The sequence below is a fragment of the Apium graveolens genome, chromosome 6 (assembly GCF_009905375.1).
Source record: "Apium graveolens cultivar Ventura chromosome 6, ASM990537v1, whole genome shotgun sequence".
Taxonomy (NCBI): domain Eukaryota; kingdom Viridiplantae; phylum Streptophyta; class Magnoliopsida; order Apiales; family Apiaceae; genus Apium; species Apium graveolens.
In genome coordinates, this window is record NC_133652.1 from 6,555,317 (window position 1) to 6,616,264 (window position 60,948).

A 60,948-nucleotide genomic window follows, 5' to 3' on the forward strand; every position below is an offset into this window, starting at 1 on the left:
GTATTTATGAAATTACATTAGCGTTTATTTGGGGTCATCCGTAAATGAATCGGGGCTAAAACGAATGGACTGGGTTTCTGAATAATTCTCGTAGGCAGTAGCAGTACACGAGATATGGAGCAAAATTGAGGCAACCCGTTTTATGGATATCTTTTCATAATATATCCCTATAGATTTGAAATTACATTAATGTTTATTTGGGGTCGTCCGAAAGTGAAATGGGGCCGAAACGAATGGAACTCTGTATCTGAATAATTCTCGTAGACAGTATATACACGAGGTATGGTGCAAAAATTGAGGCAGCCCGTTTTATGGATATCTTTTCATAATTTATCCTATGGATTTATGAAATTGCATTCGCGTTTATTTGGGGTCGTCCGTAAGTGAATCGGGGCTGAAATGATTGAAACTAGTTTTTCGAATAATTCTCCTAGGTACACGAGGTATGGTGAAAAAATTGAGGCGGTCCGTTTTATGGATATCTTTTCATAATTTATCCCCATGGATTTATGAATTGTATTCGCGTTTATTTGGGGACGTCCGTAAGTGAATCGGGCTGAAACGAATGAAACTAGGTTTCCGAATAATTCTCGTAGGCAGTAGTACACGAGATATGGAGCAAAAACTGAGGCGGCCCGTTTTATGGATACTTTTCATAATTTATCCCTATGGATTTATGAAATTGCATTCGCGTTTATTTCGGGTCATCCGTAAGTGAATCGAGGCTGAAACGAATGAAACTAGGTTCCGAATAATTCGCATGTAGTACACGAGCTATGGAGCAAAAATTGAGGTGGCCCGTTTTATGGATATCTTTTCATAATTTATCCCTATGGATTTATGAAATTACATTCGCGTTTATTTGGGTCGTCCGTAAATGAATCGGGGCTGAACGAATGGAACTGGGTTTCCGAATAATTCTCGTAGGCAGTAGTAGTACATGAGGTATGGAGCAAAATTGAGGCGGCCAGTTTTATGGATACTTCTAATAATTTATACCTATAGATTTATGAAGCGTTCGCGTTTATTTGGGATCGTCCGTAAGTGAATCGGTGCTGAAACGAATGAAATTCGGTATCCGAATAATTCTCTAGGCGTAGACACGAGGTATTGAGCAAAAATTGAGGCAACCTGTTTTATGGATATCTTCTAATAATTTATACCTATGGATTATGAAATTTCATTCGCGTTTATTTGGCATTCTCCGTAAGTGAATCGGGGCTGAAACGAATGAAACTGGGTTTCCGAATAATTCTCGTAGGCAGTAGAACACGAGGTATGGAGCAAAAATTGAGGCATCCCATTTTATTGATACTTTTCATAATTTATCCCTATCGATTTATGAAATTGCTTTCGCGTTTATTTGGGGACGTCCGTAAGTGAATCGGGGCTGAAACGAATGGAACTGGGTTTCCGAATAATTCTCGTAGGCTGTAGTACACGAGGTATGGAGCAAAAATTAAGGTGTCCCAATTTATCGATATATTTTCATAATTTATCCCTATGGATTTATGAATTGCATTCGCGTTTATTTGGGGACGTCCGTATGTGAATCAGGTTTGAAACGAATGGAACTAGGTTTCCGAATAATTCTCGTAGGGAGTAGTACACAAGGTATGGTACAAAATTGAGGCAGCCCGTTTTATGGATATCTTTTCATAATTTATCCTATGGATTTATGAAATTGCATTCGCGTTTATTTGTGGTCGTCCGTAAGTGAATCGGGCTGAAACGAATGGAACTAGGTTTCCGAATAATTCTCGTAGGCATACTATACGAGATATGGTGAAAAATTTGAGGCGGCCCATTTTATGGATATTTCTTCATAATTTATCCCTATAATTATTGAAATTGCATTCGCGTTTATTTGGGGACGTCCGGAAGTGAATCGGGGCTGAAACGAATGGAACTAGGTTTCCGAATAATTCTCGTAGGCATTAGTAGTACACGAGGTATGGACCAAAAATTGAGGCAGCCTGTTTTATTCGATATCTTCTAAAAATTTCCCCTATAGATTTATGAAATTATATTCGCGTTTATTTGGGGTCGTCCGTAAGTGAATCGGGCTGAAACGAATGGAACTGGATTTCCGAATAATTCTCTAGGCGTAGTACACGAGGTATTGAGCAAAAATTGAAGCAACCCATTTTAGGATATCTTCTAATAATTTATCCCTATGGATTTATAAATTGCATTCGCGTTTATTTGGGGTCGTCCGTAAGTAAATCAGGGTTGAAACGAATGGAATAAGTTTCCGAATAATTTTTGTAGGCAGTAGTACACAAGGTGTGCAGCAAAAATTGAGGCGGCCCGTTTTATTGATATCTTTTCATAATTTATCCCTATGGATTTATGGAATTGCATTTGCGTTTATTTGGGGTCGTCCGAAAGTGAATCGGGGCTGAAACGAATGGGACTAGTTTCCGAATAATTCTCGTAGGCAATAGTACACGAGGTATGGCAAAAATTGAGGCGGCCCGTTTTATGGATATCTTTTCATAATTTATCCCTATGGATTTATGAAATTGCATTTGCGTTTTTGGGGTCGTCCGTAAGTGAATCGGGTTGAAAACGAATGGAACTATGTATCCGAATAATTCTCGTAGGCAGTAATACACGAGGTATGGTGCAAAACTGGAGGCGGCCCATTTTATGGATATCTTTCATAATTTATCGTATGGATTTATGAAATTGCATTCGCGTTTATTTGGGGTCGTCCGTAAGTGAATCGGGGTTGAAACGAATGGAACTAGGTTTCCGAATAATTCTTGTAGGCAGTAGTACATGAGGTATGGTGAAAAAATTGAGGAGGCCCATTTTATGGATATCTTTTCATAATATTTATCCCTATGGATTTATGAAATTCCATTCGCATTTATTTGGGGACGTCCGTAAGTGAATCGGGGCTGAAACGAATGGGACTAGGTTTCCGAATATTCTCGTAGGCAATAGTACACGAGGTATGGAGCAAAATTGAGGCGGCCCGTTTTATGGATATCTTTTCATAATGTATCCCTATGGATTTTGAAATTGCATTTGCGTTTATTTGGGGTCGTCCGTAAGTGAATCGGGGCTGAAACGAATGAAACTAGGTTTCCGAATAATTCTCGTAGGCAGTTGTACAAGAGGTATGTAGCAAAAATTGAGGCGGCCCATTTTATGGATATATTTTCATAATTTATCCCTATGTATTTATGAAATTACATTAGTGTTTATTTGGGGTCGTCCGTAAATGAATCGGGGCTGAAACGAATGGAACTGGGTTTCCGAATAATTCTCGTAGGGAGTAGTAGTACACGAGATATGGAGCAAAAATTGAGGCGGCCAGTTTTTAGATATCTTCTAATAATTTATCCCAATGGATTTATGAAATTGCATTCGCGTTTATTTGGGGTTGTCCGTCAGTGAATCGGGGCTGAAATGAATGGAATTCGGTTTCCGAATAATTCTCTAGGCGTAGACACGAGGTATTCAGCAAAAATTGAGGCAACTCGTTTTGTGGATATCTTCTAATAATTTATCCCTATGGATTTATGAAATTGCATTCGCATTTATTTGGGGTCCGTAAGTGAATCGGGGCTGAAACGAATGGAAGTGGGTTTCCGAATAATTCTCGTAGGCAGTAGTACACGAGGTATGGAGAAAAAATTGAGGCGGCCCGTTTATGGATATCTTTTCGTAATTTATCCCTATGGATTTATGAAATTACATTTACATTTATTTGGGGTCATCCGTAAATGAATCAGGGCTAAAACGAATGGAACTGGGTTTCCGAATAATTCTCGTAGGCAGTAGTAGTGCACGAGGTATGGAGCAAAAATTGAGGCGGCCAGTTTTATGGATATCTTCTAATAATTTTCCCTATGGATTTATGAAATTTCATTCGCGTTTATTTGGGATCGTCCGTAAGTGAATCGGGGCTGAAACGAATGAAACTGGGCTTCCGAATAATTCTCGTAGGCAGTAGAACACGAGGTATGGAGCAAAAATTGAGGCATCCCGTTTTATTGATATCTTTTCATAATTTATCCCTATGGATTTATGCAATTGCTTTCGCATTTATTTGGGGACGTCCGTAAGTAAATCGGGCTGAAACTAATGGAACTGGGTTTCCCAATAATTCTCGTAGGCTGTACACGAGGTATGGAGCAAAAATTGAGGTGTCCCGATTTATGGATATATTTTCATAATTTATTCCCTATGGATTTATGAAATTACATTCGTTTTTTGGGGATTATGTATAGTGAATCAGGGCTGAAACGAATGGAACTAGGTTTCCGAATAATTCTCGTAGGGTAGTACACAAGGTATGGTACAAAAATTGAGGCAGCCCATTTTATGGATATCTTTTCATAATTTATCCTATGGATTTATGAAATTGCATTCGCGTTTTTTGGGATCGTCCGTAAGTGAATCGGGGCTGAAACGAATGGAACTAGGTTTCCGAATAATTCTCGTAGGCAGTAATATACGAGGTATGGTGAAAAAATTGAGGTGGCCCATTTTATAGATATTTTTCATAATTTATCCCTATGAATTAATGAAATTGCATTCGCGTTTATTTGGGGACGTCCGTAAGTGAATCGGGGCTGAAACGAATGGAACTAGGTTTCCGAATAATTCTCGTAGGCAGTAGTAGTACACGAGGTATGGAGCAAAAATTGAGGTGGCTCGTTTTGTGGATATCTTTTCATAATTTATCCCTATGGATTATTATTGCATTTTTATTTGGGGTCGTCCGTAAGTGAATCGGGGCTGAAACGAATGAAACTGGGTTTCCGAATAATTCTCGTGGGCAGTAGTACACGAGGTATGGAGAAAAAATTGAGGCGGCCCGTTTTATGGATATCTTTTCATAATTTATCCCTATGGATTTATGAAATTACATTCGCTTTTATTTGGCGTCGTCCGTAAATGAATCGGGGCTGAAACGAATGGAACTGGGTTTCCGAATAATTCTCGTAGGGAGTAGTAGTACACGAGGTATGGAGCAAAAATTGAGGCAGCCAATTTTATGGATATCTTCTAAAAATTTATCCCTATGGATTTATGAAATTATATTCGCGTTTATTTGGGGTCGTCCGTAAGTGAATCGGGGCTGAAACAATGGAACTGGATTTCCGAATAATTCTCTAGGCGTAGTACACGAGGTATTGAGCAAAAATTGAAGCAACCCATTTTATGGATATCTTTTAATAATTTATCCCTATGGATTTATAAAATTGCATTCGCGTTTATTTTGGGTCGTCCGTAAGTAAATCAGGGTTGAAACGAATGCAACTAAGTTTTCGAATAATTCTCCTAGGCAGTAGTACACAAGGTGTGCAGCAAAAATTGAGGCGGCCCATTTTATTGATATCTTTTCATAATTTATCCCTATGGATTTTTGAAATTGCATTTGCGTTTATTTGGGGTCGTCCGAAAGTGAATCGGGGCTGAAACGAATGGAACTATGTATCTGAATAATTCTCGTAGGCAGTAATACACGAGGTATGGTGCAAAAATGGAGGCCCATTTTATGTATATCTTTTCATAATTTATCCTATGGATTTATGAAATTGCATTTGCGTTTATTTGGTGTCGTCCGTAAGTGAATCGGGTTGAAACGAATGGAACTAGGTTTCCGAATAATTCTTGTAGGCAGTAGTACATGAGGTATGGTGAAAAAATTGAGGAGGCCCGTTTTATGGATATCTTTTCATAATTTATCCCTATGGATTTTTGAAATTGCATTCGCGTTTATTTGGGGACGTCCGTAAGTGAATCGGGGCTGAAAGGAATGGGACTAGGTTTCCGAATAATTCTCGTAGGCAGTAGTACACGAGGTATGGAGCAAAAATTGAGGCGGCCCGTTTTATGGATATATTTTCATAATTTATCCCTATGTATTTATGAAATTACATTAGCGTTTATTTGGGGTCGTCCGTAATTGAAATCGGGGCTGAAACGAATGGAACTGGGTTTCTGAATAACTCTCGTAGGCAGTAGTAGTACACGAGATATGGAGCAAAAATTGAGGTGGCCCGTTTTATGCATATCTTTTCATAATTTATCCCTATGGATTTATGAAGTTGCATTCGCGTTTATTTGGGGTCGTTCGTAAGTGAATCGGGGCTGAAACGAATGAAACTAGGTTTCCGAATAATTCTCGTGGGCAGTAGTACACGAGGTATGGAGCAAAAATTGAGGTGGCCCGTTTTATGGATATCTTTTCATAATTTATCCTTATGGATTTATGAAATTGTGTTCGCGTTTATTTGGGACGTCCGTAAGTGAATCGGGGCTGAAACGAATGGAACTAGGTTTCCGAATAATTCTCGTAGGCAGTAGTAGTACACGAGTTATGGAGCAAAAATTGAGGCGTGCCGATTTTATGGATATATTTTCATAATTTATCCCTATGGATTTATGAAATTGCATTCGCGTTTATTGGGGTTGTCCGTAAGTGAATCGGGGCTGAAACGAATGGAATTGGGTTTCCGAATAATTCTCTAGGCGTAGACACGAGGTATTGAGCAAAAATTGAGGCAACTCGTTTTGTGGATATCTTCTAATAATTTATCCCTATGGATTTATGAAATTGCATTCGCGTTTATTTGGGGTCGTCCGTAAGTGAATCGGGGCTGAAACGAATGGAAGTGGGTTTCCGAATAATTCTCGTAGGCAGTAGTACACGAGGTATGGAGCAAAAATTGAGGCGGCCCGTTTTATGGATATCTTTTCATAATTTATCCCTATGGATTTATGAAATTACATTTACATTTATTTGGGGTCGTCCGTAAATGAATCAGGGCTAAAACGAATGGAACTGGGTTTCCGAATAATTCTCGTAGGCAGTAGTAGTGCACGAGGTATGGAGCAAAAATTGAGGCGGCCAGTTTTATGGATATCTTCTAATAATTTATCCCTATGTATTTATGATATTGCATTCTCGTTTATTTGGGGTCGTCCGTAAGTGAATCGGGGCTGAAACGAATGGAACTGGATTTTCGAATAATTCTCTAGGCGTAGTACACGAGGTATTGAGAAAAAATTGAGGCAACCCGTTTTATGGATATCTTCTAATAATTTATCCCTATGGATTTATAAATTGCATTCGCATTTATTTGGGGTCGTCCATAAGTGAATCGGGGCTGAAACGAATGGATCTGGGTTACCGAATAATTCTCGTAGGTAGTAGTACACGAGGTATGGAGCAAAAATTGAGGCGGCCCATTTTATTGATATCTTTTCATAATTTATCCCTATGGATTTATGAAATTGCGTTCGCATTTATTTGGGGACGTCCGTAAGTGAATCGGGGCTGAAACGAATGGAACTGGGTTTCCGAATAATTCTCGTAGGCTGTAGTACACGAGGTATGGAGCAAAAATTGAGGCGGCCCGATTTATGGATATCTTTTCATAATTTATCCTTATGGATTTATGAAATTGCGTTCGCGTTTAGTTGGGGACGTCCGTAACTGAATCGGGGCTGAAATGAATGGAACTGGATTTCCGAATAATTCTCGTAGGCTGTAGTACACGAGGTATGGAGCAAAAATTGAGGCGGCCCGATTTATGGATAAATTTTTATAATTTATCCCTATGGATTTATGAAAATGCGTTCGCGTTTATTTGGGGATCCGTAAGTGAATCGGGGCTGAAACGAATGGAACTAGGTTTCCGAATAATTCTCGTAGGCAGTAGAACACGAGGTATGGAGCAAAAATTGAGGCATCCCATTTTATTGATATCTTTTCATAATTTATCCCTATGGATTTATGAAATTGCTTTCGCGTTTATTTGGGGACGTCCGTAAGTGAATCGGGGCCGAAACGAATGGAACTGGGTTTCCGAATAATTCTCGTAGGCTGTAGTACACGAGGTATGGAGCAAAAATTAAGGTGTCCCAATTTATCGATATATTTTCATAATTTATCCCTATGGATTTATGAATTGCATTCGCGTTTATTTGGGGACGTCCGTATGTGAATCAGGGCTGAAACGAATGGAACTAGGTTTCCGAATAATTCTCGTAGGGAGTAGTACACAAGGTATGGTACAAAAATTGAGGCAGCCCGTTTTATGGATATCTTTTCATAATTTATCCTATGGATTTATGAAATTGCATTCGCGTTTATTTGTGGTCGTCCGTAAGTGAATCGGGGCTGAAACGAATGGAACTAGGTTTCCGAATAATTCTCGTAGGCAGTAGTATAAGGTATGGTGAAAAATTTGAGGCGGCCCATTTTATGGATATTTCTTCATAATTTATCCCTATAAATTATTGAAATTGCATTCGCGTTTATTTGGGGACGTCCGGAAGTGAATCGGGGCTGAAATGAATGGAACTAGGTTTCCGAATAATTCTCGTAGGCAGTAGTAGTACACGAGGTATGGAGCAAAAATTGAGGCAGCCTTTTTATCGATATCTTCTAAAAATTTATCCCTATGGATTTATGAAATTATATTCGCGTTTATTTGGGGTCGTCCGTAAGTGAATCGGGGCTGAAATGAATGGAACTGGATTTCCGAATAATTCTCTAGGCGTAGTACACGAGGTATTGAGCAAAAATTGAAGCAACCCATTTTATGGATATCTTCTAATAATTTATCCCTATGGATTTATAAAATTGCATTCGCGTTTATTTGGGGTCGTCCGTAAGTAAATCAGGGTTGAAACGAATGGAAATAAGTTTCCGAATAATTCTCGTAGGCAGTAGTACACAAGGTGTGCAGCAAAAATTGAGGCGGCCCGTTTTATTGATATCTTTTCATAATTTATCCCTATGGATTTATGGAATTGCATTTGCGTTTATTTGGGGTCGTCCGAAAGTGAATCGGGGCTGAAACGAATGGAACTATGTATCCGAATAATTCTCGTAGGCAGTAATACACGAGGTATGGTGCAAAACTGGAGGCGGCCCATTTTATGGATATCTTTTCATAATTTATCGTATGGATTTATGAAATTGCATTCGCGTTTATTTGGGGTCTCCGTAAGTGAATCGGGGTTGAAAACGAATGGAACTAGGTTTCCGAATAATTCTTGTAGGCTAGTACATGAGGTATGGTGAAAAAATTGAGGAGGCCCATTTTATGGATATCTTTTCATAATTTATCCCTATGGATTTATGAAATTCCATTCGCATTTATTTGGGGACGTCCGTAAGTGAATCGGGTGGGACTAGGTTTCCGAATAATTCTCGTAGGCAATAGTACACGAGGTATGGCAAAAATTGAGCGGCCCGTTTTATGGATATCTTTTCATAATTTATCCCTATGGATTTATGAAATTGCATTCGCGTTTATTTGGGGTCATCCGTAAGTGAATCGGGGCTGAAACGAATGAAACTAGGTTTCCGAATAATTCTCGTAGGCAGTTGTACACGAGGTATGTAGCAAAAATTGAGGCGGCCCATTTTATGGATATATTTTCATAATTTATCCCTATGTATTTATGAAATTACATTAGCGTTTATTTGGGGTCGTCCGTAAATGAATCGGGGCTGAAACGAATGGAACTGGGTTTCCGAATAATTCTCGTAGGGAGTAGTAGTACACGAGATATGGAGCAAAATTGAGGCGGCCAGTTTTATAGATATCTTCTAATAATTTATCCCTGGATTTATGAAATTGCATTCGCGTTTATTTGGGGTTGTCCGTAAGTGAATCGGGGCTGAAATGAATGGAATTCGTTTCCGAATAATTCTCTAGGCGTAGACACGAGGTATTCAGCAAAAATTGAGGCAACTCGTTTTGTGGATATCTTCTAATAATTTATCCCTATGGATTTATGAAATTGCATTCGCGTTATTTTGGGGTCGTCCGTAAGTGAATCGGGGCTGCAACGAATGGAAGGGGGTGTTTCCGAATAATTCTCGTAGGCAGTAGTACACGAGGTATGGAGCAAAAATTGAGGCAGCCGCCGTTTTATGGATATCTTTTCGTAATTATCCCTATGGATTTATGAAATTACATTACATTATTGGGTCATCCGTAAATGAATCAGGGCTAAAACGAATGGAACTGGGTTTCCGAATAATTCTCGTAGGCAGTAGTAGTGCACGAGGAATGGAGCAAAAATTGAGGCGGCCAGTTTTATGGATATCTTCTAATAAATTTATCCCTATGGATTTATGAAATTTCATTCGCGTTTATTTGGGATCGTCCGTAAGTTGAATCGGGGCTGAAACCGAATGAAACTGGGTTTTCCGAATAATTCTCGTAGGCAGTAGAACACGAGGTATGGAGCAAAAATTGAGGCATCCCGTTTTATTGATATCTTTTCATAATTTATCCCTATGGATTTATGCAATTGCTTTCGCAGTTATTTGGGGACGTCCGTAAGTGAATCGGGGTTGAAACTAATGGAACTGGGTTTCCCAATAATTCTCGTAAGGTTGTAGTACACGAGGTATGGAGCGAAAATTGAGGTGTCCCGATTATGGATATATTTTCATAATTTATCCCTATGGATTTATGAAATTACATTCTGCGTTTATTTGGGGACGTTCATATGTGAATCAGGGCTGATGAAACGAATGGAATCTAGGTTTCCGAATAATTCTCGTAGGGAGTATTACACAAGGTATGGTACAAAAATTGAGGCAGCCCATTTATGGAGTATCTTTTCATAATTATCCTATGGATTTATGAAATTGCATTCGCGTTTATTTGGGATCGTCCGTAAGTGAATCGGGGCTGAAACGAACGGAACTAGGTTTCCGAATAATTATCGTAGGCGTAAGTAATACGAGGTATGGTAAAAATTGAGGTGGCCCATTTTATAGATATTTTCATAATTTATCCCTATGAATTAATGAAATTGCATTCCGCGTTATTTGGGGACGTCCGTAAGTGAATCGGGGCTGAAACCGAATGGAACTAGGTTTCCGAATAATCTCGTAGGCAGTAGTAGTACACGAGGTATGGAGCAAAAAATTGAGGTGGCTCGTTTGTGGATATCTTTTCATAATTTATCCCTATGGATTTATTAAATTGCATTCACGTTTATTGGGGTCGTCCGTAAGTGAATCGGGGCTGATAACGAATGAAACTGGGTTTCCGAATAATTCTCGTGGGCAGTAGTACACGAGGTTATGGAGGAAAAAATTGAGGCGCCCGTTTTATGGATATCTTTTCATAATTTATCCCTATGGATTTATGAAATTACATTCGCTTTTATTTGGCGTCGTCCGGTAAATGAATCGGGGCCTGAAACGAATGGAACTGGGTTTCCGAATAATTCTTGTAGGGAGTAGTAGTACACGAGGTATGGAAGGCAAAAATTGAGAGCAGCCAATTTTATGGATATCTTCTAAAAATTTATCCCTATGATTATGAAATTATATTCGCGTTTATTTGGGTCGTCCGTAACTGAATCGGGGCTGAAAACGAATGGAACGGATTTCCGAATAATTCTCTAGGCTAGTACACGAGGTATTGAGCAAAATTGAAGCAACCCATTTTATGGATATCTTTTAATAATTTATCCCTATGGATTTATAAAATTGCATTCGCTTTTATTTTGGGTCGTCTGTAAGTAACTCAGGGTTGAAACGAATGCAACTAAGTTTTCGAATAATTCTCCAAGGCAGGTAGTACACAAGGTGTGCAGCAAAATTGAGGCGGCCCCATTTTATTGATAGCTTTTCATAATTTATCCCTATGGATTTTTGAAATTGCATTTGCGTTTATTTGGGGTCGTCCGAAAGTGAATCGGGGCTGAAACGAATGGAACTATGTATCTGAATAATTCTCGTAGGCAGTAATACACGAGGTAGGGTGCAAAAATGGAGGCGGCCCATTTATCATATGTATAGCTTTTCAATAATTTATCCTATGGATTTATGAAATTGCATTTGCGTTTATTGGTGTCGTCCGTAAGTGAATCGGGGTTGAAACGAATGGAACTAGGTTTCCGAATAATTCTTGTAGGATGCAGTAGTACATGAGGTATGGTGAAAAAATTGAGGAGGCCCGTTTTATGGATATCTTTCATAATTTATCCCTATGGATTTTGAAATTGCATTCGCGTTTATTTGGGGACGTCCGTAAGTGAATCGGGGCTGAAAGGAATGGGACTAGGTTTCCGAATAATTCTCGTAGGCAGTAGTACACGAGGTATGGAGCAAAAATTGAGGCGGCCCGTTTTATGGATATATTTCATAATTTATCCATATGTATTTATGAAATTACATTAGCGTTTATTTGGGGTCGTCCGTAATTGAAATCGGGGCTGAAACGAATGGAACTGGGTTTCTGAATAACTCTCGTAGGCAGTAGTAGTACCGAGATATGGAGCAAAAATTGAGGTGGCCCGTTTTATGCATATCTTTTCATAATTTATCCCTATGGATTTATGAAGTTGCATTCGCGTTTATTTGGGGTCGTTCGTAAGTGAATCGGGGCTGAAACGAATGAAACTAGGTTTCCGAATAATTCTCGTGGGAAGTAGTACACGAGGTATGGAGCAAAAAATTGAGGTGGCCCCGTTTTATGGATATCTTTTCATAATTTATCCTTATGATTTATGAAATTGTGTTCGCGTTTATTGGGGACGTCCGTAAGTGAATCAGGGGCTGAAACGAATGGAACTAGGTTTCCGAATAATTGTCGTAGGCAGTAGTAGTACACGAGTTATGGAGCAAAAATTGAGGCGTGCCGATTTTATGGATATAGTTTCATAATTTATCCCTATGGATTTATGAAATTGCATTCCGCGTTTATTTGGGGTTGTCCGTAAGTGAATCGGGGGCTGAAACGAATGGAATTGGGTTTCCGAATAATTCTCTAGGCGTAGACACGAGGTATTGAGCAAAAATTGAGGCAACTCGTTTTGTGGATATCTTCTAATAATTTATCCCTATGGATTTATGAAATTGCATTCGCAGTTATTTGGGGACGTCCGTAATTGAATCGGGGCTGAAACGAATGAACTAGGTTTCCGAATAATTCTCGTAGGCAGTAGTAGTACACGAGGTATGGGAGCAAAATTGAGGTGGCTCGTTTTGTGGATATCTTTTCATAATTTATCCCTATGGATTTATTAAATTGCATTCACGTTTATTTGGGGTCGTCCGTAAGTGAATCGGGGCTGAAACGAATGAAACTGGGTTTCCGAATAATTCTCGTGGGCAGTAGTACACGAGGTATGGAGAAAAAATTGAGGCGGCCCGTTTTATGGATATCTTTTCATAATTTATCCCTATGGATTTATGAAATTACATTCGCTTTTATTTGGCGTCGTCCGTAAATGAATCGGGGCTGAAACGAATGGAACTGGGTTTCCGAATAATTCTTGTAGGGAGTAGTAGTACACGAGGTATGGAGCAAAAATTGAGGGCAGCCAATTTTATGGATATCTTCTAAAAATTTATCCCTATGGATTTATGAAATTATATTCGCGTTTATTTGGGGTCGTCCGTAACTGAATCGGGGCTGAAACGAATGGAACTGGATTTCCGAATAATTCTCTAGGCGTAGTACACGAGGTATTGAGCAAAAATTGAAGCAACCCATTTTATGGATATCTTTTAATAATTTATCCCTATGGATTTATAAAATTGCATTCGCGTTTATTTTGGGTCGTCTGTAAGTAAATCAGGGTTGAAACGAATGCAACTAAGTTTTCGAATAATTCTCCAAGGCAGTAGTACACAAGGTGTGCAGCAAAAATTGAGGCGGCCCATTTTATTGATATCTTTTCATAATTTATCCCTATGGATTTTTGAAATTGCATTTGCGTTTATTTGGGGTCGTCCGAAAGTGAATCGGGGCTGAAACGAATGGAACTATGTATCTGAATAATTCTCGTAGGCAGTAATACACGAGGTATGGTGCAAAAATGGAGGCGGCCCATTTTATGTATATCTTTCATAATTTATCCTATGGATTTATGAAATTGCATTTGCGTTTATTTGGTGTCGTCCGTAAGTGAATCGGGGTTGAAACGAATGGAACTAGGTTTCCGAATAATTCTTGTAGGCAGTAGTACATGAGGTATGGTGAAAAAATTGAGGAGGCCCCGTTTTATGGATATCTTTTCATAATTTATCCCTATGGATTTTTGAAATTGCATTCGCGTTTATTTGGGGACGTCCGTAAGTGAATCGGGGCTGAAAGGAATGGGACTAGGTTTCCCGAATAATTCTCGTAGGCAGTAGTACACGAGGTATGGAGCAAAAATTGAGGCGGCCCGTTTTATGGATATATTTTCATAATTTATCCATATGTATTTATGAAATTACATTAGCGTTTATTTGGGGTCGTCCGTAATTGAAATCGGGGCTGAAACGAATGGAACTGGGTTTCTGAATAACTCTCGTAGGCAGTAGTAGTACACCGAGATATGGAGCAAAAATTGAGGTGGCCCGTTTATGCATATCTTTTCATAATTTATCCCTATGGATTTATGAAGTTGCATTCGCGTTTATTTGGGGTCGTTCGTAAGTGAATCGGGCTGAAACGAATGAAACTAGGTTTCCGAATAATTCTCGTGGGAAGTAGTACACGAGGTATGGAGCAAAAATTGAGGTGGCCCGTTTTAATGGATATCTTTTCATAATTTATCCTTATGGATTTATGAAATTGTGTTCGCGTTTATTTGGGGACGTCCGTAAGTGAATCGGGGCTGAAACGAATGGAACTAGGTTTCCGAATAATTGTCGTAGGCAGTAGTAGTACACGAGTTATGAGCAAAAATTGAGGCGTGCCGATTTTATGGATATATTTTCATAATTTATCCCTATGGGATTTATGAAATTGCATTCGCGTTTATTGGGGTTGTCCGTAAGTGAATCGGGGGCTGAAACGAATGGAATTGGGTTTCCGAATAATTCTCTAGGCGTAGACACGAGGTATTGAGCAAAAATTGAGGCAACTCGTTTTGTGGATATCTTCTAATAATTTATCCCTATGGATTTATGAAATTGCATTCGCGTTTATTTGGGGACGTCCGTAAGGGAATCGGGGGGCTGAAACGAATGGAAGTGGGTTTCCGAATAATTCTCGTAGGCAGTAGTACACGAGGTATGGAGCAAAAATTGAGGCGGCCCGTTTTATGGATATCTTTTCATAATTTATCCCTATGGATTTATGAAATTACATTTACCATTTATTTGGGGTCGTCCGTAAATGAATCAGGGCTAAAACGAATGGGAACTGGGTTTCCGAATAATTCTCGTAGGCAGTAGTAGTGCACGGGGTATGGAGCAAAAATTGAGGCGTCCAGTTTTATGGATATCTTCTAATAATTTATCCCTATGTATTTATGATATTGCATTCTCGTTTATTTGGGGTCGTCCGTAAGTGAATCGGGGCTGAAACGAATGGAACTGGATTTTCGAATAATTCTCTAGGCGTAGTACACGAGGTATTGAGCAAAAATTGAGGCAACCCGTTTTATGGATATCTTCTAATAATTTATCCCTATGGATTTATAAAATTGCATTCGCATTTATTTGGGGTCGTCCATAAGTGAATCGGGGCTGAAACGAATGGAACTGGGTTACCGAATAATTCTCGTAGGTAGTAGTACACGAGGTATGGAGCAAAATTGAGGCGGCCCATTTTATTGATATCTTTCATAATTTATCCCTATGGATTTATGAAATTGCGTTCGCATTTATTTGGGGACGTCCGTAAGTGAATCGGGGCTGAAACGAATGGAACTGGGTTTCCGAATAATTCTCGTAGGCTGTAGTACACGAGGTATGGAGCAAAAATTGAGGCGGCCCGATTTATTGATATCTTTTCGTAATTTATCCTTATGGATTTATGAAATTGCGTTCGCGTTTAGTTGGGGACGTCCGTAACTGAATCGGGGCTGAAATGAATGGAACTGGGTTTCCGAATAATTCTCGTAGGCTGTAGTACACGAGGTATGGAGCAAAAATTGAGGCGGCCCGATTTATGGATAAATTTTTATAATTTATCCCTATGGATTTATAAAATGCGTTCGCGTTTATTTGGGGATGTCCGTAAGTGAATCGGGGCTGAAACGAATGGAACTAGGTTTCCGAATAATTCTCGTAGGCAGTAGTACACGAGGTATGGAGCAAAAATTGAGGCGTACCGATTTATGGATATCTTTTCATAATTTATCCCTATGGATTTATGAAATTGCTTAATGTTTATTTGGGGTCATCCGAAAGTGAAACGGGGCCGAAACGAATGGAACTATGTATTCGAATAATTCTCGTAGATAGTATATACACGAGGTATGGTGCAAAAATTGAGGCAGCCCGTTTTATGGATATCTTTTCATAATTTATCCTATGAATTTATGAAATTGCATTCGCGTTTATTTGGGGTCGTCCGTAAGTGAATCGGGGCTGAAAGAATGGAACTAGGTTTCCGAATAATTCTTGTTGGCGTACACGAGGTATGGTGAAAAAATTGAGGCGGTCCTTTTTGATGGATATCTTTTCATAACTTATCCCTATGGATTTATGAAATTACATTCGCGTTTATTTGGGGGCGTCCGTAAGTGAATCGGGGCTGAAACGAATGGAACTAGGTTTCCGAATAATTCTCGTAGATAGTAGTACACGAGGTATGGAGCAAAAATTGAGGCGGCCCGTTTTTATCGATATCTTCTAATAATTTATCCCTCTGGATTTATGAAATTGCATTCGCGTTTATTTGGGGTCGTCCGTATGTGAATCGGAGCTGAAATGAAGGAAACTGGGTTTCCGAATAATTCTCTAGGCAGTAGTACACGAGGTATGGAGCAAAAATTGATGGCAGCCCGTTTTATGAATATCTTCTAATAATTTATCCCCATGGATTAAGAAATTGCATTCGCGTTTATTTGGGGTTGTCTGTAAGTGTATCGGGGCCGAAACGAATGGAACTGGGTTTCCGAATAATTCTCGTAGGCTGTAGTACACGAGGTATGGAGCAAAAATTAAGGTGTCCCAATTTATCGATATATTTCATAATTTATCCCTATGGATTTATGAATTGCATTCGCGTTTATTTGGGGACGTCCGTATGTGAATCAGGGCTGAAACGAATGGAACTAGGTTTCCGAATAATTCTCGTAGGGAGTAGTACACAAGGTATGGTACAAAAATTGAGGCAGCCCGTTTTATGGATATCTTTTCATAATTTTATCCTATGGATTTATGAAATTGCATTCGCGTTTATTTGTGGTCGTCCGTAAGTGAATCGGGGCTGAAACGAATGGAACTAGGTTTCCGAATAATTCTCGTAGGCAGTAGTATACGAGGTATGGTAAAAAATTTGAGGTGGCCCATTTTATGGATATTTCTTCATAATTATCCCTATAAATTATTGAAATTGCATTCAGCGTTTATTTGGGGACGTCCGGAAGTGAATCGGGGCTGAGACGAATGGAACTAGGTTTCCGAATAATTCTCGTAGGCAGTAGTAGTACACGAGGTATGGAGCAAAAATTGAGGCAGCCTATTTTATCGATATCTTCTAAAAATTTATCCCTATGGATTTATGAAATTATATTCGCGTTTATTTGGGGTCGTCCGTAAGTGAATCGGGGCTGAAAATGAATGGAACTGGATTTCCGAATAATTCTCTAGGCGTAGTACACGAGGTATTGAGCAAAAATTGAAGCAACCCATTTTATGGATATCTTCTATAATTTATCCCTATGGATTTATAAAATTGCATTCGCGTTTATTTGGGGTCGTCCGTAAGTAAATCAGGGTTGAAACGAATGGAAATAAGTTTCTGAATAATTCTCGTAGGCAGTAGTACACAAGGTGTGCAGCAAAAATTGAGGCGGCCCGTTTTATTGATATCTTTTCATAATTTATCCCTATGGATTTATGGAATGCATTTGCGTTTATTTGGGTCGTCCGAAAGTGAATCGGTGGCTGAAAACGAATGGAACTATGTATCCGAATAATTCTCGTAGGCAGTAATACACGAGGTATGGTGCAAAACTGGAGGCGGCCCATTTTATGGATATCTTTTCATAATTAATCGTATGGATTTATGAAATTGCATTCGCGTTTATTTGGGGTCGTCCGTAAGTGAATCGTGGGTTGAAAACGAATGGAACTAGGTTTCCGAATAATTCTTGTAGGCAGTAGTACATGAGGTTATGGTGAAAAATTGAGGAGGCCCATTTTATGGATATCTTTTCATAATTTGTCCTATGGATTTATGAAATTCCATTCGCATTTATTTGGGGACGTCCGTAAGTGAATCGGGGCTGAAACGAATGGGACTAGGTTTCCGAATAATTCTCGTAGGCAATAGTACACGAGGTATGGAGCAAAAATTGAGGCGGCCCGTTTTATGGATATCTTTTCATAATTTATCCCTATGGATTTATGAAATTGCATTCGCGTTTATTTGGGGTCATCCGTAAGTGAATCGGGGCTGAAACGAATGAAACTAGGTTTCCCGAATAATTCTCGTAGGCAGTTGTACACGAGGTATGTAGCAAAAATTGAGGCGGCCCATTTTATGGATATATTTTCATAATTTATCCCTATGTATTTATGAAATTACATTAGCGTTTATTTGGGGTCGTCCGTAAATGAATCGGGGCTGAAACGAATGGAACTGGGTTTCCGAATAATTCTCGTAGGGAGTAGTAGTACACGAGATATGGAGCAAAAATTGAGGCGGCCAGTTTTATAGATATCTTCTAATAATTTATCCCAATGGATTTATGAAATTGCATTCGCGTTTATTTGGGGTTGTCCGTAAGTGAATCGGGGCTGAAATGAATGGAATTCGGTTTCCGAATAATTCTCTAGGCGTAGACACGAGGTATTCAGCAAAAATTGAGGCAACTCGTTTTGTGGATATCTTCTAATAATTTATCCCTATGGATTTATGAAATTGCATTCGCGTTTATTTGGGGTCGTCCGTAAGTGAATCGGGGCTGAAACGAATGGAAGTGGGTTTCCGAATAATTCTCGTAGGCAGTAGTACACGAGGTATGGAGCAAAAATTGAGGCAGCCCGTTTTATGGATATCTTTTCGTAATTTATCCCTATGGATTTATGAAATTACATTTACATTTATTTGGGGTCATCCGTAAATGAATCAGGGCTAAAACGAATGGAACTGGGTTTCCGAATAATTCTCGTAGGCAGTAGTAGTGCACGAGGTATGGAGCAAAAATTGAGGCGGCCAGTTTTATGGATATCTTCTAATAATTTATCCCTATGGATTTATGAAATTTCATTCACGTTTATTTGGGATCGTCCGTAAGTGAATCGGGGCTGAAACGAATGAAACTGGGTTTCCGAATAATTCTCGTAGGCAGTAGAACACGAGGTATGGAGCAAAAATTGAGGCATCCCGTTTTATTGATATCTTTTCATAATTTATCCCTATGGATTTATGCAATTGCTTTCGCATTTATTTGGGGACGTCCGTAAGTGAATCTGGGGTTGAAACTAATGGAACTGGGTTTCCCAATAATTCTCGTAGGTTGTAGTACACGAGGTATGGAGCAAAAATTGAGGTGTCCCGATTTATGGATATATTTTCATAATTTATCCCTATGGATTTATGAAATTACATTCGCGTTTATTTGGGACGTTCATATGTGAATCAGGGCTGAAACGAATGGAACTAGGTTTCCGAATAATTCTCGTAGGGAGTAGTACACAAGGTATGGTACAAAAATTGAGGCAGCCCATTTTATGGATATCTTTTTCATAATTTATTCCTATGGATTTATGAAATTGCATTCGCGTTTATTTGGGATCGTCCGTAAGTGAATCGGGGCTGAAACGAATGGAACTAGGTTTCCGAATAATTCTCGTAGGCAGTAATATACGAGGTATGGTGTAAAAAATTGAGGTGGCCCATTTTATAGAATTTTTCATAATTTATCCCTATGAATTAATGAAATTGCATTTCGCGTTTATTTGGGGACGTCCGTAAGTGAATCGGGGGCTGAAACGAATGGAACTAGGTTTCCGAATAATTCTCGTAGGCAGTAGTAGTACACGAGGTATTGGAGCAAAAATTGAGGTGGCTCGTTTTGTGGATATCTTTTCATAATTTATCCCTATGGATTTATTAAATTGCATTCACGTTTATTTGGGGTCGTCCGTAAGTGAATCGGGGCTGTGAAACGAATGAAACTGGGTTTCCGAATAATTCTCGTGGGCAAGTAGTACACGAGGTATGGAGAAAAAATTGAGGCGGCCCGTTTTTATGGATATCTTTTCATAATTTATCCCTATGGATTTATGAAATTACATTCGCTTTTATTTGGCGTCGTCCGTAAATGATCGGGGCTGAAACGAATGGAACTGAGTTTCCGAATAATTCTCGTAGGGAAGTAGTAGTACACGAGGTATGGAGCAAAAAATTGAGGCAGCCAATTTTATGGATATCTTCTAAAAATTTATCCTATGGATTATGAAATTATATTCGCGTTTATTTAGGGTCGTCCGTAACTGAATCGGGGCTGAAACGAATGGAACTGGATTTCCGAATAATTCTCTAGGCGTAGTACACGAGGTATTGAGCAAAAATTGAAGGCAACCCATTTTATGGATATCTTTTAATAATTTATCCCTATGGATTTATAAAAATTGCATTCGCGTTTATTTTGGGGAGTATCGTCCGTAAAGTAAATCGGGTTTGACGAATGCAACTAAGTTGTCGAATAATTCTCCTAGGCAGTAGTACACAAGGTGTGCAGCAAAAATTGAGGCGGCCCATTTATTGATATCTTTTCATAATTTATCCCTATGGATTTTGAAATTGCTATTAGCGTTTATTTGGGGTTCGTCCGAGAAAGTGATAGGGCTGAAACGAATGGGAACTATGTATTGAAAATAACTTCTCTGTAGGCAGTAATCACGAGGTATGGTGCAAAAATGGAGGCGGCCCATTTTATGTATATCTTTTCATAATTTCCTATGGATTTATGAAATTGTATTTGCGTTTATTTGGTGTCGTCCGTAAGTGAATCGGGGTTGAAACGAATGGAACTAGGTTTCCGAATAATTCTTGTAGGCAGTAGTACATGAGGTATGGTGAAAAAATTGAGGAGGCCCGTTTTATGGATATCTTTTCATAATTTATCCCTATGGATTTTTGAAATTGCATTCGCGTTTATTTGGGGACGTCCGTAAGTGAATCGGGGCTGAAAGGAATGGACTAGGTTTCCGAATAATTCTCGTAGGCAGTAGTACACGAGGTATGGAGCAAAAATTGAGGCGGCCCGTTTTATGGATATATTTTCATAATTTATCCCTATGTATTTATGAAATTACATTAGCGTTTATTTGGGTCGTCCGTAATTGAAATCGGGGCTGAAACGAATGGAACTGGGTTTCTGAATAACTCTCGTAGGCAGTAGAGTACACGAGGTATGGAAGCAAAATTGAGGTGGCTCCGTTTTTGTGGATATCTTTTCATATTTATCCCTAGGATTTATTAAATTGCATTCACGTTTATTTGGGGTCGTCCCGTAAGTGAATTCGGCTGGCTGAAACGAATGAAACTGGGTTTCCGAATACAATTCTCGTGGGCAGTAGTACACGAGGTATGGAGAAAAATTAGAGGCGGCCCATTTTATGGATATCTTTTCATAATTTATCCCTATGGATTTATGAAATTACATTCAGCTTTTATTTGGCGTCGTCCGTAAATGAATCGGGTGCTGAAACGAATTGGAACTGGGTGTTCCGAATAATTCTCGTAGGGAGTAGTAGTACACGAGGTTAGGGAGCAAAATTGAGGCAGCCAATTTTATGGATATCTTCTAAAAATTTATCCATATGGATTTATGAAATTATATTCGCGTTTATTTGGGGTCGTCCGTAACTGAATCGGGGCTGAAACGAATGGAACTGGATTTCCGAATAATTCTCTAGGCGTAGTACACGAGGTATTGAGTAAAAATTGAAGCAACCCATTTTATGGATATCTTTTAATAATTTATCCCTATGGATTTATAAAATTGCATTCGCGTTTATTTTGGGTCGTCCGTAAGTAAATCAGGGTTGAAACGAATGCAACTAAGTTTTCGAATAATTCTCCTAGGCAGTAGTACACAAGGTGTGCAGCAAAAATTGAGGCGGCCCATTTTATTGATATCTTTTCATAATTTATCCCTATGGATTTTTGAAATTGCATTTGCGTTTATTTGGGGTCGTCCGAAAGTGAATCGGGGCTGAAACGAATGGAAATATGTATCTGAATAATTCTCGTAGGCAGTAATACACGAGGTATGGTGCAAAAATGGAGGCGGCCCATTTTATGTATATCTTTTCATAATTTATCCTATGGATTTATGAAATTGCATTTGCGTTTATTTGGTGTCGTCCGTAAGTGAATCGGGGTTGAAACGAATGGAACTAGGTTTCCGAATAATTCTTGTAGGCAGTAGTACATGAGGTATGGTGAAAAAATTGAGGAGGCCCATTTTATGGATATCTTTTCATAATTTATCCCTATGGATTTTTGAAATTGCATTCGTGTTTATTTGGGGACGTCCGTAAGTGAATCGGGGCTGAAACGAATGGAACTAGGTTTCCGAATAATTCTCGTAGGCAGTAGTAGTACACGAGTTATGGAGCAAAAATTGAGGCGTGCCGATTTTATGGATATATTTTCATAATTTATCCCTATGGATTTATGAAATTGCATTCGCGCTTATTTGGGGTTGTCCGTAAGTGAATCGGGGCTGAAACGAATGGAATTGGGTTTCCGAATAATTCTCTAGGCGTAGACACGAGGTATTGAGCAAAAATTGAGGCAACTCGTTTTGTGGATATCTTCTAATAATTTATCCCTATGGATTTATGAAATTGCATTCGCGTTTATTTGGGGTCGTCCGTAAGTGAATCGGGGCTGAAACGAATGGAAGTGGGTTTCCGAATAATTCTCGTAGGCAGTAGTACACGAGGTATGGAGCAAAAATTGAGGCGGCCCGTTTTATGGATATCTTTTCATAATTTATCCCTATGGATTTATGAAATTACATTTACATTTATTTGTGGTCGTCCGTAAATGAATCAGGGCTAAAACGAATGGAACTGGGTTTCCGAATAATTCTCGTAGGCAGTAGTAGTGCACGAGGTATGGAGCAAAAATTGAGGCGTCCAGTTTTATGGATATCTTCTAATAATTTATCCCTATGTATTTATGATATTGCATTCTCGTTTATTTGGGGTCGTCCGTAAGTGAATCGGGGCTGAAACGAATGGAACTGGATTTTCGAATAATTCTCTAGGCGTAGTACACGAGGTATTGAGCAAAATTGAGGCAACCCGTTTTATGGATATCTTCTAATAATTTATCCTATGGATTTATAAAATTGCATTCGCATTTATTTGGGGTCGTCCATAAGTGAATCGGGGCTGAAACGAATGGAACTGGGTTACCGAATAATTCTCGTAGGTAGTAGTACACGAGGTATGGAGCAAAAATTGAGGCGGCCCATTTTATTGATATCTTTTCATAATTTATCCCTATGGATTTATGAAATTGCGTTCGCATTTATTTGGGGACGTCCGTAAGTGAATCGGGGCTTGAAACGAATGGAACTGGGTTTCCGAATAATTCTCGTAGGCTGTAGTACACGAGGTATGGAGCAAAAATTGAGGCGGCCCGATTTATGGATATCTTTTCATAATTTATCCTTATGGATTTATGAAATTGCGTTCGCGTTTAGTTGGGGACGTCCGTAACTGAATCGGGGCTGAAATGAATGGAACTGGGTTTCCGAATAATTCTCGTAGGCTGTAGTACACGAGGTATGGAGCAAAAATTGAGGCGGCCCGATTTATGGATAAATTTTTATAATTTATCCCTATGGATTTATAAAAATGCGTTCGCGTTTATTTGGGGATGTCTGTAAGTGAATCGGGGCTGAAACGAATGGAACTAGGTTTCCGAATAATTCTCGTAGGCAGTAGTACACGAGGTATGGAGCAAAAATTGAGGCGTACTGATTTATGGATATCTTTTCATAATTTATCCCTATGGATTTATGAAATTGCGTTAATGTTTATTTGGGGTCATCCGAAAGTGAAACGGGGCCGAAACGAATGGAACTATGTATTCGAATAATTCTCGTAGATAGTATATACACGAGGTATGGTGCAAAAATTGAGGCAGCCCGTTTTATGGATATCTTTTCATAATTTATCCTATGAATTTATGAAATTGCATTCGCGTTTATTTGGGGTCGTCCGTAAGTGAATCGGGGCTGAAAGAATGGAACTAGGTTTCCGAATAATTCTTGTTGGCGTACACGAGGTATGGTGAAAAAATTGAGGCGGTCCTTTTTGATGGATATCTTTTCATAACTTATCCCTATGGATTTATGAAATTACATTCGCGTTTATTTGGGGGCGTCCGTAAGTGAATCGGGGCTGAAACGAATGGAACTAGGTTTCCGAATAATTCTCGTAGATAGTAGTACACGAGGTATGGAGCAAAAATTGAGGCGGCCCGTTTTATCGATATCTTCTAATAATTTATCCCTATGGATTTATGAAATTGCATTCGCGTTTATTTGGGGTCGTCCGTATGTGAATCGGAGCTGAAATGAAGGAAACTGGGTTTCCGAATAATTCTCTAGGCAGTAGTACACGAGGTATGGAGCAAAAATTGAGGCAACCCGTTTTATGAATATCTTCTAATAATTTATCCCCATGGATTTAAGAAATTGCATTCGCGTTTATTTGGGGTTGTCTGTAAGTGTATCGGGGCCGAAACGAATGGAACTGGGTTTCCGAATAATTCTCGTAGGCTGTAGTACACGAGGTATGGAGCAAAAATTAAGGTGTCCCAATTTATCGATATATTTTCATAATTTATCCCTATGGATTTATAAATTGCATTCGCGTTTATTTGGGGACGTCCGTATGTGAATCAGGGCTGAAACGAATGGAACTAGGTTTCCGAATAATTCTCGTAGGGAGTAGTACACAAGGTATGGTACAAAAATTGAGGCAGCCCGTTTTATGGATATCTTTTCATAATTTATCCTATGGATTTATGAAATTGCATTCGCGTTTATTTGTGGTCGTCCGTAAGTGAATCGGGGCTGAAACGAATGGAACTAGGTTTCCGAATAATTCTCGTAGGCAGTAGTATACGAGGTATGGTGAAAAATTTGAGGCGGCCCATTTTATGGATATTTCTTCATAATTTATCCCTATAAATTATTGAAATTGCATTCGCGTTTATTTGGGGACGTCCGGAAGTGAATCGGGGCTGAAACGAATGGAACTAGGTTTCCGAATAATTCTCGTAGGCAGTAGTAGTACACGAGGTATGGAGCAAAAATTGAGGCAGCCTATTTTATCGATATCTTCTAAAAATTTATCCCTATGGATTTATGAAATTATATTCGCGTTTATTTGGGGTCGTCCGTAAGTGAATCGGGGCTGAAACGAATGGAACTATGTATCCGAATAATTCTCGTAGGCAGTAATACACGAGGTATGGTGCAAAAATGGAGGCGGCCCATTTTATGGATATCTTTTCATAATTAATCGTATGGATTTATGAAATTGCATTCGCGTTTATTTGGGGTCGTCCGTAAGTGAATCGGGGTTAAAAACGAATGGAACTAGGTTTCCGAATAATTCTTGTAGGCAGTAGTACATGAGGTATGGTGAAAAAATTGAGGAGGCCCATTTTATGGATATCTTTTCATAATTTATCCCTATGGATTTATGAAATTCCATTCGCATTTATTTGGGGACGTCCGTAAGTGAATCGGGGCTGAAACGAATGGGACTAGGTTTCCGAATAATTCTCGTAGGCAATAGTACAGGAGGTATGGAGCAAAAATTGAGGCGGCCCGTTTTATGGATATCTTTTCATAATTTATCCCTATGGATTTATGAAATTGCATTCGCGTTTATTTGGGGTCATCCGTAAGTGAATCGGGGCTGAAACGAATGAAACTAGGTTTCCGAATAATTCTCGTAGGCAGTTGTACACGAGGTATGTAGCAAAAATTGAGGCGGCCCATTTTATGGATATATTTTCATAATTTATCCCTATGTATTTATGAAATTACATTAGCGTTTATTTGGGGTCGTCCGTAAATGAATCGGGGCTGAAACGAATGGAACTGGGTTTCCGAATAATTCTCGTAGGGAGTAGTAGTACACGAGATATGGAGCAAAAATTGAGGCGGCCAGTTTTATAGATATCTTCTAATAATTTATCCCAATGGATTTATGAAATTGCATTCGCGTTTATTTGGGGTTGTCCGTAAGTGAATCGGGGCTGAAATGAATGGAATTCGGTTTCCGAATAATTATCTAGGCGTAGACATGAGGTATTCAGCAAAAATTGAGGCAACTCGTTTTGTGGATATCTTCTAATAATTTATCCCTATGGATTTATGAAATTGCATTCGCGTTTATTTGGGGTCGTCCGTAAGTGAATCGGGGCTGAAACGAATGGAAGTGGGTTTCCGAATAATTCTCGTAGGTAGTAGTACACGAGGTATGGAGCAAAAATTGAGGCAGCCCGTTTTATGGATATCTTTTCGTAATCTATCCCTATGGATTTATGAAATTACATTTACATTTATTTGGGGTCATCCGTAAATGAATCAGGGCTAAAACGAATGGAACTGGGTTTCTGAATAATTCTCGTAGGCAGTAGTAGTGCACGAGGTATGGAGCAAAAATTGAGGCGGCCAGTTTTATGGATATCTTCTAATAATTTATCCCTATGGATTTATGAAATTTCATTCACGTTTATTTGGGATCGTCCGTAAGTGAATCGGGGCTGAAACGAATGAAACTGGGTTTCCGAATAATTCTCGTAGGCAGTAGAACACGAGGTATGGAGCAAAAATTGAGGCATCCCGTTTTATTGATATCTTTTCATAATTTATCCCTATGGATTTATGCAATTGCTTTCGCATTTATTTGGGGACGTCCGTAAGTGAATCGGGGTTGAAACTAATGGAACTGGGTTTCCCAATAATTCTCGTAGGTTGTAGTACACGAGGTATGGAGCAAAAATTGAGGTGTCCCGATTTATGGATATATTTTCATAATTTATCCCTATGGATTTATGAAATTACATTCGCGTTTATTTGGGGACGTTCATATGTGAATCAGGGCTGAAACGAATGGAACTAGGTTTCCGAATAATTCTCGTAGGGAGTAGTACACAAGGTATGGTACAAAAATTGAGGCAGCCCATTTTATGGATATCTTTTCATAATTTATCCTATGGATTTATGAAATTGCATTCGCGTTTATTTGGGATCGTCCGTAAGTGAATCGGGGCTGAAACGAATGGAACTAGGTTTCCGAATAATTCTCGTAGGCAGTAATATACGAGGTATGGTGAAAAAATTGAGGTGGCCCATTTTATAGATATTTTTCATAATTTATCCCTATGAATTAATGAAATTGCATTCGCGTTTATTTGGGGACGTCCGTAAGTGAATCGGGGCTGAAACGAATGGAACTAGGTTTCCGAATAATTCTCGTAGGCAGTAGTAGTAGTACACGAGGTATGGAGCAAAAATTGAGGTGGCTCGTTTTGTGGATATCTTTTCATAATTTATCCCTATGGATTTATTAAATTGCATTCACGTTTATTTGGGGTCGTCCGTAAGTGAATCGGGGCTGAAACGAATGAAACTGGGTTTCCGAATAATTCTCGTGGGCAGTAGTACACGAGGTATGGAGAAAAAATTGAGGCGGCCCGTTTTATGGATATCTTTTCATAATTTATCCCTATGGATTTATGAAATTACATTCGCTTTTATTTGGCGTCGTCCGTAAATGAATCGGGGCTGAAACGAATGGAACTGAGTTTCCGAATAATTCTCGTAGGGAGTAGTAGTACACGAGGTATGGAGCAAAATTGAGGCAGCCAATTTTATGGATATCTTCTAAAAATTTATCCCTATGGATTTATGAAATTATATTCGCGTTTATTTAGGGTCGTCCGTAACTGAATCGGGGCTGAAACGAATGGAACTGGATTTCCGAATAATTCTCTAGGCGTAGTACACGAGGTATTGAGCAAAAATTGAAGCAACCCATTTTATGGATATCTTTAATAATTTATCCCTATGGATTTATAAAATTGCATTCGCGTTTATTTTGGGTCGTCCGTAAGTAAATCAGGGTTGAAACGAATGCAACTAAGTTTTCGAATAATTCTCCTAGGCAGTAGTACACAAGGTGTGCAGCAAAAATTGAGGCGGCCCATTTTATTGATATCTTTTCATAATTATCCCTATGGATTTTTGAAATTGTATTTGCGTTTATTTGGGGTCGTCCGAAAGTGAATCGGGGCTGAAACGAATGGAACTATGTATCTGAATAATTCTCGTAGGCAGTAATACACGAGGTATGGTGCAAAAATGGAGGCGGCCCATTTTATGTATATCTTTTCATAATTTATCCTATGGATTTATGAAATTGTATTTGCGTTTATTTGGTGTCGTCCGTAAGTGAATCGGGGTTGAAACGAATGGAACTAGGTTTCCGAATAATTCTTGTAGGCAGTAGTACATGAGGTATGGTGAAAAAATTGAGGAGGCCCGTTTTATGGATATCTTTTCATAATTTATCCCTATGGATTTTTGAAATTGCATTCGCGTTATTTGGGGACGTCCGTAAGTGAATCGGGGCTGAAAGGAATGGGACTAGGTTTCCGAATAATTCTCGTAGGCAGTAGTACACGAGGTATGGAGCAAAAATTGAGGCGGCCCGTTTTATGGATATATTTTCATAATTTATCCCTATGTATTTATGAAATTACATTAGCGTTTATTTGGGGTCGTCCGTAATTGAAATCGGGGCTGAAACGAATGGAACTGGGTTTCTGAATAACTCTCGTAGGCAGTAGTAGTACACGAGATATGGAGCAAAAATTGAGGCGGCCCGTTTTATGCATATCTTTTCATAATTTATCCCTATGGATTTATGAAGTTGCATTCACGTTTATTTGGGGTCGTTCGTAAGTGAATCGGGGCTGAAACGAATGAAACTAGGTTTCCGAATAATTCTCGTGGGCAGTAGTACACGAGGTATGGAGCAAAAATTGAGGTGGCCCGTTTTATGGATATCTTTTCATAATTTATCCTTATGGATTTATGAAATTGTGTTCGCGTTTATTTGGGGACGTCCGTAAGTGAATCGGGGCTGAAACGAATGGAACTAGGTTTCCGAATAATTCTCGTAGGCAGTAGTAGTACACGAGTTATGGAGCAAAAATTGAGGCGTGCCGATTTTATGGATATATTTTCATAATTTATCCCTATGGATTTATGAAATTGCATTCGCGTTTATTTGGGGTTGTCCGTAAGTGAATCGGGGCTGAAACGAATGGAATTGGGTTTCCGAATAATTCTCTAGGCGTAGACACGAGGTATTGAGCAAAAATTGAGGCAACTCGTTTTGTGGATATCTTCTAATAATTTATCCCTATGGATTTATGAAATTGCATTCGCGTTTATTTGGGGTCGTCCGTAAGTGAATCGGGGCTGAAACGAATGGAAGTGGGTTTCCGAATAATTCTCGTAGGCAGTAGTACACGAGGTATGGAGCAAAAATTGAGGCGGCCCGTTTTATGGATATCTTTTCATAATTTATCCCTATGGATTTATGAAATTACATTTACATTTATTTGGGGTCGTCCGTAAATGAATCAGGGCTAAAACGAATGGAACTGGGTTTCCGAATAATTCTCGTAGGCAGTAGTAGTGCACGAGGTATGGAGCAAAAATTGAGGCGTCCAGTTTTATGGATATCTTCTAATAATTTATCCCTATGTATTTATGATATTGCATTCTCGTTTATTTGGGGTCGTCCGTAAGTGAATCGGGGCTGAAACGAATGGAACTGGATTTTCGAATAATTCTCTAGGCGTAGTACACGAGGTATTGAGCAAAAATTGAGGCAACCCGTTTTATGGATATCTTCTAATAATTTATCCCTATGGATTTATAAAAGTGCATTCGCATTTATTTGGGGTCGTCCATAAGTGAATCGGGGCTGAAACGAATGGAACTGGGTTACCGAATAATTCTCGTAGGTAGTAGTACACGAGGTATGGAGCAAAAATTGAGGCGGCCCATTTTATTGATATCTTTTCATAATTTATCCCTATGGATTTATGAAATTGCGTTCGCATTTATTTGGGGACGTCCGTAAGTGAATCGGGGCTGAAACGAATGGAACTGGGTTTCCGAATAATTCTCGTAGGCTGTAGTACACGAGGTATGGAGCAAAAATTGAGGCGGCCCGATTTATGGATATCTTTTCATAATTTATCCTTATGGATTTATGAAATTGCGTTCGCGTTTAGTTGGGGACGTCCGTAACTGAATCGGGGCTGAAATGAATGGAACTGGGTTTCCGAATAATTCTCGTAGGCTGTAGTACACGAGGTATGGAGCAAAAATTGAGGCGGCCCGATTTATGGATAAATTTTTATAATTTATCCCTATGGATTTATGAAAATGCGTTCGCGTTTATTTGGGGATGTCCGTAAGTGAATCGGGGCTGAAACGAATGGAACTAGGTTTCCGAATAATTCTCGTAGGCAGTAGTACACGAGGTATGGAGCAAAAATTGAGGCGTACCGATTTATGGATATCTTTTCATAATTTATCCCTATGGATTTATGAAATTGCATTAATGTTTATTTGGGGTCATCCGAAAGTGAAACGGGGCCGAAACGAATGGAACTATGTATCCGAATAATTCTCGTAGATAGTATATACACGAGGTATGGTGCAAAAATTGAGGCAGCCCGTTTTATGGATATCTTTTCATAATTTATCCTATGAATTTATGAAATTGCATTCGCGTTTATTTGGGGTCGTCCGTAAGTGAATCGGGGCTGAAAGAATGGAACTAGGTTTCCGAATAATTCTTGTTGGCGTACACGAGGTATGGTGAAAAAATTGAGGCGGTCCTTTTTGATGGATATCTTTTCATAACTTATCCCTATGGATTTATGAAATTACATTCGCGTTTATTTGGGGGCGTCCGTAAGTGAATCGGGGCTGAAACGAATGGAACTAGGTTTCCGAATAATTCTCGTAGATAGTAGTACACGAGGTATGGAGCAAAAATTGAGGCGGCCCGTTTTATCGATATCTTCTAATAATTTATCCCTATGGATATATGAAATTGCATTCGCGTTTATTTGGGGTCGTCCGTATGTGAATCGGAGCTGAAATGAAGGAAACTGGGTTTCCGAATAATTCTCTAGGCAGTAGTACACGAGGTATGGAGCAAAAATTGAGGCAGCCCGTTTTATGAATATCTTCTAATAATTTATCCCCATGGATTTAAGAAATTGCATTCGCGTTTATTTGGGGTTGTCTGTAAGTGTATCGGGGCTGAAATGAATGAAACTGGGTTTCCGTATAATTCTCGTAGGCAGTACACGAGGTATGAAGCAAAAATTGAGGCTGCTCGTTTTATTGATATCTTTTCATAATTTATCCCTATGGATTCATGAAATTGCGTTCGCGTTTATTTGGGGACGTTCTTAAGTGAATCGGGGCTGAAACAAATGAAACTAGGTTTCCGAATAATTCTCGTAGGCTGTAATACACGAGATATGGAGCAAAAATTAAGGCGGCCCGATTTATGAATATCTTTTCATAATTTATCCCTATGAATTTATGAATATCTTCCAATTCCTCTTTTAACCTGGATTGGAAATATGAGCAGAGAGGGGATGTAGGTAGTGGTGAAAATGAGAGAGGAAGTGGAGGTGATGATTCAATTGATTATTTCAGTCGAATTGCTGTTATGTTGGTTTGATTTTGCAGGTATTGCCGTGTAAGCAAGACCAACTCAGCAAACCGTTACAAATTTTGTCAGGACTGACGGGAGTAAATCAACGCAAATTTTTTGAGAGTACTTTCATTAGCTGACTTAAAACTTTTTTTTACTTAGTAACTCAATTGCAAGTTACTATGTATAAAGTGATGAATTATTCATTTAACCCCAATGGTAAGTGGCACACTTTGACTGTGACAACACAGCAACACTTGTATATAAATTTTTAAAAATACAAGAATTACACATTTGTACTTCCAGAAACATAATACAGTATGATTATTTTTGTTAAAACTGCAGGCAGGTCGATACACCTGCTTTCTTAAATTCCAACATATATGGCGAGGTGCAGGAAGAAAAAGTAGGCACACATTCTACCGTCACTGTCACTGGCGAGATAAAGTCACCTGGCACAGGGCCTCAAGCTCCAAATCCTCACGGAGTTGCAACATTTTCCTTTGCTAGAGGTGCAATTTCATCACCTTCAATTCCGGGTTCACTCCCAGCTGCCCCCAAACTTAACAACACCTCCTCCCACTTCTTTGCAGGTCCCTGTGCAATGTCAAAAGTTACTTCTATTAACAGCGAGTTATGACTCCAGTTTCATGGATCACTTTATTCAGTAATTTTAGTCAAATGTTTTGCAGAAGTGCATTTTTATGCTAACCTTCCATGATAGATCTTGAGCCATGCAATTCATGATCATCTTGGTTAAAGATGAAGTTCTATAAGTTGTTATTGCTTTTTTCACAGTTGTCACAATTGCCATGACATCTGCGGGATCAACTGTTTCACACTGGAAACAATACAATATATGTAGATTGAGCATCGGTTTACATTAAATTTGGAAACAAAATCATCTGGTTGTTTGACGTAAAAGGAGGTTCTTACTTCAACATTAAAGGCTCCCATCTGAAACCCTGTATAACCTTCTTTGACTGTATCCACTAGCCCACCAGTTGATGCAACTATGGGTACCTGCAGTGGATGGTTAAATGTTACATGATTGCAGTCGATACAAATATAATGTTATGTTGGTGGAGATAATTTCAGGTTTATCTTACTGTTCCATAGCGCATTGCATGCAACTGGATGAGACCACAGGGTTCAAATCTACTAGGAACAATCATAAAATCAGCCCCGGCTGTGATCATATGGGCCAACGGAACATTAAACTTTGCCACTCCTCTGGCCTTGTCTGGGTATAATATCTCCAACTGCTCGAGCTGCTTCTCCATTTGCTGTTTTCCAGTCCCCTGAGTAATGCGATAAAACAACCATCAGTAAAGAACTTCTTACTTGTTTGAATTATAAGCTAATGAGGTTCGGCTCAAATACTTCAAAATGCTTACTAAAACTATTATCTGTACTTCCTCGTCTATGAATCCAGAGATAGCTGTTGCAAGAATATCAGATCCCTTTTGTTCTTCTAGTCTCCCAATAAAGCCTATAACAGGGACTTCACTGTCTACTGGCAATCCAACCTCAGCCTGCAGGGCTTCTTTTAGCAGAGGTTTTGCATCCATTACCTGACAAGGTCAATATTATATATGTAAGATGTAAGATGTTTGAAATATATTTTGCAGAAATGGATGTCATGAAAATACTACCGTTGTTGCATCATATTTGGCATTGGTGTATTTATCTGTCAGTGGGTCCCACTCTTGCACATCCATACCATTCACAATTCCCTTAATACCTGTTCTCCGGAGAATGTTATCCAATTCCACTCCCTTGGCATCGTCGGAAGTAAGCTCTTCAGCATAGTATGGGCTAACAGTGATATTCGTGTCCGATTCAAGTATTCCAGCCTTCATCCAATTAATTTTTCTTCCTTTCACAGGCTTGTCGTACCTGTTGAATCATGTAATAATGGACTAGCTTTAATTTCATGGATTTTAGTTGAGTGAAGACTAGAAATATGTATAATACCCATCAATGAAATCAAAAGAACTCTTAAACTCGTCTGGAAGATTTAGTAGTGAGAAATCAGCAAATGCAAATCTGCCTTGGTAAGCTATGTTGTGAATGCAAAAGGCAACCTGTACCCGTCAGCAAGTAGTCAGCAAGTAGAAAGTTACCACTTTTCTGCTTTATATTAGTTAAGTAGATCTAGTCTCCGAAAGAACAACAGAAAAATGCCAAATACCTTGGCATTTAAATACATTCCATGTGATTTGTACATAGATTTCAGGTAGCATGATAAGAGAGCAGTATGCCAGTCATTGGCAATGAAGACAACATCTTCACCTGCAAAGATCCAAATTCTAAATTGTAAATATCTTTTCTTCCTATTTCTAAAATACTATCAGTTGTGATTCCTTTTCAACAGAGCAAAGCTTCTGCAAATATTAAAGAGAGAGAAAGCTTATGACCGTGTGTGTGTGTGAGAGAGAGGGAGGAGGGGGAGGGAGGGAGGGAGAGAGAGAGAGAGAGAGAGAGACCATAAGGTCCAGAGAAATATTTGTTACTGTTAAGATTTAAAACTCTTGGAGCTTCCAAAGCTGCCTGAAAGTAATAAGGGCATATGACTTGGTAAAGTAGGCGTAGATTCCAAATGAACATAAAATACAGAATAAAAACTGTACATCTGCATACAGACAACAATTGTGGGCTGTTCACCTGGCAAAGCAAGCTAAATCGAAGTTGATTGTCCTGGTAATCCTTGCCAGTAATAGGTCCATAAATTTTTGATCCAGTTTTTCCCCAAACCTGAAATTGATAAACCAAACAAGCTAACATTAAATCAACAAATGGAAGCGTTATCACTTTCAGAGACTACAAATGACGATCCTGTATATGCAGGGCCTGCAATAGGCAAACTACAAGGTACACACAAACAATTTACTGAAACTTTCTAATAAGATGAGAAGTAACCTTTTCTAGAAACCATGGATGATCCACAAAAATACGATCTACCCCGCGCTTGTAACAGTGGAAAAAGCGGACCTGCTCAGTTTTATCCCCTGCTTTAAGCTGCATCCAAGGTTGATGAATAATATGAAAGCTGACTACTGTAGAATATGTTTAGGGAAGACCAAGTATGACATCCAAAATACTGAACGTACCTCAACAACAACTTGTGTGTCCCAAGCATCTTTATACTGGTCATAACGCGGGGAGACTGTCATGACGCGATGCCCATTAGCCTAGGGAAGGGACAGAGAGAACAGTTAGTTATTTTGCCGATATTGATTGATAATATAGACGAATTAAAGGATAATAATGGACACTGAAAAGCAAGATTGATATTATTTTCTTACAGCCATGGCTGGTGGCAAACCACCAAGAACGTCACCAAGCCCACCAGTTTTGCTCCATGGCCCTACTTCTGATGCCACAAATATCAAGGACATTCCAGTTCCACACCTTATGACTCCACCAATAGCATAACCATTAGAATTTTGCCTAGATATTGATGTCCTCCGAATCGTATGGAGTTGATTCATATTGTTCATAAGCCTTAAACTTTGACGAGATGTACTATTCTGGGGGCATTTAAATGATTTTGTTCTTGCCATTACTGACCCGCCAAAACTAACTTGTGAACTTGTGGATGCACTCACAGCTATTGCCATGGTATGAAAATATATTATGAAGCTGTAAAATGTTTAAAACAAATTAGACAAGTACAATGTGAGGAAGAACTTTTCATCATATTATCTTTGACAGGATAAGTAATGTACTCCCCTACTCTGTTAATTACTATTAAACACTCAGTTAACATGTCATTTCTTGAAATTAAGTGAAAGAAATGTTTCAGTCCACATAATGTAATTGATAGGATAAACAACAACAACAATATTAACTTGTAAAAAAAATCCAATAATTATAACTTGTAAAAAAATCCAATAATTAACATCGAGAAAGTAAAGCAATGGGGCAGTGAGAAAGCATGTGAGTATGTGTATGTATATATATGCAGAGAAAATAATTACCTGGCAAGAGAGTATCTATCTGTATAAGTTATAACAAAAACATTTGATCAAGCAAGCTAAATAGAGTATGTGTATGTATATATATGCAGAGAGAGAGGAGCTAAGCAGGCTGAGTACTGATTTTGTCAAGGAGGTAGCTCTATTCTAGAGAGAGAGAGGGTGGGGGAGAGTGTGAGTGCTGATTTTGACAAGGAGTAATTTCTATACAGACACAAGCATGTAGCAACAACGTATTGACGGTTCAAATTTAATCTTCCACTGCGACCGCAAACTAAAATTATACTACCTGTACTGCTGTTTCTGATAGTTCACATGCCTGGGTCCTCCTGACTGTTTGTTTGTTGCTTCTCAATGATTATTAATGGCGAATATCCTCTCTCGGACTCGATAATTCTTTGCTTATTTTACTGTTTATTAACTTTATATTTTTGGATGCACACTAGTACTTTATATTCGAGTTCGGATTTCGGAGGTCAAATATAATTTAAGTATTTTAAAACATAATTTTTTAAACCTAATTATAATTATTAAAATGATAATTTCTTGATAACTTGAATGAATTAATCTGAAGTAATTAATAGCTTTTTATGACGGATAAAATAGAGTGTTGAGTAAAAATGTTTGACGAAAAGACTCCATAAAAGATGACTGAAAAACAAATCTTTTATATTTGTTACTATTATATAAAACATGAAATATTGAAATTTTTTGTACCGTACCTGTTTTTTGTTACACGCTTAATTTACTGAATTACCTTATTTTATTTAAAGTTTTATTAGCCTTGGTTATCGAATTATAATTGAATAAGAAATAAAAATTATTTTAAACTATAACACGTTACCTTTTTTATTTCTCTCAATTAAAACTTCTCTAAATATAGAAAAAGAAATAAAAATTGTTTTCAACTATAACACGTTACCTTTTTTATTTCTCTCAATTAAAACAACTTCTCTAAATATCACAGATAAGTTTATTTAATATAAAAAAATAATACTATTATAACCTCTAATATTTAATAATTTACCTTCTTTAGCTACTTAATTGTTTATTTTATTTAATTATTATTTTACTTAAATACTTTGTTAAACTCCTTGACTTTAGCAATCCATAAATTCTTAACTACTCTATAAGAATAAATTAGCATCATCTTTTTTGTTTCTCGACAACAACAATCTCATCTCATCATTTATAAAACAATGCAAAAGTCAAAACCATTTGCAGCTGTCGCAGATATAATTTGTACCGGTTCACATTTAAAATATTTGTTTTATATAATTTTTCCTATTAATGTCAAGACAAATATATTTAAAGTAAACATTATTTTACAATACAATTACATAAAAAAAATTAAAAAAAAATTGTTTGATTCTGAAGTCGCATTATTTATCTATATTATTATATTAAATACAAAACTGTAGGGTCCTTCCTTCAATTACATAATTGTCCTTTCTTAAAAAAATTAATATTTTACTCAATAGCCCTTAATTAATATCTAACCAATTACTTTTATAAGTAAAATATGTTGCCTTGTTTATTTTTACCAACTAAAATAACTCTTTCTCTACAAATCTTTTAGACAATTCTTTTTAATCTTTCTTTTTTTCCTAACACGGGAAATATATTGAGTCAAATTGGGACAAAGTCCGTACAATCTCGAGAGAACTAAATCTACAACCCATAAATTAGTATATTATAGATGAAATATTAAAATTTTGCCTGGTATGGTCCTTCCTTCAATTACATAATTGCCCTTCCTTAAAAAAATTAATATTTTACTCAATTACTCTTACTTAATTAATATATAACTAATTATGTTTATAAGTAAAATACGTTGCCTTTCTTCACCAACTAAAACAACTCCTTCTCTACAAATCTATAACCTTTAAAGTAAAACATGTTATTTTTTTATTTTCTCCGAATAAAACAAATCTTTCTTTAGGGACAATTCTTTTTAATATATAATGATTATCTATTTATCAAACTATACTATATTATAATAGATAAAATATTAAAAATTTGGTAGTCGGTCGGTACTCGCTGAAACTACATAATTGCACAACTTGGTTAATTTATTATTTTAACATAATTATCTTATATAATATTACAAAATAATAGACGGGAAAAAAAGAGAGTTTTACCGTGAATTAAACAAGATTCATGTTCACGACTCAGAAACTAATGTTGATAAACCAAATCAACAACGAGCCCGCAATGATTGGCTCAGTTGGTTAAAGAGGGATAATTATCCTCTTGGTCACAGGTTCGAATCCCACGGAAGGAGAATTTACGATTATGCCTCCTGAGTCAGAGCTTTTCGCTTAAATGCGGTTTATCATGGTTCACGTGTTTTGCAGGCTATTGCGTGAGCCAGTAGAGTTTACCCGGTGCGCACCCGAAGGGTAGCGGCTGCGGGTTACCTACGATTAAAAAAAAAAAAAATCAACAACGATATATTAACTAAACATATTTTGCCTATGAATAGTTCTCCAATATTGATAAAAATTGTAATGGATGGGAATTGAACCAATATATTTTAGCGAGTTTATTAAATTAATTTTTTTCTCAAACCTAATTATTATAAAATAGGTATTATCATATAATAAAAAATATATTCTGATTTACTTATTCAGACATATTTACAGTTTTAACAAATATAATTAACAGAGTATTAACATCAAAAGAACAATTATTTAAAACAACCGGGCATCGCCCGCTGAAGTTACTTAATTGTCCTCTCTTAATTAATTTATTTATTATTTTAACATATTCTCTTATATAATGTTATCGTTAAAAATATAAAATCCTTAAAACAAAGTTATATATAACCGAACACATTAGGCGAGTATGAGACGGTATTTGGGTAGGTATAGACGGTGTTTGGGTTAAAATAAAATAATAAATATTACTGACAGTGTCAAAAAATTATACTATTAAACCGAGATAAAAAAAATAAACTAAAAATTAATTCATTGATCGATATAATAATATCGAGCTAAAAAACAACATATTACTTAATTTTTTAACAACTGTAATTAATATAATCTTAAAATAACAAATATTTAAAATAACCGTGCATTGTACGAGTTTTTGGCTATTATTATATTAAAAACGGAACATTAAAAGTTTGGTTATTGGTTTTTGGTCACTCAATCCAGAGCCGTCAGATCAAACTGATGAGAATTGTTAGATATAATTTTAAAAATTATTATATAAGAAGTATAGGGTTCGAATTCTACCAACAATATATTAAAATTATAATTTACAATATATAATGATAAAAATTATTGTCTTGCAATGTAAAATTACTCCCTCCCTTCATTTCAATTGTTTACATTTTTTAGAGAGTGTCCGACACGCATTTTGAGGTGCATATAAAATATAGTTCTGTAATTTTTTTTACAATTTTGTTTTTCTGAATAAAAATTAAAGCATTCAACTTTTATTCAGAAAAGAAAATTGTAAAAATAAGTTACATAACTATACTTTTTATGCATCTTAAAATGCGTGTCGGACACTTCCTTAGGAATGTAAACAATTGAAAGGGACTGAGAGAGTATTATACAATGGGTATAAGGTCCGAATCACAATAGCAATATATTAAAATTATATTTTTTAAAATATAATGATAAAAATAATAGTGCATCACACGGGTTATATACTAGTTTCGTAAAAGTGTAGGCATTTAAACTCTATCTTTATTACATTAAAAATATTACTCTCCCTCCGACCTCTCCATCTCTTTTAGCTTTTTTATCTCAATTTTTTCTCTCTTATTTTTATTGGTTTATTCTTCAATAAAATCGAGTTTTGTTTTTATAAAATTCGAAAAATCCATTTAATTTCTTTACTTTAGCTTTCAGATTTAATAAGTTATTTGTATGATTGATTGTCTCGCTTTATGCGATGTGTCTCGTTTTGTACGATGTGATGATTGTATTGAAAATGAATTTTATGGTGTATAGGGAGATCTGAATATCTCGCATCAACAACACTTTCGGCATGTCTATAGTTGGTGTTCGGCAGATACATAACTGGGGTCCGTTTGAAACGGTGGTGAAAATCGCATACGCTCACCTCTCACAAATTTGGATGAAAGCATGCCAAATTAGTTTCTTGAATTCGAAGTAAAGCAAGTTAAAGTCAGCACGCCCGCAAGTGTTAGCTCGGTTGGTTAAAAAGGGGATAACTATCCTCTTGGTCACAGGTTCGAATTCCACGGGAGGAGAATTTATGATTGCCTCCTCAGCCAGAGCCTTTCGCTTAAATGTGGTTTAACTTGGTTCACGCGGTTTGCAGGCTATTATATGAGCTCGTAGGGTTTACCCAGTGCACACCTAAAGGGTAGCGGCTGCGGGTTACCTACGATATTAAAAAAAAAAGTCAGCAGCACTGAATTGCAGGGGTATAATTTGAGTCGAGTCGATTCGTGTTTGTACTTATTAAATTTGAGTTTGAACTCTTTTTTATCGAGTCGAGTTGAACCCAAAAAAATCGAGGTTAAAAATTATGTTCGGATTCGACCCGTAAAATAAATGAGTCGAGTTTTCGAGTTTATCGAGTTTTTCGAGTTTTTTATCGAGTTTTCGAGTTTATCCCCCTTTAACGAGTTTGAACATATCGAGTTTTGTAACATGTCGATCTTAACGAGTTTTCGAGTCGAGTTTACCGAATTTTTGAGTTTTCGAGTTTATAAAAGTTATTATCGAGTTTTCGAGTTTTGACTTCGGTTACACGAAAATTATTTGATTATATTTTATTAATTTCAAGTTCAACATAATAATATCTATTTTTATCCATTCAATATGAGCCAATAAAATTTTAGAATAACATACTTAATATTTTTAATACTCAACTTTTTCCGATTAATTAAACAATATTATAATATTCATAAAATTTCTACTCGTGCATTTTATTTTAAATTAATTATGTACTATACATCTTAAAATATATACGATAATAATAAAAATGACAAAATGTGATTATTTATCACGAACAAATTTGATTTTTTTTCCTTCTTCAAAATTGACACCATAGACCAAAAATCAGTGGTAATTTTATAAATTATATTTATTAGTATAATTGTCGGGAAGTGCTACTGGGACTATGGCTTAAAATTATGTTTATAATTTAAAAGTAATATAATTAGAATATGGCAATATTACACTCTTATTATTGCGGATTGATCGAAAAATTAACTGAAGTAATAATTGAGATAATAGATACATATATTTCACTAATACTGATAACATTTAATAAATATATAAGTTTAACAAACTTACTTATCATAAAAAAATTAATACAACTTATAATATTAGTTGAATATTTGAATTTAAGTATATAAATGTCTCTCGTTCGTATTATTAATCATTATTTATAAATATAATTATGCGAGTATTATATCTTATACATAACTGGCCTAAAGAAATCAATGTGATTTGATAGTCAAGGATAAAACAACCATTTGAGAAGTTGTATTATTACGTGAGGAAACTAAAATTCAACTATTGAAGTTAATGTGATTTAGTCGTTTGAAATTCATTACATGTACTAAAAGTCTGGATAAATAAATATATTAAGATAAAATTATTTCATTCAAAATTTTCTAAGAAAAATATAAAATAATTTGTAAAATTAATATTACTGTAATAGATAATTGGATGACACAAATATTATCAAACACATTAGTATTTTAAAAAAATATTTTATCACCTTGCTTGTTCCGTTTGCTTTGTCAGTTTTCGACAAATCTTTATCATATTTTTTCTAGTCTTTTGGGTATTTAAGGTAACACCCTCGGAAAAGATTAGATATTGATAACAGTGCCTAGTAATGTACTTGTATACCTTTAAATCCCTCTATAACAACTTACATGATTAACTATTTGCTAAGAGAAAGTCCAATGCAAAATGTAAAATAGTTATAGTTATTGCTATAATTTAACATTAAAAAGTATATTTTTGTGCTAAAACAAAATTTCAACTCCAATCCTAGATACATTTTGAAACCAAATATTTCTTTATTTGCCTAAATTTTGTCACTTTACCCTAAATTTCATTTAAAGTACAACATGCATCTATTTTGAATCTTTAGCACAACTTATAGATTCGGAATTGAGAGAGGTTACCCAATTAAATTGAATAATAGAAATAGATAATAGATGTGTATCTAGGGACAATTCACTTTGTTTGAAACGATTATTCCCTAGATATACAGATTGTGATATTTTAATTTTATTTCACAATTTACTGAATTTAAAAATTAAAAAAGAGCTAAGGTTAGGGATTTATCAATAGGTAATGTTCACCAATACCCGGTACCGATCAAAAAGACGGTTATCGCTACCGGACGACGAAATGGGTAGTATGATGATGTGGCTAGATGCATAAATGCATCCTTGGTTTCAAATTTAGAATGCAAATTTGCATCCAAGTATAGAACTTCTTTGAAGTTAAAATTTTTGACATTTGATTTCAAATTATAGAAATTGCATCACTTATAGCATTTCATTGGACTTGCTCTAGTAGGCTGCGCAGATGGATACCCTGATTTAGTGATTTTTATACACATGAGGATACAGAAATCTCTTATAAGACCAATACTAAAGATACAGAGACTTTAGATGCGTGATACAAGCCATATCCTGCCTCTAGCTCTCGTCCTGTGGAAAACTTCAGCGAGGAGGCATAATGTATGCTTATAGAAGAACAAGGCATATCTTCAAATATTCTTTATGTTTACAGTGTACAAAAAGAGAATTATTATCCACGAGCTGTCAATAGTTGGAGAGGGAGAAAGTAAAACCAAATGTGCCCATTGCGTCACTGAGCAGACTCTTGATACTAACTCCACTGACTCGCACAGTCCTCTTATCATTCCAAAATAAAGTGAGTTAAACAGCTCAACAGAAATGTTACTGAAGCATACACTATTCTCCCAGACTATCTGTAATCTGAACAAACTTTACTGAACTATCTCCGCCACAGGTAAGAAATCCGTTGGAGACAACTTGTATATCAGTAACAGCAGCCTGCAAAATTATCGAGATATTAGAAGTATTACAATACACTGTAACAGATGTAGATTAATGGGGGTCTTCTACTAGAAAACCATATCAACTTCAAACACACACCAAAACAAACTAGGGAGTTCAACTTTACTTGTAAGAATGTTTACCCGAACAACTCCACCTTGAAGAAAAGTGTGCCGGTCATGCAACTTGGGCCAGTGATATACTAACTTAGCTCTCTTGGCATCCCACAGTTTTACATCCCCATCTTTGCTACCAGTCAAGAAAAAGTTGGTATTTGGGACAGCAGATATTCTGGTGACACTCCCTTCACCAGATCAGGTTAAAGTTAGTACCAAAATGGCATCTACGTGCAAAGAATAATGGGTTAAATATCAAATTGATCACTATAGTGGAGACATATATCATTTATTTACTGATCTCAACCGGGTATCATTTAAATCACCCAAGTCATAATAGATATCAAACATGTACCAACTTAAATGATTAAACTGATACCCCGTTGAGATTGGTAAGAAAAGTGATACTTGCTCTTCACTTAAGTGACCAATTTATTGTTTGACCCAAAGAATAATTACCTGTATGAGCCTTTGGTATATACCATAACATCCCATGAGAATTCTGGTCCCCAATTTTATTACGCATGATAGTTGAACAAGACCCACTGGCAAATTCTTCGTTGCTGTCAGAATGTCTATTTCTTTTAGTCCGTCCAGTAGCTATGTATCGAAAATCGTGAACTCCAACATCCCCAGCCTTTCCACCCGTCACAATATACGGGGAAATAGAACCACTTCCGATGTCATTGTTGAACACCGAAAGAGAGCGAGCCCCACCTAAAAGCACAATCAAAAACGGTTTCTTATGTGTAAACTAGATATCTTGCTGTTTTTCCATGACATTCTAAAATGAAAAATGCCATCAAGTATACAATGGACCGCAAAAATCATAGGTATACTACTAGTCTACTATTGTGATTTTGTTTTGCCTGATTACTTATGGGTTATACTCTTTTGAGATTTCATTTTAAAACATTGGTGAGCTTGAACTATACTCGATTGTCTATCAGCCTGCAGTTAAAAATCTGTACATTGCTGTTGGTATTTGTAGTTGAGCACAGAAATAAAAATTAAAAGAAGAGAACAATAACAGACATCCCTCCCAAAACAATTTACAGCAGCAAAACTAAAAATGTATTACTGTTAGAGGCAGACTATGCTCACGCAGGTAGTTGTTTTAATTTATCTTCCCATGTTTTATATACATGCATGTATTGTTTAATTTACGAAATTATTACGTTTACCTTGCCAGGATAAGAGTATCCCAGTAAAACTCTGCAGATTTATTTCAAGTATAAGAGCTAGAGTAAGGGTATTTCAGTGGGTCTTCCACCTAAAAGGGTCATTGAGCATAGTATAGAGGTAAATGAAGGTTCCTAGCCATTTTCAGTAAGACCATACAGAAATTCCTATGATCAGAAAAATGAGATAAAAAAACCGGTGATACAAATGTTGGAGTATGGAATTATAAGACTACGTACTTCTCCTTTTGTTTCTCCAATTCTTCTAGTGGAGAAAAAAGATGGAACCTGGAGATTCTGTATTGATTACAGGAAATTAAACTCACATTCCCTATACCACTGATTGAGGAATTATTGGATGAGTCGGGCAGAGATCTGTTTTACACCATACTAGACTTGGAGTTAAAAAAAAAAGGATATCGAAAACATAGCCTTTGTGCTTGAGCCTTTCTTAAAGAAATTTACATTGGTTTTCTTTGATGATATATTGATCTATTCAAGAATTGTTAATTAACACCTCCAACATCTGGAATAGGTTTTTTAAGTGATGAGATATCATCAACTATTTGCTAGCTGCTACACCCACCTACCTACTTAATTTTTTCTTACTCCCAGATTACTCTAGTGTGGCCTTCACGGTAGAGACGGCTGCCTCCAACACTGGAATAGAAGCTATATTGACACAGGATGGACACCCTATAGCTTATTTTAACAAAGCTTTAGGGATCAAAGGACAGGAAATATCAACCTATGAGAAAGAATTTATGGCAGTTTTGCAGTTAGAAGGTGGACTCCTTATCTCATGGACAAGTACTTATTCGTTACAAAGGATAACTGGGCATTAGAGTTTATAACAGAACAGAGAGTAAGCAACTTGCTGCAATATAAGTGGATAAGCAAATACTTTACAGGAAAGGAGCACAAAATACAGTGAATGATGTTCTAAGCATGTTGCATGAGAGCGATTCCTTGCTGAAGACGGATGGACAACACCGGCTCCATGAGGACATGGATGAATTCAGAGGCGAAGGGTTATCAGGATGAGAGTATTCCTGTAAATATTCTGTAGTGCTTTTGAAAGTATAAGAAGCAGAGTAAGGATATGTTCGTCTTTCAGTCTATTATGAGACCTAGAATACTATAAATAGGAGTTGTAATGTTGCATTTCGGTTTATGAATTTGAATATATGAAAATGGAATACATTCCCACCAATCTCTCCCTATTTTTCTCTCTAGAAATCTATCTTTCTAACTGATTTCCCTGTCTTTCTCTCTACATATCTACTTTCATAAAATTAGTTCAAGAACGTACAGTTTCTGACATACCCGTCTAAAATCTACAAGAAAAAAATAACATGGAGGAAGTAATCATAATCAAATTTGATTATACAAGGGATAATATTTTCTAGATGAGGTCAACAGTGTGACGGTATAGAGTTGCCTAGTAACTAGGATGGTTCTATATAACGGTGCTTGAAACTGAAGAAACATAAAAATCATATATAATCATCTACTGAAACATAAATTCTGACAGGAGAAAAAAACCTTCATGGCACATAATGGAAGCTCGAGATGTTGTAGGCGGAGCAAGGGTATCCCAAATAACCACATTAATGGCATCGGAGCTATAGCCAGCAGTAGCAATGATTGATCCACTAGCAGTAACATATGCGATATCCCTAAAATCAATTTCAGGACTATTAAGATATACATCATCTAAATCAACAATAAAAATTTAACCGTGACAAGTACGTACGATGCACAGTTGTTAAAGCAAAGCATAGATTCTGTGGGGCGGATATTGTTCCTTCCCCCCACCTCAAGCTGCCATGTACACACCGTCCCATCTAAAGCAGCAGTTGCAAATCTCTGTCCACAGTGATCAAAGCGCACAGCTGATATCGAGGCAAGAGCATATGGAGGGGGCACATTTGCTGCAGGAAGCACTCCGTACGTGGCGGTAGCCCTCTCCTTACCAAACTGTACAATCACAAGGTGCAGTTACTTAGGACATATAGCCAAACCAGGAGTAAACAATAGTAATCCACATGTGGTCTTGACCATTGAAAATCACTATGCCAAAGCTGAAGCTCCATACCTCCCACAAGTATGTGTGTGTATTGCTTGAACCCACCAAAAATAAGGGTCTAGAGGGGTGAGAAGATAATGCCCTTGTCCTAATATTTTCCACAGTAGCAGGTGGGTCTAGAAACTCCTCAAATTCATCTTGAATCTCCCACCCGAGACCAGATGAACCAATACCTGCATAACCTGGAACTCCGTAAGCTCCACGACCTGCGAAGTCTCTTCCTGGTTTTGCCAGAGAACCCGCACCAACAGTTGCTCCACCCAGACCAAGATGTGTACCTTTTCTGCTTCCAAGCCCAACCCCGGGAGAAACACAGGTAGGAACAGGGGTAGAATCTGATCCAGCCCATCCATCATGGGGCCAGTCAGCCTTTGACCATATATAATTAGACTCCATAGAAATTAGTCCATCTTCCCGGCAAAAAAATACTATTCCCTGTAAAAAAAATGGATAAATTTAATATTCCGTCACTTTGAACTCCATAACAAAGAGAAGGAGCACTCACTGGATGGAAAAACATCAATAAATAATACTCGACTGAAACTCAACACAAGTTTCTCATATTAACATAAACTAGCTCCTTAGCCCCTCAAGACATGGGCATGTTTCTACATCACAGATTGTACAGGTTACGGGCATAGGCTGATGCTGATTCTTAAATTTTAGATTCATAAATATTGTTTTATGTTCTTAGTTCTAATTATTATCTGAGGGAGACCTCGCTTCCCGGGGGAACATGATCGTTAATAAAAACGTCTTTTACCCCATTCAGAAAGTCTTCTCCGCCCGGACGACTCGTAGGAGGTGAGAAGGGCCCTTACTCCGTCCCACGGAAGAGAAATTAAATAACTTTGAATTAGAGATGGTCTGGTGAGTTGTGGAAGGTTGAAGAGGGGGATGGAAGAGTCACAAATATGTAAATGCATCTGCACATCATCAATATGGGTTAATTATCCAACTCTCGCATTATGGCATCATTTTATCTTATATGAATATTCAATTAAATATAGGCTAAGCCACCTATGAATAAAGTCAATGAATTCCACAATGTAATCAAATGAACCTCTAGCTCAAATGTTAAAGCAGTTTATTTGTACTTGAATCTCATGGGTTCGATTCCCATTGACAACAGTGTTTTTTAATATAACCAAAAGGTAATTTGGGGCCAAAACTGTAATTTGATACTGAAAAAAGGTTTTCGGAAAAATTGCCTGTTGCAGTATTAGATATACTAGCTTAAAACCCATGCGATACACGGATGCACAAAGATTTTTTTAAATTATAAAAAAAATTAAGCAAAAATATTTTGAATTGAATTTTTTAAATTTGTTCATTAATTTTTTTTATTTCTACCTTTTTAAATAATATGACTTCATGATAATTATATTAATACACATACGTTCATATGTTTTTTAAAATATTATAGCGATTTAATAGTTTTTTGGGAATAAAAATACAATGTTCATATTGTGTTGGAACTTTAATAAAAATATTATTTTAGAGAGTTTATTACTAAATCGATAAACTATAAGAGTTATTTGAAAAAGACAATAGTACTGATTGAACGGTATAGTTTATTGATCATTTTATGTGTGTTTTAAAAATAATAATAATTATGTTTAGTTAAAAGTTAATTTTTGGTTCATATCAATAGAATACGAATTATGCTTACTCTGATATTAATTTGATTTATCTCGTATTATTGGCTTACTTTATTTTATTTTAGCCCGATGCCCATTACTCCGACCAAATTCAACTAATTAAATTTAGTGTAATTTTAATTTTTTATGTCCGGATTAATAAGATATTTTTGTTTTAGTCCGAATAATTAATATATATGGTTTTATTTTAGTTGGTTGAATTATATTTTAATTATCTTGGATGACTAATATGTATTATTACGTTTATCCTAATTCAATAGTATAATTTTTTAGACGGATCAGTGGTATTTATTATTTTTTTCTTAACCCGATGCACATTATATCGACTAAATTCAACTAATTATATTTATTTTGCTTAAATTTATTTTAGTTCGAAATATCAATTAGAATAATATATACCTAAATATGAATTAGAGTTTTTAATTGATAGAATAAGTTGACTTTAATATCGATTAATAATAATATAGAGTTGGATATTTATGAAATATAATTTAAATCGACAGAGGAAGTTGACTCCAATATCAATAAGAATTGGAATTGACCAATCGACTAACTGACCAAATAGAAGAAATAATTAAGGGTAATTAAGTAATTTCAGCAGGTAACGACCGACCGACTACCAAACTTTTAATATTTCGTCTATTATAATATAGTACTAGCTTAAAACCGGGATCGTCCAGATTTTTTTTGATATTATATAATTTTATTAAAAATATTTTGAATTCAATTCAAAATTTTGTTCATTTAAAACTTTAAATATTATGACTTCAAGATAATTATATTAGTAAACGTATATGTTCATAACTTTTAGAACATTTAAACTTATTTAAAGTGATAGCATTACATTGGTAGGGGAGTAAATATTATTATAATAAAACTATTATTTTATTGAGAGTAAAAATATAATGTCTCCAATATGTTGGGACCTTAAAAAAATATTACTTTAGCATGGTGATTACTTAATCGATTAACTATAACTATATAAAGATATTTGAAAAAGACAATACCGATTGAACGATATAGTTTTAGTGATAATTCTATGTGTATTTTTGAAAAATAATTTTTATGTTCTAATTAAAATTTGTTTTTTTAGTTCACATCAATAGGATACGAATTATACTTAGTTTAATATTAATTTGATTTATCTCGGATAAGTGGTTTACATTATTTTATTTTTGCCTGATGCTCAATACACCGACCAAATAAAACTAATTAGTTTTAGTTTTTTTTTTTTTTAAATCTGGATCAATAAGATAATTTTGATTTAGACTGAATAATTAGAAAATATGATTTTGTTTTTGTTGGTCGAATTGTATTTTTATTTTAGTTTTGTGTTAATCTGAATCAATTGTATAATGTATTTTTTATCATGAATAAATAAAATATATTATTTTGTTTATCCAAGTTCATTAATATAATTTTTTAGAAGGATTAATAGTATTATTATTTTATCTTAGCCCAAGTCACATTATATCAACTAAATCTTAATATTTATATTTAGTTTGCTTAAATTTAATTTAGCCCGAAGTAGCAAATTAGAATAGTATAGAATTCGATATGAATTAAAATTTAAATTGGTAGAAGAAGTTGAATTTAATATAAATTATAATGATATAGAGTTCGATATAAAATAGAATTGAAATTGGTAAAACAATAGAGAAAGTTGACTTTAATATCAATTAGAATTAGAATTGATCGACCCAATAATTAGAAATAGAATAATTAAGTAAGGCTAATTAAGTAATTTTAGCAAGTACCGACCGATCAACTACCAAACTTTTAATGTTTCGTCTATTATAATATAGTATAGATAATACTAGATAATAGATTTGTCAAAGTTCATTTTCTCTCATCAGTAGAAAAAGAACGCTCTACAAAGGCAGTTTATTTACATGCCAACTTCTACTTGGAAACACTATTATGGTGCGGCCAAAAGCCCAAAACAGACACCTAAATTAGGCTCTTAAAGCAAACTCGGAAGTTCACAAATTTCAAACACCGACCATTGAACAAACAATGCACCCAATAAAACTGAAGGCCAAAAAACGAGGAGAAACACCAAAAAAGAGTTATCTTCAACCCAAATATCTGTTACCTGTTATCGATAATTAGATATTCTTTCCAAACAGCTATTTTGCAAATATTAAATATAGAATTATGTGCAATACAATCAGAAATTTCATACAAAGTATAAAGCATATGATACGCAAGTTCTGACCTTTCGATTGCTAGCCAGTGCAGCTTGCTGTTGGTTAACAGTGTTGACACATAATGCCTGCTCAGATACAAAGATCAATACAACAAGACATTGAGGCATCAGAAATTTCAATCCAACAATGTCAGCCCAAGTGCCAGATGCAATAACTGTACCAAGGTATAACTAATTAAGGACAAAAAACGGTTTACCTCCAACAGTTCTCCACTCCGCTTATATATTTCTTTAGGACTCTCAAAAGACATAACTTTCTTGGTGATGGATTCATCCTTTCCTCCAGAACCCAGGAAAAAACTATTATCTGGAGAAAGGCCCTTGAGAGGTGACCCCGATTCAACACCATTGCTAGCAAGAGGACTGCCTAAATTACCTTCTTGCTTGCAAATTTCCTCAGTTCCATACTCTAACTCAGCGCTCTTGTATATTTGAATCCATCGTTTAGCAAGCTTTTGTTTAACATACTTTAGCCACTTAGAATTATTTAGTTCAAAATCTTCACATCTGAATTTTGTTTCAGCACAAATTTTCCACAATAATTCATAAGCAGATAATTCTGTTTCACTGTTCTTCATGTTCCTATTGACAATATTCTGTCTACTTTGCTTTTGGTAGTCTTTGAGAGGATTCCAAGAAAATTCATTGAACCACTTAAGAGTGGCTGCACTAGACCCATTCCCTTCTTTGTGCAGCAGGGATAAGGCAAGATGTCCCTCACTTTTAGAAAAAATATGAAGAGAAATGCTCTTGAGTAAATTGGTCAATGCTGCACAAACAACCCCAATTTGTGGTGTTAGATTACTGTTATCAAGCCCACACATTGTGGAATCAGAAACAAATACGAAAAGTCTGAATGGTAGGCAATTCGCACGACTGTCTTCAACAGTCAGAGATGAATTCAGCTGGTTGTTCAGAAACCCAGACATATGTCTGTACAACATAGCCCTGAGAATGTGCCATTCTTCATCTATTGATACTGAAATCTCATAGCCATCATGATCAGGTAGCACTGATGAAGCAGAATCTCGTACATCATATATCAAGGAATTGTGGGACAACAACTCTGCAATTTCAGGAAGGACCTTATATATATCTTCCAAGTTAATTTCATATTGTGCATGATCATTTTTACATGTCATCTGAATAGCTTTCATGGTAGGAATAAGAGCTTGTAGGTTCCTTTGGAGCATAGCAGATGAAAAATACACATAATACTCGTACAAGTCGATAGTAGTAAATGTTTTCCTTATAAAATCAGCATCAGCTGAACCAGAAAACAGCTTTAACATAGACCTAAGACACCACAATGACCACAACACGCCCTGCATGTAAAATTGCCAACCAGCTAGCCTGTTAGATATATCCGCTGGTGCCCTATCTTCTGTGGAGTATGATTTTAAGTTAGAACTGCTTATGCTACATAAAATGACATATCTTGAGAACAAGGAGGCCGTTTCTTCAGTAGCCTTCAAAACCAGATTGGGGAGTGCGGGATGCAAGTAGAATCCACTAAATGCATTGCTCTGTTCTTTTGACTGATCCGTATGAGTGTAAGATAGCAATAAATGATATCCTATAAACGCTAAGCCGCTTCTGCACAAAAACTTTACCATCTGTAATTGATAAAGAACAATGACTCATTAGTAGTTTTCATAGATATTAGGGTTAGGATGGATCACTGCATCACATACAACTTAATAATGCGTATGTGTTGATTAGTAAATTTCTTTACCTTAAAAATTAGATGGCGAGAGACCAGTGAAAATTTCTGCCCTAAACAGGCAAGCCAATCCCGTAACTTGTTTTCGAAACTTTCAAGTAACACCAAGTATTGTTGTATATCAGCCTTCTTGTGTGTCAATACAGAATAATATTCTATATTGGTGTCTGCCCAACTAGGATGTTCTTTTAAAAGTTTAATGAGGTAGTGCATCGCCATATCTGATTTGGCTTGCGACTCAATTTGACGAGCGACATCGACTAATATCCAGTTTGAGGATGGATCACAGAAGGATGGATTCAGCATTTCACTCAGAAGTTCAAAATCTGCAACCTCTGATACATTACCTTGTTCAGAACCACCAGATATGCTGTAAGAAGAGGAAAGACGCTCCAAACCTTCAAGCTTACAACAATAACAAATAAATCAACCCATTATAAACTAGCATGAATTACGCATCAGAAGACTGGCAGTTGGTACCACTTACCAGGTACATGTAACAAGTAAAAGATGGACGAGGTTGGAAAATTTGAAACAACGCGATATTATAGAAACTAAGAAATGACTTTACACAGTTTTGGTCCACCACTGCACGCTTAAGCAATTTTTAACAAGACAGTATCTATCATCAAATTTTATTACAAAACAAACTAACTATAATAAACTCAACAAGCAATATAGCCAAGAACATTAATAAGTGTGTAAAACTTATATATATATGTGTGTGTGTGTGTGTGTGTCATTATCATATTGCCATGAATTCTTGTAGTTGAAAGTGCTTCGACATCTCATTTATCTAAGGTTTGTATTTTATGGCGTAGGTTGATAAAATGGTTGAAAAGAAGATTGAACTAAAGAAATTGAAGAACTGATCAAGTTTGAGAGAATCAATAGAAGTCTTCTAATCAGGCCTTGTTAATATTGACTTAACCTTGAAGCAATTTGCCACTAATATGTGTCCACGCCTTAACAATCTTGCTTTAAAGGTTCCGCAGATCTTTCACTAAAATGTTGTCACGACATCTTATCCATCATGTACAAAACAAATTTGGAAAGAATAAGATATTAGTATATCTGGGATAAATCTTATTTGATCTATATATTACATCTAAACTTTTCATATTTGGAGGTAATTTATTTGAAAGGAATATTTCTTGAGACTATTGTATATAAATAAAGAGGGGCCTCTAGAGGCAAAACCCTACCCTTCATCTCTACAAACTCTTTTCTTTTCGTTCATGGGTTGCTAAACTATTTCATCGCAAGGTTTATTGAAGTTTTGGTTCTACATGATTGTTCTCATAATTTATTATTTATAAATCTTTTAAGTTTCATCGCCGTTATTTAGAAAGAAGAAGTGCAAGAGAAACTTACAGGAAGGCCACATCTGCTCAAGGCAGTAGCGGTCATCAAAATCGCCCACCTCCCAAGATTTGCAGCATTTCGCTCGCCTAAAGCATTTTTCATGCTATTGCTTGTTGCCAGCATTAGACAATACTCACCAATGCTTGGATCAAAAAAAAAATCCTGATAAGAAACTAGTGCTGGCTTATCACCCACAGTACTAGTTGGCGAACCAAGAATGCGTACAATAGCCTGAGAATAATTTCCTAATGCCCACTACAGAAAAGTAAAACTCGGATATTAACTATACTGAAAGTTAGTCAAATTTCTCTAACAAACTTTTAAAGCACTATTTAAGCAAACTAAATATGAAACAACACCTCCAGAAAGCTAGCCAGCCAGATATCACCCTTTTCAAGTGCAGATGGAAGAAGAAACTTTGACATAAGTTGACACTGTAACGGCCCGCCATAGCCTTCTACAAGACGAGATATCACTAGAGCAAGCTGCTCATCTCCAAGATTTTTTGCACAGACATTGATTGCAGAAGCAGCATCGCCTCCAAGTATGAAAAAAGCAACAGCAAGCTCTAGTTGATGTTTTCCCATTAGCACGTAAGCATTTTTCAAAGCAGCTGCCTTGTTATTATCTTCCTGCAAGAATTAGAAAGATTGCTAAAAGAGTTTAGTATTGGCCATTACAAAAGTAAAGGTGATCAGAGAGCAATCCCCTTTGCTGAATATTAAATTCTTATCAAGTAAAACTACTTGCTCAACCATGCTGCTGCTACATTACAAAAGGATCACCATGATCTTACCCATGTACCTTAAAATTTCTTGAAAGAAATCCCACCAATGGTTTGTCCTTTTCATCCTTACTGAGCCTGAAAAGACCAGCCAAAACTTGAAGCCTATTTAGTGCTATGTAAAGAAGTGCACAAGCCTTTGGATCCTTAGCTTTTAGATACTGATGTCTTGCCAACTTTTCCATCTGCAAGTAAACAACTATCTTAGAGTAAAAAACATCCTCTAGCTATATGATTGTAACTCCTACCTTTCCTATTACAAATATGAAAGACTGCAGATGACTGAAGCTTAGAGTCGAATGACTACAGTGATGGTTTCCTATCTGAAGAAAGTTCTAAACATTTGTAGGCCATATATCTTCTTTGGAGCAATTTCTAGTATTCAAGTATCTCCAAGGAAATTTAATGGCTGTAAATACACAGGTGACAAGCAATAGTCAATGAATTAGCATAATTGTACCTTTAATCGTAATTGTGTTGAATTTGTGTACCAATATCCAACGCCTATATCCCTCATTTCATGCCAAGAAGATTCATTAGGTAAAAGAGAATCGAACAAATTTTCTTGACAATCAGAGTGGAAAGCCCATCCGATTACGCTTGTGTTAACAACCAACTCTCCTTCAGTTGGCATTCTACTAAATTTTCGAACAAAATATAGATGTTGAAATCTTATTGCAACCCAAAACCTTGAAAGAAAGAAGGGAACAGTTAAAAAATATTAGGGAGCAAGATAACCAATAAATAATGCTATGCATATTCAAGGAAATACAAGAGAAATTACTGTTTGAGAAATATAAATAGAACAATGACGGTTTGCTCAAGTTTGTAGTCAAGTAGAGAACTCATTTTATCAGTAGTATAACAGTTAAATACAACAATTCTATTTTCAGAAGTGAAATTAAGAAACATATATTTAACCACTAACGACAGAAGGGAAGACGCATCAAAGAACGACTTAGAGAAAATATGGCATGCTAAAAGTTGCACAAACATCAACAATAAACAAGTACAAGACAAATTCATGTATAAAAAACTTCAATAAAGCAGATCATGAGAGCATCATTCATTTCTATAAATTAAATCGTACATGGGCAAGTAATTTTATAATGGTTGATATAATTTTGAGGATAAAAGGTGAAAATCAAAATCTTGACCTCTCCAAGCACTAAGAGCACCTTTAACACCCCTTGGGCACTGCTTACATTGATATATGGTCTATAATCGGTATTCTAAAATTTGGTACTCGGTTCCACTCGACGAAAGTATGAAATAATTAGTACTCGAAGTATCGGAAAAAGACTCAGAAATATAATTCAGTTAAAAACTTGAATAATATACCATACTAATTGTTGACGGAGGAATTTGGTAGCAACAAAGTTCGAGGTTCGTAGCCGAAAACAAGATATGTGACGGTGGTTGTTCGTCGGAAAACGTGAACAGTAATCGTCGGATTTTATGAACAGTGTTTGGTGTTTGTGATTACTGGTGGCTGAGATTGTTTAGGGTTAGTGGTGGCTCATTTACGCTCTCGCTTCTGACCCCTTACAATTTGCCTACGTATCCCTATTTATAGGGAATCAAGCCAACGTAGTTCTTGGGGAACAAGAAACCTAATGGGCTTAGATCTCTTAAAAGACATTGGTTGTGATTCTTGTGAAAAGTTGATTAACGTCTGTACAAGTTACTTTTATTTTGCCTAGAAGTTATTACTGTATTTGTTTGGACAATTTAATTGATAATGTGCGTGTAAGCTATTAGAATGATTAATGAAATAACAAAAAGTACTAGAAGTTACATGTGAAGAGGATAATATTAAATTTATTTACTCAAACTAATCTATGATAAGTCAATTACCTTTTTCAACTTTCTAAAATCCAACTTATAAGTTGATTTAAAGCCATAAATTTATGTAGACTTGACTTTATGCCTAATCCCCCGACAACCAACTCCAACCCTACAAAGAGGACTAGAGTTATGGGGAGGCCCTCTTGATACAAGAAGGGTTTAATAAATATAGAATTCCTAAACGCAAACACTGAAATAGATATGGTGATTCAACTGCAGAGAGAATCACTATGTGAGGAATAAATCACTCCGAACCCTACTGACTAACCTGATGGATAAAGGCCTAAAGCAATCAGGCTTATTATAAATGGGCTCATACATCCACAAAAGATGATTGTTGCAGCATAATTCTTCTAATCTTAAATTATATTACTATCAAACCATTATTCCACATCATCTTATAATTGGTAAAACTAGAAAAGTTAAACAATTCGACAACAATAAAGGAGCTACTAACACAGTGTATAAACACATATTGAGGTAGCAAAATATCATTCATCCCAAGCAATGTCTGGTACCTTCGGCCAGATTTATCAAGACTTCCATAGGCAGAGGAAGAGTTACTAACTTCTTGTAGAAGATCAATGATAGCATGCATTTGCACCTTCTCAATGATAGACAGGACTCCGAGGTCATAAAGCCTCTCTATCGGTTCAGGAAAGCCAACAAGGTCGGATCTTGTAGAAGGAGAAATCAAGGAAGCATTGGAATCATTAAATTCCCAACTGGTCGCAGAATGGGAAAGGTCATGTTGAAGCTGAAAAGATGGTGTAATAGACATAGCATCTCCTCTCCATTGAAATGCTTTATTGCTCGAGCTTGATGATAGACTTCCATTGAGATAATCTGATAATTGGACAAATGGAGTGTCATGGCCAGATTTTGCAAGGCTGCATATCTGAGAAGACACACTTCGAGAAGTATAATAATCGACAAGATTTTGAACAACAACTTGTGCTCGCTTCCAGTTTCCTATTTTGATTTGGAAATATACCAAAAAATAAAAGCACAAAATTAGCTTGAGGAGAAACAGTATCAAAACGTTACAAGTATAAAAGTTTAAAAAAAAACGTATCTGGTTCAGCACAATTTTTCATGGAAAAGGAGGGTAGATGTTAAGTACATACAGTTCATAAGCCCCAACCGAGGTATTTTAACTCTCATGCTGTATATATACTTATTACATCTTGTCAGTGGCCTTGAAAGTAAAAGGTTAGTTTTTACAAACGAGATGAGAGGTTTGCCTAACAGGTTTTTTTAAATGTGACCAAACCTCTCAACTCTATTGTATGTAGGTCTGAGAAAAATATAAGTTTGAACTTTTTCCGCTATCTATGGCATTTTCTTTTTTGGGTCCTTTTGAAGTTTGCACAGATGTCCTCAATGAAACTTTGGGAAAACCTTCGATGTGAGAGTCATTATTGTTGAAGCGTAGAGCAACTATAACTATTAAAAGCAATGGTGTGACTGTTCTTTCAAAAAAAAGGTTAGCATATAGTGGTGACTGGTGAGACCGCCTCTGAAGTTTTCTCGACATCATTCCTTATTTCAAGTACCAGTTTTTGCAAGATAAATAGCATCATTTACATAATGAAGATGCTACTTTCTGAAGTGCTAAAGTGTGCTTTATTTATGCAATCCTAGAATAAACTTTACAAAAGAGAAGAGGATCAATATAAGTCTGCATTAGACATAGAATGTATGCATATATTTTAAACAAATTTCCAGCAACTACAAAAAACTTGTTATAGTTAAGCAGTATATTTTATTGGCACACGGTACCTGAACATATATTCATGAGGAGCGACTCTGGGTGATAAAGAGGTAGAGATCCACCAAACTTTTCTGCTACATTTAATATGTTTACAAAACCAATTTTTAAATCTAAATCATAGCTTTCTGCATAAATGCTTGACAATGTATCATTTGGAATATTTATCATATAAGAAGATCTTAGCTGGTAATGATTCCGTTTCTCTTCTGCTGATGATTCTTTGAGATCACATGTACCAGAATCAGTGAAAACTGAAGTAAGCAGATACTTCTCGGCCGCGATGCAATCTTGAGAATTATGCTTGCTTTCTTTGGAAAGACAATTAGCATGTAATTTGTTATTAACCAGTAAAAGCCACGGACTGAAAAGACTAAAGTATTCACTATGAACAACCACAGCTGAGGCATTAGGCCCCCAAAAGAAATATTGAATCTCAGGATGAGTATGACTTAATGCAACACAAAACCAGATCTTTCTGTTTGAAGGTCTTACACTCTGAAGAAGATTATGACCACCACAGAGTCTTTGACCATATACCATAAACTGATTCTGCAAGCAAACTGCAAGTAAAAACTGACCATTATCCAATGTTAACCAACTGAGAGCAACAACCTTCCTATCAAGAACAACCGAATCTTCTAGTATAAAGCTTCCTGCAAATGACAGGTAGACAGCTTCCCATATATGAATAGTGGTCGAAGAATTGGACAGAGAGGACGGTGAGATAGTTGCAATCTTTCGGCCACAGTCACTTACAGATAATGCCACGATTGGACTTTGATGTGTATCAAGAACACTAACAAGCTCCCACTGTGAATCTATATATAAAGGCTTACTTCTCCACAGTCTCACTCTACCATCAGAGTAGCCGGTCGCTAAGTGATATGCTGCATAGCTTCCAAGTAGCTCATTAGCAGAACATTCCTTTTGTTCTCCGAACAATGGAACAGTGATCGGAGAGACCGCATCATAAGTTGTAACCTGGCTGTGATTGTGTAGTTCTGGAAATATAGACGACCAAGGATCGACAATAATACAATATCTCTTGCCAGATATATTTTCCTTAAAGGTCTGAGCATTGCTTTCAGAAATGTTACGAGTGTCAAGAGTACATTCATGAATTCCAGAAAATTCACATTGATGGATGCTGAGTTTCCATGACAAAGCCGTAAAGGTATGCTTCCACACTGCCAACAGCATAGTAGTGCCAGAATCAAAGATCTCATCACACGTTGATGGCAAAGGAACTGCACAAACACTGGCTGGGCCTTCAGTGCAACTACAACTAGTAAAAGGGATTGTGCACAATTTGTAACTAAATAGATTTTCTTCTTCCTCTTTAGAGAACTCAACTACAAAGCAATCAATACCTTCAGAATGTCCTGCAAGAAGAATTAGGTTTTCATCTATCACTGCTGGCAGCCAGTCCAAGGTTGTATATCTGGGGCTACATTCATTTAGTGCAACCTTTCCTGAAAGTTTCCAAGTGGGGTTTAATGTTGGTAGACCCATGATGCTATTGGAAATATTAGAAATTGACCACAATAACAGTAATCCATTCATATCCAAAGAAGCACCAAATTTGAGGTCATATTTATGTGAATGTATTGCTACCTGTAATATTTTTCCACTATGACCGTCCAGGTTTAACTTTCTGTGAGCACAAGGTGACTGAACCTTTTTTGTCTGGGATCTAACAGAAGGTTCTTCAGAACTTGTTAGTGTTTGAAAACTTATTTGAAACCAAGCTAAGGAATTACAAGATGATAGTTGGACTAGATTACATAAAGTTGGAGGACCAAAGGCTTGATTCCTCGAAATCACAACCTTACGAAGTAACAAACTACTTGTTTCCGGATCATGACCCTCCAATTCACGTCTCTTCCACAAAGTCACACGTGGATATCTCATTGGAGTAACATCATCAAGGCAATGTATAGCCCACAGAGTCACCATCCTATGAGGACCAAAACCAATTACCCATTCACACTTGCCAACTCCATCAGGTTGATAATCGTCTAAAGGGAAACAATGACTAGCTGCTTCTTTACTGGGGTTAAATATACAATTCAATTCTGTGGTCCATCTTACATGTATATCTGAACCCAGGATTCCATTCATTGGCTGGTTTATCTCAATGACAGAACATACACAAAACAACAACCTTCTAGCTCTTTGATCATTACTGTCCTTGCCAACTTTTCTGACCCTTGCATCATCAATCTCACACCACAACCTCACTGTTCCATCCATGCAGCATGTTAACAAAATCAGCCTCCGTTGATGTCTGGCCTCTTGTTTAATTAATGACGGTCTCCACTGAATCATTAACACAGGCAGCGGATGAGGTAACTCAGCTTGTACAAATTGGGATATAGGGTCACTGTGATATACTATGACAATTTTACTTGCAGTATGCATTGGTAAAGAAGAAGATTGAGCAAGATTACCACACCGAAGTGCTGTTGCAAAATATCCTTGAATGGACCACGTAGCAGAAACAAGATTCTGAGGCCGGTTGGGCGTAAGCTTCCAGGAAATTTCCCAGGAAGTAGGATTATAGTTTCTTCTCCACAGTAGGACTTGGATTCCGACAGAAATGATGCCATCACCAGAAGCAGTCCACCCAATGGCGTCGACCTTAGTAGATTGAATAAGTGATGTAGTCTGCCTCCAAGAAAAAGAAGCTGAAAAGAATGAAGAAATATAAAGAGGTAATCCATGAATCATAATGATAATAATAAGAATAATGGATTAAAGCTGTAAATACAAATAGGAGCGCTGAGGTTACTAAATTAATTAAGTAAGTAAGTAAGTAAACCTGTAAATTCGAAAAGGCGAATAGAAGAATCCAAGGAAGCAGCAAGTACACCAGGGGAAGGGATAACAGGTGACCAAGAAACAGCAGAAACAACACCGCCACCGAGCTCGAAAACTTGGCGAAAAATAGGACCTCCAGGAGCAGGAATAGAACAAGTAGCAATTGGTAAGTGAGAAATTACAAGGAGAGAAGAAGAGGCATAAGCAAGCCAGGAGTAACCTGAGAAATCAGGTAGCCAATCTATGCACGATTCCGATCCACTTGGACACGGAGGTATTGCGTCCGACTTTATCAATTTCAGAGGTAATTTCTCATCCCCCAATAAGTCTTGCTGCTGCTGCTTCATTTTTGCCAAGTGCTAACCCCCTCAGATCATACTAGATTCAGCAACTCAATTCGTTAGAGGGGCCTCCACCAGAAACCCCAAACCCAACCATATTTTAATATTTTAATTACAGTTAAACTCCCTCATAAATTAATAACCTCGCCTAATTAATAAATTTTATTGTCCCGATTCGGACTTTTTGTTTAACTTAATAATATTCTAAATTTACAAAATAATAAATTTTAAGTATTTTTTTATAAATATCCAAGTTTTGCAATTTTTTTGCAAAAATAATATCACTTTTTAAAAATATTTGTAAAAATATGTGCAA

The 60,948-nt window shown here is 36.6% G+C and overlaps 2 protein-coding genes across 5 annotated transcripts; both read right to left on the reverse strand.

Moving 5' to 3' along the window:
- Positions 1-31,946: 31,946 nt before the first annotated feature.
- Positions 31,947-36,001, reverse strand: LOC141666470 (granule-bound starch synthase 1, chloroplastic/amyloplastic-like). 2 transcript variants are annotated; one of them, XM_074472505.1, is made up of 14 exons: positions 35,978-36,001; positions 35,017-35,353; positions 34,822-34,902; positions 34,631-34,729; positions 34,376-34,465; positions 34,198-34,261; positions 33,903-34,003; positions 33,686-33,795; positions 33,364-33,607; positions 33,106-33,282; positions 32,818-33,009; positions 32,645-32,731; positions 32,421-32,549; positions 31,947-32,305 (listed from the first exon to the last, which is right to left on the reverse strand). In XM_074472505.1, exons 2-14 carry the CDS (start codon positions 35,329-35,331, stop codon positions 32,189-32,191), a joined length of 1,806 nt encoding a protein of 601 aa, XP_074328606.1. In that variant the 5' UTR covers positions 35,332-35,353; positions 35,978-36,001; the 3' UTR covers positions 31,947-32,188. The 2 variants fall into 2 exon arrangements, with proteins under 2 accessions (XP_074328606.1, XP_074328604.1); XM_074472503.1 differs by lacking the exon at positions 35,978-36,001 and adding an exon at positions 35,692-35,923.
- A 6,262-nt stretch (positions 36,002-42,263) lies between these two features.
- Positions 42,264-60,715, reverse strand: LOC141663850 (uncharacterized). 3 transcript variants are annotated; one of them, XM_074469689.1, is made up of 17 exons: positions 60,293-60,423; positions 59,922-60,158; positions 57,480-59,790; positions 56,216-56,669; positions 54,310-54,538; positions 53,870-54,034; positions 53,425-53,697; positions 53,075-53,320; positions 51,713-52,105; positions 50,175-51,593; positions 49,987-50,043; positions 46,117-46,542; positions 45,775-45,998; positions 45,564-45,697; positions 43,297-43,554; positions 42,865-43,025; positions 42,264-42,718 (listed from the first exon to the last, which is right to left on the reverse strand). In XM_074469689.1, exons 2-17 carry the CDS (start codon positions 60,078-60,080, stop codon positions 42,617-42,619), a joined length of 7,011 nt encoding a protein of 2,336 aa, XP_074325790.1. In that variant the 5' UTR covers positions 60,081-60,158; positions 60,293-60,423; the 3' UTR covers positions 42,264-42,616. The 3 variants fall into 3 exon arrangements, with proteins under 3 accessions (XP_074325790.1, XP_074325788.1, XP_074325789.1); XM_074469687.1 differs by having other exon boundaries at positions 57,480-60,158; positions 60,293-60,715; XM_074469688.1 differs by having other exon boundaries at positions 42,849-43,025; positions 57,480-60,158; positions 60,293-60,715.
- Between the last annotated feature and the right edge of the window lie 233 nt (positions 60,716-60,948).

What these genes read in the sequence shown, in the direction of transcription:
- LOC141666470 (XM_074472505.1), bottom strand. Translation starts at nt 35,331, where the DNA reads ATGGCAATAGCTGTGAGTGCATCCACAAGTTCACAAGTTAGTTTTGGC. An exon ending in GATTTAGCTTGCTTTGCCAG is followed by an intron (nt 34,262 to 34,375) that starts GTGAACAGCCCA and finishes TATTACTTTCAG; the next exon opens with GCAGCTTTGGAAGCTCCAAG. An exon ending in TCTTTTGATTTCATTGATGG is followed by an intron (nt 33,608 to 33,685) that starts GTATTATACATA and finishes ATGATTCAACAG; the next exon opens with GTACGACAAGCCTGTGAAAG.
- LOC141663850 (XM_074469687.1), bottom strand. Translation starts at nt 60,638, where the DNA reads ATGAAGCAGCAGCAGCAAGACTTATTGGGGGATGAGAAATTACCTCTG. An exon ending in CCTCATGAATATATGTTCAG is followed by an intron (nt 56,670 to 57,479) that starts GTACCGTGTGCC and finishes AAATCAAAATAG; the next exon opens with GAAACTGGAAGCGAGCACAA. An exon ending in TGCTTTAACAACTGTGCATC is followed by an intron (nt 45,698 to 45,774) that starts GTACGTACTTGT and finishes AATTGATTTTAG; the next exon opens with GGATATCGCATATGTTACTG.